Source organism: Hordeum vulgare, chromosome 2H, assembly GCF_904849725.1.
Source record: "Hordeum vulgare subsp. vulgare chromosome 2H, MorexV3_pseudomolecules_assembly, whole genome shotgun sequence".
NCBI classification, from domain to species: domain Eukaryota; kingdom Viridiplantae; phylum Streptophyta; class Magnoliopsida; order Poales; family Poaceae; genus Hordeum; species Hordeum vulgare.
The window spans coordinates 73,747,940-73,820,028 of record NC_058519.1 but is presented as its reverse complement, the minus strand read 5'-3'; the positions used below and the strand labels follow the sequence as shown (position 1 = coordinate 73,820,028).

General features: G+C 45.1%; 2 protein-coding genes across 2 annotated transcripts; both read left to right on the top strand.

Moving 5' to 3' along the window:
* Positions 1-37,967: 37,967 nt before the first annotated feature.
* LOC123429631 (putative glycine-rich cell wall structural protein 1) lies at positions 37,968-39,109 on the top strand. Its single transcript, XM_045113651.1, has one exon. The coding sequence runs from the start codon at positions 38,000-38,002 to the stop codon at positions 38,882-38,884; it is 885 nt and encodes a 294-aa protein (XP_044969586.1). The 5' UTR covers positions 37,968-37,999; the 3' UTR covers positions 38,885-39,109.
* A 5,373-nt stretch (positions 39,110-44,482) lies between these two features.
* Positions 44,483-45,632, top strand: LOC123429630 (putative glycine-rich cell wall structural protein 1). The gene has a single exon (XM_045113650.1). The coding sequence runs from the start codon at positions 44,523-44,525 to the stop codon at positions 45,408-45,410; it is 888 nt and encodes a 295-aa protein (XP_044969585.1). The 5' UTR covers positions 44,483-44,522; the 3' UTR covers positions 45,411-45,632.
* The last annotated feature ends 26,457 nt before the right edge of the window (positions 45,633-72,089 follow it).

Sequence of the window (72,089 nt, the reverse complement as noted above, 5' to 3'; positions counted from 1 at the left end):
GGTATCTCCGAAGGTGTTAGTTGAGTTAGTATGGATCAAGACTGGGATTTGTCACTCCGTGTGACGGAGAGGTATCTCGGGGCCCACTCGGTAATACAACATCACACACAAGCCTTGCAAGCAATGTAACTTAGTGTAAGTTGCGGGATCTTGTATTACGGAACGAGTAAAGAGACTTGCCGGTAAACGAGGTTGAAATAGGTATACGGATACTGACGATCGAATCTCGGGCAAGTAACATACCGAAGGACAAAGGGAATAACATACGGGATTATACGAATCCTTGGCACTGAGGTTCAAACGATAAGATCTTCGTAGAATATGTAGGATCCAATATGGGCATCCAGGTCCCGCTATTGGATATTGACCGAGGAGTCTCTCGGGTCATGTCTACATAGTTCTCGAACCCGCAGGGTCTGCACACTTAAGGCTCGACGTTGTTTTATGCGTATTTGAGTTATATGGTTGGTTACCGAATGTTGTTCGGAGTCCCGGATGAGATCACGGACGTCATGAGGGTTTCCAGAATGGTCCGGAAACGAAGATTGATATATAGGATGACCTCATTTGATTACCGGAAGGTTTTCGGAGTTACCGGGAATGTACCGGGAATGACGAATGGGTTCCAGGAGTTCACCGGAGGGGGGCAACCCACTCCGGGGAAGCCCATAGGCATTTGGGGGGGTCACACCAGCCCTTAGTGGGCTGGTGGGACAGCCCACCAATCCCCTATGCGCCAAGAGAGAAAAAATCAAAGGAAAGGAAAAAAAGGAAGAAGTGGGAAGTGGGAAGGACTCCCTCCCACCAAACCAAGTAGGACTCGGTTTGGGGGGGGAGAGTCCTCCCCCCTGGCTCGGCCGACCCCTTGGGGATCCCTTGGACCCCAAGGCAAGGTCCCCCTCCCTCCTCCTATATATATGGGGCTTTTAGGGCAGATTTGAGACGACTTTCTCACGGCTGCCCGACCACATACCTCCATAGTTTTTCCTCTAGATCGCGTTTCTGCGGAGCTCGGGCGGAGCCCTGCTGAGACGAGATCATCACCAACCTCCGGAGCGCCGTCATGCTGCCGGAGAACTCTTCTACCTCTCCGTCTCTCTTGCTGGATCAAGAAGGCCGAGATCATCGTCGAGCTGTACGTGTGCTGAACGCGGAGGTGCCGTCCGTTCGGTACTAGATCGTGGGACTGATCGCGGGATTGTTCGCGGGGCGTATCGAGGGACGTGAGGACGTTCCACTACATCAACCGCGTTCTCTAACGCTTCTGCTGTACGATCTACAAGGGTACGTAGATCACTCATCCCCTCTCGTAGATGGACATCACCATGATAGGTCTTCGTGCGCGTAGGAAAATTTTTGTTTCCCATGCGACGTTCCCCAACAGTGGCATCATGAGCTAGGTTCATGCGTAGATGTCTTCTCGAGTAAAAGACAAAAGGTTTTGTGGGCGGTGATGTGTGTTCTGCTGCCCTCCTTAGTCTTTTCTTGATTCCGCGGTATTGTTGGATCGAAGCGGCTTGGACCGACATTACTCGTACGCTTACGAGAGACTGGTTTCATCGTTACGAGTAACCCCCTTTGCTCAAAGATGACTGGCAAGTGACGGTTTCTCCAACTTTAGTTGAATCGGATTTGACCGAGGAGGTCCTTGGATGAGGTTAAATAGCAACTCATATATCTCCGTTGTGGTGTTTGCATAAGTAAGATGTGATCCTACTAGATACCCTTGGTCACCACGTAAAACATGCAACAACAAAATTAGAGGACGTCTAACTTGTTTTTGCAGGGTATGATTGTGATGTGATATGGCCAATGATGTGATGTGATATATTGGATGTATGAGATGATCATGTTGTAATAGAAATATCGACTTGCACGTCGATGGTACGGCAACCGGCAGGAGCCATAGGGTTGTCTTAATACTAACATATGTGCTTCCAGATGCGTTTACTATTTTGCTAGGATGTAGCTTTAGTAGTAATAGCATAAGTAGCTCGACAACCCCGATGGCAACACGTTGATGGATGATCATGGTGTGGCGCCGGTGACAAGAAGATCGTGCCGGTGCTTTGGTGATGGAGATCAAGAAGCACGTGATGATGGCCATATCATGTCACTTATGAATTGCATGTGATGTTAATCCTTTTATGCACCTTATTTTGCTTAGAACGACGGTAGCATTATAAGGTGATCTCTCACTAAAATTTCAAGACGAAATTGTGTTCTCCCCGACTGTGCACCGTTGCTACAGTTCGTCGTTTCGAGACACCACGTGATGATCGGGTGTGATAGACTCAACGTGTTGGGGAACGTCGCATGGGAAACAAAAATTTTCCTACGTGCACGAAGACCTATCATGGTGATGTCCATCTACGAGAGGGGATGAGTGATCTACGTACCCTTGTAGATCGTACAGCAGAAGCGTTAGAGAACGCGGTTGATGTAGTGGAACGTCCTCACGTCCCTCGATCCGCCCCGCGAACAATCCCGCGATCAGTCCCACGATCTAGTACCGAACGGACGGCACCTCCGCGTTCAGCACACGTACAGCTCGACGATGATCTCGGCCTTCTTGATCCAGCAAGAGAGACGGAGAGGTAGAAGAGTTCTCCGGCAGCGTGACGGCGCTCCGGAGGTTGGTGATGATCTCGTCTCAGCAGGGCTCCGCCCGAGCTCCGCAGAAACGCGATCTAGAGGAAAAACTATGGAGGTATGTGGTCGGGCTGCCGTGGCAAAAGTTGTCTCAAATCAGCCCTAATACCTTAGTATATATAGGAGGGAGGGGGAGGGAAGAGGCAGCCTCAAACCCTCAAGGTTTGGCCGAAATTGGAGGTGGAGGAGTCCTACTCCAATCCTACTTGGAGTAGGATTCCACCTTCCCACTTGGAAACTCTTTCCACCTTGTGTTTTTTCCTTCTCAAACCTTATGGGCCTTAGTGGGAACTTATTCCAGCCCACTAGGGGCTGGTTTATCTCTTCCCATAGCCCATGAGACCCCTTGGGGCGTGACACCCCTCCCGATGGTCCCCGGCACCCCTCCCGGCACTCCCGGTACACTACCGATGAGCCCGAAACTTTTCCGGTAATGCACGAAAACCTTCCGGTAACCAAATGGGGTCATCCTATATATCAATATTCGTTTCCGGACCATTCCGGAAACCCTCGTGACGTCCGTGATCTCATCCGGGACTCCGAACAACATTCAGTAACCAACCATATAACTCAAATACGCATAAAACAACGTCGAACCTTAAGTGTGCAGACCCTGCGGGTTCGAGAACTATGTAGACATGACCCGAGAGACTCCTCGGTCAATATCCAATAGCGGGACCTGGATGCCCATATTGGATCCTACATATTCTACGAAGATCTTATCGTTTGAACCTCAGTGCCAAGGATTCGTATAATCCCGTATGTCATTCCCTTTGTCCTTCGGTATGTTACTTGCCCGAGATTCGATCGTCAGTATCCGCATACCTATTTCAATCTCGTTTACCGGCAAGTCTCTTTACTCGTTCCGTAATACAAGATCCCGCAACTTACACTAAGTTACATTGCTTGCAAGGCTTGTGTGTGATGTTGTATTACCGAGTGGGCCCCGAGATACCTCTCCGTCACACGGAGTGACAAATCCCAGTCTTGATCCATACTAACTCAACTAACACCTTCGGAGATACCTGTAGAGCATCTTTATAGTCACCCAGTTACGTTGCGACGTTTGATACACACAAAGCATTCCTCCGGTGTCAGTGAGTTATATGATCTCATGGTCATAGGAATAAATACTTGACACGCAGAAAACAGTAGCAACAAAATGACACGATCAACATGCTACGTCTATTAGTTTGGGTCTAGTCCATCACGTGATTCTCCCAATGACGTGATCCAGTTATCAAGCAACAACACCTTGTTCATAATCAGAAGACACTGACTATCATCGATCAACTGGCTAGCCAACTAGAGGCATGCTAGGGATGGTGTTTTGTCTATGTATCCACACATGTAAATGAGTCTTCATTCAATACAATTATAGCATGGATAATAAACTATTATCTTGATACAGGAATTATAATAATAACTATACATTTATTATTGCCTCTAGGGCATAATTCCAACAGTCTCCCACTTGCACTAGAGTCAATAATCTAGCCCTCACATCACCATGTGAATTACATTGTAATAAATCTAACACCCATACAGTTCTGGTGTCGATCATGTTTTGGCCGTGGAAGAGGTTTAGTCAGCGGGTCTGCTACATTCAGATCCGTGTGCACCTTGCATATATTTACGTCCTCCTCCTCGACGTAGTCGCGGATGAGGTTGAAGCGTCGTTTGATGTGTCTGGTCTTCTTGTGAAACCTTGGTTCCTTTGCTAAGGCAATGGCACCAGTGTTGTCACAGAACAAGGTTATTGGATCCAGTGCACTTGGCACCACTCCAAGATCCATCATGAACTGCTTCATCCAGACACCTTCCTTAGCCGCCTCCGAGGCAGCCATGTACTCTGCTTCACATGTAGAATCTGCTACGACGCTTTGCTTGGAACTGCACCAGCTTACTGCACCCCCATTAAGAATAAATACGTATCCGGTTTGTGACATAGAGTCGTCCGGATCTGTGTCAAAGCTTGCATCGACGTAACCTTTTACGGCGAGCTCTTCGTCACATCCATACACGAGAAACATCTCCTTAGTCCTTTTCAGGTACTTCAGGATATTCTTGACCGCCGTCCAGTGATCCACTCCTGGATTACTCTGGAACCTGCCTGCCATACTTATGGCCAGGCTAACATCCGGTCTAGTGCACAGCATCGCATACATGATAGAACCTATGGCTGAAGCATAGGGGACGGAGCGCATATGCTCTCTATCTTCATCAGTTGCTGGGCACTGAGTCTTACTCAATCTCGTACCTTGTAACACCGGCAAGAACCCTTTCTTGGACTGTTCCATTTTGAACCTCTTCAAAACTTTATCAAGGTATGTGCTTTGTGAAAGTCCTATCAGGCGTTTTGATCTATCCCTATAGATCTTAATGCCTAGAATGTAAGCAGCTTCTCCTAGGTCCTTCATAGAGAAACTTTTATTCAAGTAACCTTTTATGCTCTCCAAAAGCTCTACGTTGTTTCCAATTTAGTAATATGTCATCCACATATAATATTAGAAACGCCACAGAGCTCCCACTCACTTTCTTGTAAATACAAGATTCTCCAACCACTTGTATAAACCCAAATGCTTTGATCACCTCATCAAAGCGTTTGTTCCAACTCCGAGATGCTTGCACCAGTCCATAAATGGATCGCTGGAGTTTGCACACTTTGTCAGCATTTTTAGGATCGACAAAACCTTCGGGTTGCATCATATACAACTCTTCCTTAAGGAAACCGTTAAGGAACGCCGTTTTGACATCCATCTGCCAGATTTCATAATCGAAAAATGCAGCTATTGCTAACATGATTCTGACGGACTTAAGCATCGCTACAGGAGAGAAAGTCTCATCGTAGTCAATTCCTAGAACTTGTGAAAAACCCTTTGCCACAAGTCGAGCTTTATAAACGGTCACATTACCGTCAGCGTCCGTCTTCTTCTTAAAGATCCATTTGTTCTGAATAGCCTTGCGGCCCTCAGGCAGTATCTCCAAAGTCCATACTTTGTTCTCATACATGGATCCTATCTCGGATTTCATGGCTTCTAGCCATTTGTTGGAATCTGGGCCCACCATCGCTTCTTCATAATTTGCAGGTTCATTGTTGTCTAACAACATGATTGATAAGACGGGATTACCGTACCACTCTGGAGCAGCGCGTGATCTCGTCGACCTGCGTGGTTCAACAGAAACTTGAACTGGAGTTTCATGATCATCATCATTAACTTCCTCCTCAACCGGCGTCGCAACGACAGAGGTTTCCCCTTGCCCTGCGCCACCATCCAGAGGGATGAGAGGTTCGACAACCTCATCAAGTTCTATCTTCCTCCCACTCAATTCTCTCGAGAGAAACTCCTTCTCGAGAAAAGTTCCGTTCTTAGGAACAAACACTTTGCCCTCGGATTTGAGATAGAAGGTGTACCCAACTGTCTCTTTTGGGTAACCTATGAAGACGCACTTTTCCGCTTTGGGTTCCAGCTTTTCAGGCTGAAGCTTTTTGACATAAGCATCACATCCCCAAACTTTAAGAAACGACAACTTTGGCCTTTTGCCATACCACAGTTCGTATGGTGTCGTCTCAACGGATTTCGATGGTGCCCTATTTAAAGTGAATGCAGCTGTTTCTAATGCATAACCCCAAAATGATAACGGCAAATCAGTAAGAGACATCATAGATCGCACCATTTCTAATAAAGTACGATTACGACGTTCGGACACACCATTACGCTGTGGTGTTCCGGGCGGTGTTAACTGCGAAACAATTCCACATTGTCTTAAGTGAGTACCAAACTCGAAACTCAGATATTCACCCCCACGATCAGACCGTAGGAACTTGATCTTCTTGTTACGATGATTTTCCACTTCACTCTGAAATTGCTTGAACTTTTCAAATGTTTCAGACTTGTGCTTCATCAAGTAGACATAACCATATCTACTTAGATCGTCAGTGAAGGTGAGAAAATAACGATATCCGCCGCGTGCCTCCACGCTCATTGGACCACACACATCGGTATGTATGATTTCCAACAAGTCACTTGCACGCTCCATTGTTCCGGAGAACGGAGTCTTAGTCATCTTTCCCATGAGGCATGGTTCGCACGTGTCAAGTGAATCAAAGTCAAGTGACTCCAAAAGTCCATCAGCATGGAGTTTCTTCATGCGCTTTACACCAATATGACCCAAGCGGCAGTGCCACAAAAATATGGCGCTATCATTGTTTACTCTAACTCTTTTGGTCTCAATGTTATGTATATGCGTATCTCTATCAAGATTCAATATGAACAATCCTCTCACATTCGGTGCATGACCATAAAAGATGTTACTCATAGTAATAGAACAACCATTATTCTCAGACTTAAAAGAGTAACCGTCTCGCAATAAACAAGATCCAGATATAATGTTCATGCTCAACGCAGGCACTAAATAACAATGATTTAAGTTCATCACTAATCCCGATGGTAGTTGAAGTGACACTGTGCCGACGGCGATTGCATCAACCTTGGAACCGTTTCCTACGCGCATCGTCACTTCGTCTTTCGCTAGCCTTCGTCTATTCCGCAGTTCCTGCTTCGAGTTGCAAATGTGAGCAACAGAACCGGTATCGAATACCCAGGCACTACTACGAGAGCTGGTTAAGTACACATCAATAACATGTATATCAAATATACCTGATTTTTCTTTGCCCGCCTTCTTATCTGCCAGATACTTGGGGCAATTGCGCTTCCAGTGACCCATACCCTTGCAATAGAAGCACTCTGTTTCAGGCTTAGGTCCAGCCTTGGGTTTCTTCGGCGGATTGGCAACAGGCTTGCCGCTCTTCTTCGAATTGCCCTTCTTGCCTTTGCCGTTTCTCTTGAAACTAGTGGTCTTGCTCACCATCAACACTTGATGTTCTTTACGGAGTTCAGACTCTGCGACTTTCAGCATCGCAAACAACTCGCCGGGAGACTTGTTCATCCCTTGCATGTTGTAGTTCAACACAAAGCCTTTATAGCTTGGCGGCAGTGATTGAAGGATTCTGTCAGTGATAGCTTCTTGCGGGAGTTCAATCCCCAGTTCAGCTAGACGGTTTGAGTACCCAGACATTTTGAGCACATGTTCACTGACAGACGAGTTTTCCTCCATCTTGCAAGCATAGAATTTATCGGAGGTCTCATACCTCTCGATCCGGGTGTTCTTCTGAAAGATGAACTTCAACTCCTGGAACATCTCAAATGCTCCATGACGCTCAAAGCGACGTTGAAGTCCCGGTTCTAAGCCATACAAGACTGCACATTGAACTATTGAGTAGTCCTCCTTACGCGCTAACCAAGCGTTCTTAACATCCTGATCAGCCGTAGTGGGTGGTTCATCTCCTAGTGCAGCATTAAGGACATAATCCTTCTTTCCAGCTTGTAAGATTAGCTTAAGATTACGAGCCCAGTCTACAAAGTTGCTTCCATCATCTTTCAACTTAGCTTTCTCTAGGAACGTATTAAAATTGAGGATGACACTTGCGTGAGCCATGATCTACAACACAAATATATTCAAAGTGGACTTAGACTATGTTCAAGATAATTAGAGTTCAACTTAATCAAATTAGATGCTAAACTCCCACTCAAAAAGTACATCTCTCTAGTCATTTGAGTGGTTCATGATCCACCTACACTATCCCAAGTCCGATCATCACGTGAGTCGGGAGTAGTTTCAGTGGTAAGCATCCCTATGCTAATCATATCATCTATATGATTCATGATCGACCTTTCGGTCTCATGTGTTCGGAGGCCATGTCTGCACATGCTAGGCTCGTCAAGCTTAACCCGAGTGTTCCGCGTGCGCAACTGTTTTGCACCCGTTGTATGTGAACGTTGAGTCTATCACACCCGATCATCACGTGGTGTCTCGAAACGACGAACTGTAGCAACGGTGCACAGTCGGGGAGAACACAATTTCGTCTTGAAATTTTAGTGAGAGATCACCTCATAATGCTACCGTCGTTCTAAGCAAAATAAGGTGCATAAAAGGATTAACATCACATGCAATTCATAAGTGACATGATATGGCCATCATCACGTGCTTCTTGATCTCCATCACCAAAGCACCGGCACGATCTTCTTGTCACCGGCGCCACACCATGATCATCCATCAACGTGTCGCCATCGGGGTTGTCGTGCTACTTATGCTATCACTACTAAAGCTACATCCTAGCAAAATAGTAAACGCATCTGCAAGCACATATGTTAGTATAAAGACAACCCTATGGCTCCTGCCGGTTGCCGTACCATCGACGTGCAAGTCGATATTTCTATTACAACATGATCATCTCATACATCCAATATATCACATCACATCATTGGCCATATCACATCACAATCATACCCTCCAAAAACAAGTTAGACATCCTCTAATTTTGTTGTTGCAAGTTTTACGTGGTGACCAAGGGTATCTAGTAGGATCGCATCTTACTTACGCAAACACCACAACGGAGATGTATGAGTTGCTATTTAACCTCATCCAAGGACCTCCTCGGTCAAATCCGATTCAACTAAAGTTGGAGAAACCGTCACTTGCCAGTCATCTTTGAGCAAAGGGGGTTACTCGTAACGATGAAACCAGTCTCTCGTAAGCGTACGAGTAATGTCGGTCCAAGCCGCTTCAATCCAACAATGCCGCGGAATCAAGAAAAGACTAAGGAGGGCAGCAAAACGCACATCACCGCCCACAAAACCTTTTGTGTTCTACTCGAGAAGACATCTACGCATGAACCTCGCTCTGATACCACTGTTGGGGAACGTCGCATGGGAAACAAAAATTTTCCTACGCGCACGAAGACCTATCATGGTGATGTCCATCTACGAGAGGGGATGAGTGATCTACGTACCCTTGTAGATCGTACAGCAGAAGCGTTAGAGAACGCGGTTGATGTAGTGGAACGTCCTCACGTCCCTTGATCCGCCCCGCGAACAATCCCGCGATCAGTCCCACGATCTAGTACCGAACGGACGGCACCTCCGCGTTCAACACACGTACAGCTCGACGATGATCTCGGCCTTCTTGATCCAGCAAGAGAGACGGAGAGGTAGAAGAGTTCTCCGGCAGCGTGACGGCACTCCGGAGGTTGGTGATGATCTCGTCTCAGCAGGGCTCCGCCCGAGCTCCGCAGAAACGCGATCTAGAGGAAAAACTATGGAGGTATGTGGTCGGGCTGCCGTGGCAAAAGTTGTCTCAAATCAGCCCTAATACCTTAGTATATATAGGAGGGAGGGGGAGGGAAGAGGCAGCCTCAAACCCTCAAGGTTTGGCCGAAATTGGAGGTGGAGGAGTCCTACTCCAATCCTACTTGGAGTAGGATTCCACCTTCCCACTTGGAAACTCTTTCCACCTTGTGTTTTTTCCTTCTCAAACCTTATGGGCCTTAGTGGGAACTTATTCCAGCCCACTAGGGGCTGGTTTATCTCTTCCCATAGCCCATGAGACCCCTTGGGGCGTGACACCCCTCCCGATGGTCCCCGGCACCCCTCCCGGCACTCCCGGTACACTACCGATGAGCCCGAAACTTTTCCGGTAATGCACGAAAACCTTCCGGTAACCAAATGGGGTCATCCTATATATCAATCTTCGTTTCCGGACCATTCCGGAAACCCTCATGACGTCCGTGATCTCATCCGGGACTCCGAACAACATTCGGTAACCAACCATATAACTCAAATACGCATAAAACAACGTCGAACCTTAAGTGTGCAGACCCTGCGGGTTCGAGAACTATGTAGACATGACCCGAGAGACTCCTCGGTCAATATCCAATAGCGGGACCTGGATGCCCATATTGGATCCTACATATTCTACGAAGATCTTATCGTTTGAACCTCAGTGCCAAGGATTCGTATAATCCCGTATGTCATTCCCTTTGTCCTTCGGTATGTTACTTGCCCGAGATTCGATCGTCAGTATCCGCATACCTATTTCAATCTCGTTTACCGGCAAGTCTCTTTACTCGTTCCGTAATACAAGATCCCGCAACTTACACTAAGTTACATTGCTTGCAAGGCTTGTGTGTGATGTTGTATTACCGAGTGGGCCCCGAGATACCTCTCCGTCACACGGAGTGACAAATCCCAGTCTTGATCCATACTAACTCAACTAACACCTTCGGAGATACCTGTAGAGCATCTTTATAGTCACCCAGTTACGTTGCGACGTTTGATACACACAAAGCATTCCTCCGGTGTCAGTGAGTTATATGATCTCATGGTCATAGGAATAAATACTTGACACGCAGAAAACAGTAGCAACAAAATGACACGATCAACATGCTACGTCTATTAGTTTGGGTCTAGTCCATCACGTGATTCTCCCAATGACGTGATCCAGTTATCAAGCAACAACACCTTGTTCATAATCAGAAGACACTGACTATCATCGATCAACTGGCTAGCCAACTAGAGGCATGCTAGGGATGGTGTTTTGTCTATGTATCCACACATGTAAATGAGTCTTCATTCAATACAATTATAGCATGGATAAGAAACTATTATCTTGATACAGGAATTATAATAATAACTATACATTTATTATTGCCTCTAGGGCATAATTCCAACACAACGTTCACATACAACGGGTGCAAAACAGTTGCGCACGCGGAACACTCGGGTTAAGCTTGATGAGCCTAGCATGTGCAGACATGGCCTCGGAACACATGAGACCGAAAGGTCGATCATGAATCATATAGCTGATATGATTAGCATAGGGATGCTTACCACTGAAACTACTCTCGACTCACGTGATGATCGGACTTGGGATAGTGTAAGTGGATCATGAACCACTCAAATGACTAGAGAGATGTACTTTTTGAGTGGGAGTTTAGCATATAATTTGATTAAGTTGAACTCTAATTATCTTGAACATAGTCTAAGTCCACTTTGAATGTATTTGTGTTGTAGATCATGGCTCACGCAAGTGTCATCCTGAATTTTAATACGTTCCTAGAGAAAGCTAAGTTGAAACATGATGGAAGCAACTTTGTAGACTGGGCTCGTAATCTTAAGCTAATCTTACAAGCTGGAAAGAAGGATTATGTCCTTAATGCTGCGCTAGGAGATGAACCACCCGCTACGGCTGATCAGGATGTTAAGAACGCTTGGTTAGCACGTAAGGAGGACTACTCAATAGTTCAATGTGCAGTCTTGTATGGCCTAGAACCGGGACTTCAACGTCGCTTTGAGCGTCATGGAGCATTTGAGATGTTCCAGGAGTTGAAGTTTATCTTTCAGAAGAACGCCCGGATCGAGAGGTATGAGACCTCTGATAAATTCTATGCTTGCAAGATGGAGGAGAACTCGTCTGTCAGTGAACATGTGCTCAAAATGTCTGGGTACTCAAACCGTCTAGCTGAACTGGGGATTGAACTCCCGCAAGAAGCTATCACTGACAGAATCCTTCAATCACTGCCGCCAAGCTATAAAGGCTTTGTGTTGAACTACAACATGCAAGGGATGAACAAGTCTCACGGCGAGTTGTTTGCGATGCTGAAAGTTGCAGAGTCTGAACTCCGTAAAGAGCATCAAGTGTTGATGGTGAGCAAGACCACTAGTTTCAAGAGAAACGGCAAAGGCAAGAAGGGCAATTCGAAGAAGAGCGGCAAGCCTGTTGCCAATCCGCCGAAGAAACCCAAGGCTGGACCTAAGCCTGAAACAGAGTGCTTCTATTGCAAGGGTATGGGTCACTGGAAGCGCAATTGCCCCAAGTATCTGGCAGATAAGAAGGCGGGCAAAGAAAAATCAGGTATATTTGATATACATGTTATTGATGTGTACTTAACCGGCTCTCGTAGTAGTGCCTGGGTATTCGATACCGGTTCTGTTGCTCACATTTGCAACTCGAAGCAGGAACTGCGGAATAGACGAAGGCTGGCGAAAGACGAAGTGACGATGCGTGTAGGAAACGGTTCCAAGGTTGATGCAATCGCCGTCGGCACAGTGTCACTTCAACTACCATCGGGATTAGTGATGAACTTAAATCAGTGTTATTTAGTGCCTGCGTTGAGCATGAACATTATATCTGGATCTTGTTTATTGCGAGACGGTTACTCTTTTAAGTCTGAGAATAATGGTTGTTCTATTTCTATGAGTAACATCTTTTATGGTCATGCACCGAATGTGAGAGGATTGTTCATATTGAATCTTGATAGAGATGCGCATATACATAACATTGAGACCAAAAGAGTTAGAGTAAACAATGATAGCGCCATATTTTTGTGGCACTGCCGCTTGGGTCATATTGGTGTAAAGCGCATGAAGAAACTCCATGCTGATGGACTTTTGGAGTCACTTGACTTTGATTCACTTGACACGTGCGAACCATGCCTCATGGGCAAGATGACTAAGACTCCGTTCTTCGGAACAATGGAGCGTGCAAGTGACTTGTTGGAAATCATACATACCGATGTGTGTGGTCCAATGAGCGTGGAGGCACGCGGCGGATATCGTTATTTTCTCACCTTCACTGACGATCTAAGTAGATATGGTTATGTCTACTTGATGAAGCACAAGTCTGAAACATTTGAAAAGTTCAAGCAATTTCAGAGTGAAGTGGAAAATCATCGTAACAAGAAGATCAAGTTCCTACGGTCTGATCGTGGGGGTGAGTATCTGAGTTTCGAGTTTGGTACTCACTTAAGACAATGTGGAATTGTTTCGCAGTTAACACCGCCTGGAACACCACAGCGTAATAGTGTGTCCGAACGTCGTAATTGTACTTTATTAGAAATGGTGCGATCTATGATGTCTCTTACTGATTTGCCGTTATCATTTTGGGGTTATGCATTAGAAACAGTTGCATTCACTTTAAATAGGGCACCATCGAAATCCGTTGAGACGACACCATACGAACTGTGGTATGGCAAAAGGCCAAAGTTGTCGTTTCTTAAAGTTTGGGGATGTGATGCTTATGTCAAAAAGCTTCAGCCTGAAAAGCTGGAACCCAAAGCGGAAAAGTGCGTCTTCATAGGTTACCCAAAAGAGACAGTTGGGTACACCTTCTATCTCAAATCCGAGGGCAAAGTGTTTGTTGCTAAGAACGGAACTTTTCTCGAGAAGGAGTTTCTCTCGAGAGAATTGAGTGGGAGGAAGATAGAACTTGACGAGGTTGTCGAACCTCTCATCCCTCTGGATGGTGGCGCAGGGCAAGGGGAAACCTCTGTCATTGCGACGCCGGTTGAGGAGGAAGTTAATGATGATGATCATGAAACTCCAGTTCAAGTTTCTGTTGAACCACGCAGGTCGACGAGATCACGCGCTGCTCCAGAGTGGTACGGTAATCCCGTCTTATCAATCATGTTGTTAGACAACAATGAACCTACAAATTATGAAGAAGCAATGGTGGGCCCAGATTCCAACAAATGCCTAGAAGCCATGAAATCCGAGATAGGATCCATGTATGAGAACAAAGTGTGGACTTTGGAGATGCTGCCTGAGGGCCGCAAGGCTATTCAGAACAAATGGATCTTTAAGAAGAAGACGGACGCTGACGGTAATGTGACCGTTTATAAAGCTCGACTTGTGGCAAAGGGTTTTTCACAAGTTCCAGGAATTGACTACGATGAGACTTTCTCTCCCGTAGCGATGCTTAAGTCCGTCAGAATCATGTTAGCAATAGCTGCATTTTTCGATTATGAAATCTGGCAGATGGATGTCAAAACGGCGGTCCTTAACGGTTTCCTTAAGGAAGAGTTGTATATGATGCAACCCGAAGGTTTTGTCGATCCTAAAAATGCTGACAAAGTGTGCAAGCTCCAGCGATCCATTTATGGACTGGTGCAAGCATCTCGGAGTTGGAACAAACGCTTTGATGAGGTGATCAAAGCATTTGGGTTTATACAAGTGGTTGGAGAATCTTGTATTTACAAGAAAGTGAGTGGGAGCTCTGTGGCGTTTCTAATATTGTATGTGGATGACATATTACTAATTGGAAACAACGTAGAGCTTTTGGAGAGCATAAAAGGTTACTTGAATAAAAGTTTCTCTATGAAGGACCTAGGAGAAGCTGCTTACATACTAGGCATTAAGATCTATAGGGATAGATCAAAACGCCTCATAGGGCTTTCACAAAGCACGTACCTTGATAAAGTTTTGAAGAGGTTCAAAATGGAACAGTCCAAGAAAGGGTTCTTGCCAGTGTTACAAGGTACGAGATTGAGTAAGACTCAGTGCCCAGCAACTGATGAAGATAGAGAGCATATGCGCTCTGTCCCCTATGCTTCAGCCATAGGCTCTATCATGTATGCAATGCTGTGCACTAGACCGGATGTTAGCCTGGCCATAAGTATGGCAGGTAGGTTCCAGAGTAATCCAGGAGTGGATCACTGGACGGCGGTCAAGAATATCCTGAAGTACCTGAAAAGGACTAAGGAGATGTTTCTCGTGTATGAGGTGACGAAGAGCTCGCCGTAAAAGGTTACGTCGATGCAACCTTTGACACAGATCCGGACGACTCTAAGTCGCAAACCGGATACGTATTTATTCTTAATGGGGATGCAGTAAGCTGGTGCAGTTCCAAGCAAAGCGTCGTAGCAGATTCTACATGTGAAGCGGAGTACATGGCTTCCTCGGAGGCGGCTAAGGAGGGTGTCTGGATGAAGCAGTTCATGACGGATCTTGAAGTGGTGCCAAGTGCACTGGATCCAATAACCTTGTTCTGTGACAACACTGGTGCCATTGCCTTAGCAAAGGAACCAAGGTTTCACAAGAAAACCAGACACATCAAACGACGCTTCAACCTCATCCGCGACTACGTCGAGGAGGAGGACGTAAATATATGCAAAGTGCACACGGATCTGAATGTAGCAGACCCGCTGACTAAGCCTCTTCCACGGCCAAAACATGATCGACACCAGAACTGTATGGGTGTTAGATTTATTACAATGTAATTCACATGGTGATGTGAGGGCTAGATTATTGACTCTAGTGCAAGTGGGAGACTGTTGGAATTATGCCCTAGAGGCAATAATAAATGTATAGTTATTATTATAATTCATGTATCAAGATAATAGTTTATTATCCATGCTATAATTGTATTGAATGAAGACTCATTTACATGTGTGGATACATAGACAAAACACCGTCCCTAGCATGCCTCTAGTTGGCTAGCCAGTTGATCGATGATAGTCAGTGTCTTCTGATTATGAACAAGGTGTTGTTGCTTGATAACTGGATCACGTCATTGGGAGAATCACGTGATGGACTAGACCCAAACTAATAGACGTAGCATGTTGATCGTGTCATTTTGTTGCTACTGTTTTCTGCGTGTCAAGTATTTATTCCTATGACCATGAGATCATATAACTCACTGACACCGGAGGAATGCTTTGTGTGTATCAAACGTCGCAACGTAACTGGGTGACTATAAAGATGCTCTACAGGTATCTCCGAAGGTGTTAGTTGAGTTAGTATGGATCAAGACTGGGATTTGTCACTCCGTGTGACGGAGAGGTATCTCGGGGCCCACTCGGTAATACAACATCACACACAAGCCTTGCAAGCAATGTAACTTAGTGTAAGTTGCGGGATCTTGTATTACGGAACGAGTAAAGAGACTTGCCGGTAAACGAGGTTGAAATAGGTATACGGATACTGACGATCGAATCTCGGGCAAGTAACATACCGAAGGACAAAGGGAATAACATACGGGATTATACGAATCCTTGGCACTGAGGTTCAAACGATAAGATCTTCGTAGAATATGTAGGATCCAATATGGGCATCCAGGTCCCGCTATTGGATATTGACCGAGGAGTCTCTCGGGTCATGTCTACATAGTTCTCGAACCCGCAGGGTCTGCACACTTAAGGCTCGACGTTGTTTTATGCGTATTTGAGTTATATGGTTGGTTACCGAATGTTTTTCGGAGTCCCGGATGAGATCATGGACGTCACGAGGGTTTCCATAATGGTCCGGAAACTTAGATTGATATATAGGATGACCTCATTTGATTACCGGAAGGTTTTCGGAGTTACCGGGAATGTACCGGGAATGACGAATGGGTTCCGGGAGTTCACCGGAGGGGGGCAACCCACTCCGGGGAAGCCCATAGGCATTTGGGGGGGTCACACCAGCCCTTAGTGGGCTGGTGGGATAGCCCACCAATCCCCTATGCGCCAAGAGAGAAAAAATCAAAGGAAAGGAAAAAAAAGGAAGAAGTGGGAAGGGGAAAGGACTCCCTCCCACCAAACCAAGTAGGACTCGGTTTGGGGGGGGGAGAGTCCTCCCCCCTGGCTTGGCCGACCCCTTGGGGATCCCTTGGACCCCAAGGCAAGGTCCCCCTCCCTCCTCCTATATATATGGGGCTTTTAGGGCAGATTTGAGACGACTTTCTCACGGCTGCCCGACCACATACCTCCATAGTTTTTCCTCTAGATCGCGTTTCTGCGGAGCTCGGGCGGAGCCCTGCTGAGACGAGATCATCACCAACCTCCGGAGCACCGTCACGCTGCCGGAGAACTCTTCTACCTCTCCGTCTCTCTTGCTGGATCAAGAAGGCCGAGATCATCGTCGAGCTGTACGTGTGCTGAACGCGGAGGTGCCGTCCGTTCGGTACTAGATCGTGGGACTAATCGCGGGATTGTTCGCGGGGCGGATCGAGGGACGTGAGGACGTTCCACTACATCAACCGCGTTCTCTAACGCTTCTGCTGTACGATCTACAAGGGTACGTAGATCACTCATCCCCTCTCGTAGATGGACATCACCATGATAGGTCTTCGTGCGCGTAGGAAAATTTTTGTTTCCCATGCGACGTTCCCCAACATAGGATTGGGTATTGTCCATCACATCATTCTCCCAATGATGTGATCCCGTTATCAATGACATCTAATGCCCATGACCAGGAAACCATGATCATCTATTGACTAACGAGCTAGCCAACTAGAGGCTTGCTAGGGACACATTGTGATCTATTTATTCACACATGTATTACTGTTTCCTGTTAATACAGTTATAGCATGAACAATAGATGATTATCATGAACAAGGAAATATGATAATAACCATTTTATTATTGCCTCTAGGGAATATTTCCTACAAAATTTCTCTGCAAATGGCCGACAAATCAACTGCTTTCCCTATCGGCGTTTGCGAGGATGTGCCTGTTGTGGTTGCTAATACCACTATCTTAACAGACTTTGTTATCTTGGATATTCTCGAGGACGATGCCATGGCTATCATCCTCGGAAAACCCTTTTTAAACACTGCAGGGGCTGTCATAGATTGCAACAAAGGCAATGTCACTTTCCATGTCAACGGTAATGAGCACACAGTGCACTTTCCGAAGAAACGATATCCAGTACATTGCATCAATGCTATCGAAAAGACTTCATCCATTCTTATTGGGAGCTTTGAATGCCCTATTCCTCGTGTCAAGATGAAGTATGATTTGCTTGTTGGGGAGATCCATATCCCCATTGAGGTGACTTAGTGGCTATTCGAAAATTCTCCATTCTCTCTTGCGATTCGAGAAGGTTTTGTCATACGGACTTGATCAATCCCGTTGACGGAATTCTTCCGATGACCATGAAACGGATGAATCAGAGAGTCACATACCTCGGTTTTGAGTCTTCATTTTCTGTTGCTTAGAAGAAAAATGATAGAATTAGTTTAGTTTTTCCTGTTTTTTGTTTTAGCGTCCCGGAGAAAAATACCTCGAAAATAAAATTTCTCCGATGGTCCTGAAAATTTAGTATGATTTTTTCTGGAATTTTTGAAACTTTCTGGGCCTGAGAGCTGACCAGGGGGCCTGACCAGTGGGCCACAAGCCCCCCCACCGCCACCTACCCCCTGGTGGCGGGGTGCAAGCTTGTGGGGCCCATAGGCATCCCCTCCACTTATTCCAGCTCTCAGCCTCTTCTTCCACCTCCAGAAAAAATTGTTTCGCAGCTCAAACCCGTGTTCTTGCTCATTTGGCTGTGATTTTCGATCTCCTTGCTCAAAGCACCATTCTCCGAACTGTTTTGGGGAAATTACTCCTTGGTAAGTGACTCCTCCATTGGTCCAATTAGTTTTTGCTCTAGTGCTTTATCCTTCGCGAATTCTTGCTACCTTGGTGACCCTGTTCTTGAGCTAGAAATGTTGATTTTAGCTGGTTCCAAGTAGTTTTAGCGCGTGATACGGTCTCTAGGCACTAGTAGGAGTAGTTGCTACAAGTTTGGTTAATCCTTATTCACTTTTCTTTCGAAGTCCCTAAAAGTTTCAGAATTTTTCAGAGCTAGAAAAGGGAAAAGATGCGGAGGTTCTTGAGAGGCTCTTCAAGCCGTAACCCCAAGCAGGACGAGAAGAACCACCCCAAGTACGTAGTCCCTCGAGTCACAGAAGTTCGAGCGTGCGAGTGGCCAAGTGATGAATTTTTGCGCGCCGCCGGACTTTATGAAGACTTTTATTACTTGGTGGAGAACGCAGGTCTTACTGCGTTCGTTGAAGATAAGTGCCCATAATATCTCCTCCTCGCCAATATTTTCGTTCAAAGCTTCAACTTTTATCCGAGGAAGAATCCTCCCATCGTTGAGTTCATGATATACGATGTCCCCCAGTGCATGACGCTGCAGGATTTTTGCAATGTATGCAAATTACCTTATGTTGGGGCTATCCGTGACCCTCGTCCACGGGACTTGGAGGATTTCATTGGTTCTATTGTTGTTGGAGAGGAGAGAGGAGTGTCTCGCGCTAGAATTGCTAGCATACATTTTCCTGTGCTTCGGTACTTCTCACTATTTGTGGGAAAATGTTTGATTGGCAGTGGGGAGGCTAGATCACTTAGTTCTCCAGACCTTGCGGTTCTGTGCGAAGGCCTTTTTAACGATAAGACTTATAGCTTGGGCGCTATAGTCGCTCAACGGTTGAACCTGAACCGTTCTAAAGGTGTTGTCTATGGAGGTATCTATGCTACCCATCTTGCCAGACACTTTGAGATACCCATTAGACTGGGAGAGGAATGAGAGATGCTCCTCCCTGAGAGATATCTGGATTATGACAACATGGTTCGCCATGATTTTCTGGATAGAGATGTTAGTAGACGGATGATTTATAACCTGGTATTTAGTCAGGGTACTCGAGAGACTATTACTTTGCCTTCTCCTTCTTTGTTTGATCTTCATGCAGGCAGGTACACTATTATGACCGCGGACATCTACGCATATTGGGGCTTGGCCCAACCCCAGGCGCCCGCGCCCGAGCCACCAGTTGAGTACGAGACGCCAGTTTATCAGTGGGAGCCACAGGAGCTCACACAGCAGTGGCATCCACAGTCTGCTCCGGAGTATCCTGGAGTTGGTTATTTCCCACCATGGGAGTAGGCCAAGATAGGCCAAAAGCCTAAGCTTGGGGGAGTACGTGTTCTCACCGACTTTACATTCATGCTTATGCTTTCACTTTGTTAGCCGGTGTTTACACTTTGCCACTGTATTATCCATGCTAGTTTCTTTTCGTTTTCTTGTTTTCTTGTTTTGTGTCCTTTTGGGAAAACCCAAAAATATTTTCCTTTCTTCTTTTGCTTGTTGGGAGCTTTCCCGTGTAAATAGTTTTCTTTTTCTTTGTGTCAAGGTAGAAGATATTGGTTACAATGCTTAGTGGTTCTTACATGCTTACTTGTTTAGCTTTCAAAGAGCCATATTATTTTGTCTTCTCCTTTGTGTTTGCCTGCAGATTCAGCTTAGTCCAATGCGCTTATTATCGTTTTCATCGTTCGATCGTGCAAATGAAAGGCAACAATGATGGTATATGATGAAGTGACTAAGACTGAAAAGCTGGTATGAACTCTATCTATTTTGTTTTTGTAAATATGACTAGCTTGTCGACCCAGATTTAGCTTTGTTGTGAGAGAACCATGTTTGCAATGACAACTTAGAGATCATAGTTTCTGATGCCATGCTTATTTAGCTGAGAGCTTATAATGGTTTGTCTTGAATGCCAACATAGATTTTGAGATGACTGTGATGTAGTATGATAGGATGGTATTCTCCTTTGAGTGTTTCAAGTGGCTTCACTCGACGCATGTTCATGCATGTAGTTGAAACAAAATCAACATAGCCTCTATGATGTTCGTGTTCATGGTGATTTATATCCTGTTCATGCTTGCATTCAATGTTAGTCAAACTCATTGCATCTTGATGACTGTTGTCTCTCTCTAGTTGATCCCTTCCTAGTCTTTTGCTAGCCTTCACTTGTACTAAGCGGGAATACTGCTTGTGCATCCACTTCCATAAACCCAAATTTTTTTCCATGAGAGTCCACCATACCTACCTATTTGCGGTATCTACCTGCTGTTCCAAGTAAATTTGCATGTGCCATTCTCTAAACCTTCAAGAAATAATCTGTTTTGCATGCCCGAACCGCTCATGTGGTGACAGAGGGCTATTGGTATCTTCCATGCTAGGAGTGTTATCCTCGACATGTGTTTATTCACAGTCATTCACGAGAAAGGGGCCGGTATTTGGGATGCCCAGTTCCATGCTTAAATTGAAAACATAACTGTAAAACAAGACTCCCCCTGGATTGATGTTAGTATGGACGGTACCCGAGGATTCGGCTAGCCGTGGAGTGTGATTGATTGGTGGTGGGGGAGTTAAAACTTTACTTTTCTATTTGGGAACCGCCTATAGCATGAGTAGCATGGAAGACATTGAGAACTCTTGGTCATTGCGTTGACAATGAAAGCATGCTACCCAAAATTATTATCTTTGTTTTCAAAGCTTGAGCTCTGGCACCTCTCCAAATCAATGCTTCCCTCTGTGAAGGGCCTGTCTATTTATTTTCCTGTCGAGTCATCCTCCTCTTATATAAGCATCAATCAGACACACCTCTGTCATTTTTATGCTTTGCTTTTGATTGATATTCAGTATCACTATGACTGGATCTTTGTTACTATGAATTACAATGTTTAGTCAGCCCTTGATCTTTGAAAGTGCTCTGCATTTGTGTTTTGCGGTCTCAGAAATAGCTAGCGAGATACCACCTATTCATATTGCTTCATGCTTGTTTTGATTGAAGTGTTGGTATTTGAAACTCATTATTATTTGCTCATTAGCTGATTATGCCATTTATATTAGTTTACCGTGAGACCTTTGTGTCAATTGCTTATGTGGTTAACTTGTGATCTTGTTGAAATTCTGGTTATGAGTTAGACATAGTTGCAACAACAACATCAAACAGAGTTTGTCAAAGTTTTTCTTTCTCTCTCAGTTTGTCAACTAAGTTGCTTGAGGACAAGCAAGGTTTTAAGCTTGGGGGAGTTGATACGTCTCCAACGTATCTACTTTTCCAAACTCTTTTGCCCTTGTTTTGGACTATAATATGCATGATTTGAATGGAACTAACCTGGACTGACGCTGTTTTCAGCAGAATTGCCTTGGTGTTATTTTTCTGCAGAAATCAAAGTTCTCCAAACGTCCTGAAAATTTACGGGGAGCGGTTTTGGAAAATATCAAAAATATATGCGCCAAGTTCAACCTCAGGGGGTGGCCCAGTGGGCCACATGCCCCTGCTCCGCCACCACCACCCCCCCCCCCCCCGGTGGCGGTGGGCAGGCTTGTGGGGCCCACAGGCACCTGCCGCCCCCAACTCCAGCTCTATAAGTTGCCTGTCGTACCAGAAAAAACAAAAAGAGAAGTTTTCGTTGCGTTTTCAATACGGAGGCGCCGCCACCACCTGTTCTTCATCTGGAGGGCAGATCTGGAGTCCGTATTGGGCTCCGGAGAGGGGAAATCGTCGCCATCGTCATCATCAACCTTCTTCCCTCTCCAATTCCATGAAGCTCTTCATCGTTCGTGAGTAATCTATTAGTAGGCTCGCTGGGCAGTGATGAGTAGGATGAGATCTATCATGTAACCGAGTTAGTTTTGATGGGGATTGATCCCTAGTATCCACTATGTTCTGAGATTGATCTTGCTACTACTTTGCCATGCTTAATGCTTGTCACTAGGGCCCGAGTGCCATGATTTCAGATCTGAAATTATTATGTTGTCACCAATATATGTGTGTTTTAGATCCGATCTTGCAAGTTGTAGTTACCTACTATGTGTTATGATCCGGCAACCCCGGAGTGACAATAACTCGAACCACTCCCGGTGATGACCACAGTTTGAGGAGCTTATGTGTTCACCAAGTGCTAATGCATTGGTCCGGTTCTTTATTAAAAGGAGAACCTTAATATCCGGTAGTTTCCTTTTGGACCTCGCTGCCATGGGAGGGATGGACAATAGATGTCATGCAAGTTCCTTTCCCTAAGCACGTATGACGACACACAGAATGCATGCCTACATCACATTGACGAACAGGAGCTAGCCACATATCTGTCCGTGTTACAGTTGTTGCATGATGAATATCATCCAAACAAATCACCGACCCATTGCCTACGAGTTTGTCCTACTTTTGCTACTGATGTTACTTGTCTTGCTCTGCTGCTACTACTGTTGCTACTGTGTTACTTGTCTTGCTGTGCTGCTACTGCTGTTACTTGTCTTGCTCTGCTGCTACTACTATTGCTTGCTACTGTTGCTACTTGCTACTGCTGTCACTACTGCTGTCCCTTGCCACTGCTATTGCTCGTTACACTGCTACTACCTGCTACACTGTTGGTTCACCTACCGTTGACGGGAATTGACAACTTCCGTCGACTCGGCAACGAAGGCTCCATTGATACAATCGTTAGGAATAGTCTGCCGTCAACAGATCGTTTCTGACACCGTTGTTATCATACTACTTTGTTGTTACTACTGTGCTTGCAGATACTATTCTTTCAGGTGTGGTTAAATCCGACAAATTCAGCTGCTAATACTCGAGAGTATACTCTCACCTCCTGACTGGCTTATCAACAAATTGGGTCGAATACTCTACCCTTGAAAACTGCTGTGAACCCACGCGCTGGTGGGCCATCAACAACATTCTTCCAGTTCCATTGCCGGGGAGGGCTAGCAACATTCTTCTGGTGCCGTTGCAGGAGAAGGTTCATTGTGATAAGCATTCGTCTAGCTAACACTAGAGATTGTAGGATCAACACTTTTCTGGCGCTATTGTCGGGGAAGCACAGCTGACGTCAGAATTCTAGCCTGAAAGTGGAGCAAAGTTGAGATACCTATTCTGCGCAACTCCAAACGCCGTAAAAATCAAAGAGGATTTTTTTCCGGATTTATAAAAAATACTGGGCCGAAGAAGTGCTAGAGGGGCGCCAGGGGTTGGCCACAAGCCTGCACGGCGCGGCCACCCCCCCCCCCCTAGGTCGCGCCATGAGGGCTTGTGGGCACCTTGCTGGCCCACTTGCCCCCCTCTTTTTCTATATGAAGGGTTTCGTCCAGGAAAAAATCAAGGAAGAGCTTTTTCGTGGTTTTGCCATCACCACGAGATGGAACTTGAGCAGAACCAATCTAGAGCTCTGGCAGGACGATCCTGTCGGGGAAACTTCACTCCCGAATGGGGAAATCGTCGCCATCGTCATCACCAACACTCCTCTCATCAGAGGGGACTCATCACCATCAACATCTTCATTAGCACCATCTCATCTCGAAACCCTATTTCATCACTTGTAACCAATCTTCGTCTCGCGACTCCGATTGGTACTTGTAAGGTTGCTAGTAGTGTTGATTACTCTTTGTAGTTGATGCTAGTTGGATTACTTGGTGGAAGAGTTTATGTTTAGATCCTTGATGCTACTCATTACCTTTCTGGTCATGAATATGATTATGCTTTGTGAGTAGTTACTTTTGTTCCTGAGGACATGGGATAAGTCATGCTAATAGTAGTCATGTGAATTTGGTATTCGTTCGGTATTTTTATATGTTGTATGTTGTTTTTCCTCTAGTGGTGTTATGTGAACGTCAACTACATAACACTTCACCATTATTTGGGCCTAGAGGAAGGCATTGGGAAGTGATAAGTAGATGATGGGTTGCTAGAGTGACAGAAGCTTAAACCCTAGTTTCTGCGTTGCTTCGTAAGGGGCTGATTTGGATCCACTAGTTTAATGCTATGGTTAGACTTTGTCTTAATTCTTCTCTCGTAGTTGCAGATCCTTGCGAGAGGGGTTAATCATATGTGGGATGCTTGTCCAAGTAAGGGCAGGACCCAAGCGCTGGTCCACCCACATATCAAACTATCAAAGTAACAAACGCGAATCATATGAACATGATGAAACTAGCATGATAGAAATTCCCGTGTGTCCTCGGGAGCGTTTTTCCTCTTATAAGACTTTGTCCAGGCTTGTACCTTGCTACAAGAGGGATTGGGACACTTTGCTGCACCGTTGCTACTTTTGTTACTTGTTGCTTTCTATGAATCATCTCACCACACAATCACTTGTTACCGACAATTTCAGTGCGTGCAGATTTTACCTTGCTGAAAACCACTTGTCAGATCCTTCTGCTCCTTGTTGGGTCGACACTCTTACTTATCGAAAGGACTACGATTGATCCCCTATACTTGTGGGTCATCATACCTCGACGCCGCCAGGCTGCCCGACCGCGCCATCACCCCTCCCCGACACCCTTGCTGACGCCCTGCCGTACTCAAGCCCACTGATTGTTGCCGGCGCCGGACCTCCTTGCCCGCCTTCCTCCCCATCTTTGCGTGTCCCCGAGACGGCTGCTCATCGTCGTCGGCCTAGACAGCTCCATCCCCGCGCCCCTAGTGAGCTCCCCCCCCCCTTTCCCAAGCCCCCCTGCTACCACTACTCCGGCCATGCTCGCCCCTGCTACGACTGCTCCGGCCATGGTCCCGTGCTGCCACTGCTCTGGCCATGCTGTGTTTTTTGTTGCATAATGAGATGAGATGATATGAGATGAGATGAATAGATAAATTAATTTGTGTTGCATAATGAGATGAGATGAGATGAGATGTATGAAATGTGTTGTGTCTTTTTAGATGTGTTGTGTTTTTTAGATAGAGAAACAAATATTAACTTTTGCATATGCATGATGAGTTTTGAAATGAATATGTGAAGCTCCCCTTTTGAGAGATAAGATGTTTTGTGGAAATGTGCTGTGTTTTTTAAATGAAAATATGAAGGTAGTATTTTTGTTAAATGAAAATGTGAAGCAAGTCTTTTTTTTGAAATGAAAATATGAAGTTACTTTTTTTAATGAAAATGTGAAGTTACTTTTTTTTAAATGAAAATGTGAAGCTCCCATTCCTATAGTTGATATATATGGGATGACGTCACCGCACGCACTAGAAAACAAATGCACCACAGTCACTCGTTGCATGTTATTGTTATATAATATAGGGTTTCGACTAACCAAGTTATAATCTCGTAGTGTACAGTTAAAATTTACCAAGTTACTAAGCTACTAAGTTAAAATGTTCATATATTCAAAATGGGTTAATTAAAAGACTCACTAAGTTAAAATTTACAGCCTCCCCAATAACTTCGACATGAGGGGGGATGTCACACATGCATGAGAGAGAGGCAGTCCGCTCGCCCGACCAACTATTGAGGCCACCCAAACCCTAGAAAAAAGAGCATCATTGTCGACCTACCCCCTCCCCGATAACTTCGACATGAGGGGGACGTCGGGCATGCATGAGAGAGAGGCGGTCCGCTCGCCCGACCAACTATCGAGGCCACGCTAATCCATCTCTCATGTTTGTATATATATTTCAATGTTGTAATATTTGCAGAAACCATGGACAGAGACTATGAAAAAGAAGATTTGTTGGGGGATATATTCACGACGGACGTGATCCCTTCTCGTTTATCAACGACACCGATGGTCAAGAAGGAAAGGATGACGGCTCCGGTGAACCAACAATGGAGGAGGAAGGAGGTCATGACGGCTCCGGTGATCCAAGAATAGAGGAGGAAGGAGGTCATGACGGCTCCGGTGACCGAATGGCAGAGGAAGGAGATCATGATGTCGGCTTTGGTCACCAAACGGAAAAAGAAGATTTGTTGGGAGATATATATACATAGGACGCCCATTTGGGGCACCTAGGTGCCCACGCACCTTGCCTAGAAATCATTGGATTACATTGAAATGTGTGCATGTGTACTTAGTATTAGCAATAATGGGTCAACCCATTAGCTCCTTATTAGGAAATAACTATCACTAATTTTTGATTGATATCGACACTTAATGCACAGATTAAACAAGGTGGAGAAAAAATTCAGCAATTAATGATCGGGCCATATGGTTAACTTTTGTGTGCATGCATGTTCCATGTACGTTTCCAACTTTATTTCTTATATGTATACTTCTTTTTTCTTATATAAAATAGAAATTCATATCCATAATTAAATACTTAGGTATATCATCATTTTAGGTATAAAAGGTATGCTTAACTTTTGTCCCAATAAAAAAATACTCTTGTACGGATATAGTTACATAGCCAGGTATATATTTAGGCAAATTTTAAGTAACCGGGTATATATGTATCCGTATATGTATATAATTTCGTTAAGAGGTAGGTACCGGATATGACTATTAGATAGTTAGGAAATAAATTATTGAGCATATACCTACCCACATATGTACGTAATCTTTTTGTCTGTGTGTCTTCAAGGCATATACTTTTATTAATAAATAAGTTTTGTGCGTACAACATCTTAGGTATTTGTACATATTGAGTCACGTAAATCATATGCCTAGCTAGTCACATACTAATTCATATATACCTATGCAAACAGTATACCTAGTGAGCATACTAACTTTTTCATATACCTAATCAATATCTTATGTATATGTAAATTATACTATATTTTGGATGTATCTCCAATATGATTTATGGGTATGTCTCAAAATAATTTACGTGTATTCAAAAATATTGTATCATTTCTTGGGTTATGTATTGTTCAAAGTAGAGGTAATAACACTAGTAGTGCCTAAACTTGCCATCGATGATCATTTTGGTGTCTAAACTTGAAAAATACATTAATCTGCTTCTATAACTTGGTTGTATGGTTCAAATACGGTTCAAATCACATTCAGATACATATGTACTGCTGACTAGGCATACCAACATGGCACGGGGCCCATTTTACAATTTTCGTTTATAATAGAATAATTTTACAATTTTCAAAAATGTATACATTTTCAATTGTTCATCTAATTTTCAAAATCTTCAGTTTTAGAAGATATATCCACGTGCCCCCTTTTTAGCATTTTTGTTTTTTTTCCTTTTTATGTGACCCTTCCACATGTGCCTTTTTTCGTTTTTAGAAATTTTAGAACATACGTAAAATATTGTAATAGTAATCAACATAAATCTAGAATCTTATTGTCTTAAAATGTTTTTAACTATAAAAATGTATGCATAGTTTAAAATGTGTTAATTTAAATATGAGAATGTATAAAATCCCTGGGGCACACTAGGCTGACATATAACTTTCTACGGATATTTAAAAAAATATTTCATTCAAAAATATATCTTTTGAAAAACACATTTACTTTATTGAAATACATGGGAACTTTTTACAACTAGAAATACATTTCCTAAAAGCATGAACACTTTATATACTACGTGAATATCTTGTAATTTCCAAAATGAAAAAACAGCTAATAGGTGGAAAATGGGTTGCACTAACTTTACTCCTTTAACTCAACGGTCTTGTGAGGTAGATAAATTGTGCTAGTGATGATGAATAGACAATAATTTTACCTCGTGGAAGTGGTTACACAGGTCTTTCGTGGAGCACAGTCCCCTAGTTCGAATCTCAGCCTAACCATATTTTTGTTTATTATGATTGTGTACTAACAGGTGGGACCCGATGGTCAGTGAGGCACACTCTTTGTGTTAGTCTATCCGGCACTGCAAGTGAGCCCCGCGCCATGCTTACATGTCTAGTCAGCAATACATACGTATCTAGATGTGATTTGAACCGTATTTTAACCATATTGCCAAGTTTTGGAACCAATTCGGTGTATTTTTCAAGTTCAGGCACCAAAGTGAACATCAACGGCAAGTTTGGGCACCATTGGTGTTATTACCTCTTCAAAGTATATCAGTTTTGTGTACATCTCCAAACCATGCATGTATTGGAAAAGGGTATGCGGGTATGATGTCTTGGGTCCATGTACAAACAAAAAAATCATGTGTGAGTATAGGCATGCAACGTACATACGTAAATTTGAAAATAATTATGTGTGGGTATATGTACGTAGGAAAAAAATCATGTGTGGATATCAACATGCATCATATATATACCTAAAAGTAAAGAACAATTATGATCACATTTTGTATTATTTTATCATCTTATTTTGTCTAGAAATATTAGTGTTAAAATGTGTGACCCTGCGTTAATTTTTTAATACTAGATACCTTGAATATTCAAACTTCATAAAATGCATAATATACATTGTAATTATACATACAAACATTTGCTATGATGTTTCGCATTATTTGGTCCTATTTAATACCTAAAAAAATTAGAACGTATATACATACACTTTTTATTTGGAAAGAAATCATTGCTAGAAAATCAATAGTACATTTTTTGGAAAGCAATCATCTCCTATTAAAGGTCATAGTGCATGCAACTAAAATTTGGAAAGTCATGTGACGTGGATTGTACGTCATGCATCATGAATATCACATGCTATAACAGGCATCTAGGTGCCGAGGCACCTAGGTGCCCCAAACATTTTACATACATATATATATATATATTATATATATATATGTATGTATGTATATGTATACGAGCGGAAGCGTGAAGAACTACCAACTAATCGCATACGAGCAATTCAAGAGGAATTGGCGGGATTCTTTGTTGAGGATGTCATACCATGAGACGGGGAATATCATCAGGATTTCCTTACCGATTTTGGTGGACGATAGATATTAGCTAGTTAGGGATCGCAAGAGATGTTATATATTGTATATATGCGTGATCGTGTACTATATGTAGTAGCGTCGAGTTGTTTGACCAAGCACGGAGAAAGAGAGGTCACTTCTCTCTATATATGTTCATGACGATGTTGTGTAATTAATGGTTCCTTCATTTACTTACTAGCTAGCGTCGAGTTCTCTCTATATGTAGTAGCTACCGTCGACCAAGCATGGAGAAAGAGAGGTCACTTTTCTCTATATGTAGTAGTTAGCTAACACAATATGAAACCCCTAATAAAACCCTCCAAAACCCCTAAATCCCCCCCCATTTCAAAAAAAAACTCCAACGCCTGCGAGCTATTGACGCGTGGCTGCCTTTTAGTCCCGATTGGTGTTACCAACCGGGACTAATGGTCCTCCTGCCTGGGCGCCCCGCAGCGACCACATGGAGATCCTTTGGGCCCGGTTCGTAACCAACCGGGACTAAAGGTTTGGGCCTTTAGTCCCGATTGTTTTGTCCCGGTTAAAGAACCGAGACTAAAGCCCCTCCGAAACAGGGACTAAATCCTTGTTTTCTAAAGAGTTAGTCACAGGATCTTATATTATGGAATGAGTAAAGAGACTTGCCGGTAAAGATATTGAACTAGGTATAGAGATACCAACGATCGAATCTCGGGGAAGTAACATATCGATGGACAAATGGAACAACATACGGGATTAACTGAATCCTTGACATAGATGTTCAACCGGTAAAGATCTTCGTAGAATATGTAGGAGCCAATATGGGCATCCAGGTCCCGCTATTGGTTATTGAACGGAGAGTGACCGTCTGCATAGTTCTCGAACCCGCACGGTCTGCACAAAGTTTCGGTGACATTTCGGTATAGTTGAGTTATGTATGTTGGTGACCGAAGGTTGTTCGGAGTCCCGGATGAGATCTCGGATAGCAAGAGGAGTTCCGGAATGGTCCAGAAACGAAGATTGATATATAGGAAAGAGGTAAACGGGGTCCGGAAAGGTTTCGGGCATTACCGGTAAAGTACCGGGAGTGAAGAATGGGTTCCCGGGGTTGACCGGGACTGGCAACCCACCCCAAGGGGGCACATAGGCTTAAGAGGTGGCGCACCAGCCCCTGGTGGACTGGGCTGTCAGCCCCTATGGGCCTATGCGCCCGAATTGAGGAGGTGGGGAGGAATCCGACTAGAAGGAGGACTCCTGCTAGCGCCTCCTCCAAACTCAATTGGAGGAGGACTCCCCCTCCTCTTGGGGCGTCGCCGGCCAACCCTGGGGATTTTCTCTATGGCGCCACACCTTCCCTCCCTCCTATATATATTGGAGAGGAGAGAGGGCACCCGCACATAAGCCACGGTCCAACTCTCTTTCCTCATCTAGTTTGTTCCACCTCTAGCTTGATTCGGTGGCGCACGGTGCAGCCCTATGGGATCAGCTCCACCAACACCGCCGCCACGCCATCATGTTGTCAGAGAACTCGTGTACTTCTCTGCCCCCTCTTGCTGGATCAAGAAGGCGGAGATTGTCATCGAGCTGTATGTGTGTTGAACGCGGAGGTGTCATCCGCTCGGCACTTGATCGTGATTGGATCGCGGGACGGCTTGTGATTTGGATTGCGAAGACGTTCGACTACATCAACCGCGTTTCTTAATGCTTCCCGCTTAGCGATCTACACGGGTATGTGGATCCGATCTCCCCTCTTGTAGATGGTCATCACCATGGATAGATCATGTTTGTGCGTAGGAAATTTTTTGTTTCCAATGCAACGTTCGCCAGCGGTTATGGCCGAGCCCAACGAAGAATCTGGTAAATCAAGACCAATCACTCCAAGAGTTGAATTCAAACGTTTTGTTCGAATTTCCCGGATCAACCTGGCCGTCAGCTACGTCGTTATCTTCCCCGATGTCGGTCGACATTTCTTTCTAGTGGAAACGAGCGTCCAGTCCTCTGGCTTCATGCAATCAGAAAGGGTTAACAGAGGTAAACATGCCTTAGGGGTCAGACCGATCCAAGGTCGAACAGCCGTCTTCGTCGTCGTCTTTTTCTTCACCAGAATCCGATCGCCCGAATGCATATTCTCTGTTATGATCTGTCTGAAAGAGCAAACCTCCGTCGGCACACACTCGGGCGAAGTTTCAACCGGTAGCATCTCCTCCAGTTGGTCCTCATCAACGTCACCTGCGAGCACCCAAAAGTGGTTGCCAAACTGACGGCAATCATAGCGTACCAGAATGTCAATAAGGTCGATGCATACCTACATATCGCATGTAGTTGCCTCCGCTCGCGGCGGCATGATCGGTCTCCCCGCCGCAACTAGGAACAAGTCTGTCACACCCCAATTTTTGGCTTTCCTGATTAAGTAACTTATTTCAAAATTTAGGACCAATTAAAAATTTTGTGAATGCTTGTGATGCTTGGAGTGACTATTGTTGCCTTGCTTGTTTGCATGATTGTGTTTGATACCTAATAGATCTTGTCACTCTCCTAATCACCTCCTCATTCCATGATCTCCTGCCTATTGATCATACCATGCGTTTAAGACAAATATCTATATTTATCAAATATTATTTTCACCAAAAAGCTTTTCCTTGAATTAAACTTTCAAACCCCTCAGATGACGTTGTACTACAAGTCCTCAAATTAGGGAGTTTCTTTTTCACCAATTGTTTTATTTAAAACCATTATCAAAATGACTTTCAAAAACCACCATATTATTATTTTAAAAGTTATTTTATTATTTTATTTAAAAGCCTTTGTGTGAGGCCAGAAATGGTCTCCTATGAAGGAAATTTATTTTTATTGCCTTAAAAATATTTAAGAAAATTTAAGGAAACTCAGTGGATATATTTATTCCATATTTATGAGTTTCGACACATGTTCATGTTCAAAATATTGGGAAAACCCCTTCAAAACCATTCCTGCCTATTTCAAGCTTTTGGAATATTTCTATAAGAAATATTCTCAATAAATTCCAGTAAAATTCTAGCATGTCATCTATGATATTCTTGATGATCTTGCCAAGTTTCATTTCAATCCAAGTGATTTGACTCCCCTAATCACTCTAAAACCCTATCTGTCCAAAATCAAATTTGAGCAACTCTACATTGTGAAGTGTCTCCAATTGTGCTCAAATTTGGTGGACATGTTCCAGTACTCCAATGAGGCATCCACACCAAGTGGTACACCAAGGAGAATAGAGGAACTTGTCCTAAAACCCTCAAAACCCTCTCTGTTGATCTATGACTTTGGTAAACTTTACATTATAAAGTTTCTCCAATTATCCTCAAACTTTTTGTGCATGCCTTAATGCTCAAATAATGCCCCTACACCAAATATTAGATTTGTGAGAATTCATTTGAATAGGGTTCTAAGCAGAAACCCATTTCTGCCCATTCCTAGGGTTTCCCAAGTCTACATTGGAAAACTTATCCAGCAAATCCTAAATTTGGTGTGCAAGCCTATTTTCATCTATTATTTGATCCTGTTAAGTTTCATAGCCATTGGAATCCATCTGATAGCCTAACCACAGATCAAACACCTTGTGTGCACTCACTGATTTGGCTTCTATTGCCCCTTCTACTTTTACCCTTGAGCTCAACTTTCTACCACAGCCTCACATAGTTACATTTTACCTCCAGTAACATTCCCATGGCCACTGGTCAATTACTGGAGAAGGTCCCTTTGTAACTTTCTCTCATTTTCACCTTGGCAGCACTGTTTTACCTCTCTTTCCATTCTTCTGCTTAAGCTATCACCCCCAATTCTTTCCAGAGCCTCTCTAGTGTCTCAATGCATCATTTCAAATAAATTGATGGCATGCTCATGTGGAAAATATGAGCAGCACTTCTACAAATGGATTTGTGGCTCAATCATGACTTTGTACAGCAAGTACTAGCTAAACTTGCTTTCTTGAGCTGAAACTTTGCAGTCTGGTAGTCCTTCCATGCCTAACACTACCAGACATAATTTCTCCCCAAGTATCCCCACCTAAGACCCACTTTTATCAGCTATAAGTTTGTTGTTAGAAACTTAACAGCAGTCAAAGCAAGTTCAAACCAGCCCCAGATGCTTCCAAACTCCTCCAGTGCATCGTGGCAAGCATGCCTTGCACGGTTGACACCTTGGACTGGCCAAGGGGTAACCCAGGAAACCAGGTGCGGTGGTGAGCACCACTCTAGCCTGATGTATGGGTGCTCTGCGCCATGTCCTCTTGCTGCAGCCTGTTTTCAACCGTTTCCTCACGTCTCAGAGCACCGGGGTATCTCATTTGACCAGTCCAACGACTCCCTGACGCCAGCTTGCCTCCAAAACCCTCCTGGCATGCTTGTCTACCCCGTGCTCTCAGAGCTCCAGAGAGCTCCTGAGCTCTTTCCTCTTCCCCCTCTCCATATGGCTTCCCCCTGAGCGCCCTGAGCCTCCAGAACCCTCTCCTCTCTCTCCCAGCAGCCTCAGAAGCCCCTCCTCTTCTCCCCAAGCTCTCCATTTCTCCTCAAGTGCTTTGTCTTCTCCCTCCATGGCCATGGCGCCGCCTCGGCCTCCCTTGTGCCCGAGCAAGCCGGCTCCCCTCCGGCCCTAGCTCTTCCCTCCAATGAGTCCCCGCGGGCTCCCCATCCTCCTGGACGCACCATGTCCCCTTCCCGTGGTTGGCACCATGCCCCTCCACGGTGGACGCAGCTAGCAGCCGCTCCACACGGCGATCTCCTCGCCCCAGGCACCCCCGCGGCTGCCAAGGCCACCTCCCTGGCTCGGTAAGGAGCGGGGCACCCGTCCCCACCCTCGGCTCGTCGGCTGGGCCAGCAGGCGGCTAGTGCACCGGTGGCCGGCACCCCCATCTCCCTCGGCTCAAGGTTGAAAAAGACCAGGGAGAGAGAAGGAGGCGGGTGGACCCCAGGTGTCGGCGACTCAGGGGCCGGGCTAGCAGGTAAGAGAAGGTGCCCCAGCGCCTTGCGCTTTTCCCTAGTGGAAGGCGTATTCCGTAGAATACGCCACCCGCGTGGCCAGTTGCCCCCGGGCCGAGCTATGAGGCCAGCCCACCTGCCTTCTAACGCCCTGAGCGCAGCATAACTCCTAGGTGGAACTCCTTTCTGCATTTTCCTTTTGTAGAACTTGTAAAATCCATTACTAATTCATACTAACTCCAAATTTATTGATTCAAATTTCTGCAGGTTTCTAAAATCCTGTTCTATCCAGATCTGGGCATTGTAACTTTTTCAAAAATACTTTCCTGTGATAATAATATCTAAATGCCCATTTAGACATACTAATCACCACCTTTGCAAATTCCTAGAGGATCCATTTCAACTCCAAATGGAGTGATTCAACCTTACAGAGACTTCTAAAATCATTCTCCATTTTTAGAACCATGTTCAACATTTTTGTGTGACTTATTTCTGTTGCTTATAATAAATAGCTCCCTATTGCTATTTATCCCACATTAGAAATTCCTAGTAAATTCATTTCAACTCCAAATCCAGTGAAACCACTTCCTAAATATTTCTAAAATCATTCTCTGTTAAATGGGTGCCTCCACTCATTTTTAACAGAATATTTTCTGTTGACCTCTTCAAAGGTCACCTATCCCTCCTTTCCTTCCATCTAGACACCCCTGATGATTCAAACCCCTTGGCAAGGATTCAGGTATTTTTCTTATGACCAGAGAGGTCCAAGAAAAATATAACTTCTATTTATAGAACACTTTTATTCTGCTGGATGTGTGGGTTACTATGGTTGTTTCCGACGTTAGTTGACGGTACACGGAGTATTCGGGGACGGAGCGGCAGACCTCGAAGACCCTGAGAACTTACGTGAGAAAGGCAAGCAGCCCTTTTGCCATGACTTAAGTATATAAAATGATGCATGCTAGTATAGCAAGTATTTTCCCGTTGCATGTGATCATGATGTCGGTTCATCATTGTGGTGATGGTACCGAAGGCTTCTTCGAAGCACTTGCATTGATAGTAATGATATTCACATGGCTCCTCGGAGCACAAACATGATGAGATGACCCTACCATCTACGAGGATCATGCTACTGTCATGTTGACTAGTAAAGTAAGATCATTGCATTGAGCCTGACCCTACCCGTGAGGGTCATGTTATACCATGTTGACAAGTAACGATAAAGCATATTACCACAAGCATAATGATGAGTTAAATAAAGAATTTATGAAAACCCCATCGGGTGCCACTAATGCCCAAGGGTGATGAGGAGTTGGTGATCACTTTTGGTGAAGTGATGCACCGGTGATTTTGGTGTGAGTATGGTTTCGAAAATGGGATTAGATTTATGATGTGTCGACCGTCCCAACCTTACCAGTACGACCATGATACCCCTTTATGGAACGGGGCTTTGTTGACTACTCTGGTCGGTACTAGCAAAGAGCCACATTACTAGTGGCGGGAGTGATCGGTGTCACTCTCGTGATGGGGTCATGCCAGGTAGGACGACTATGCCATTATTATGAGTTCCAGGCACACCGTTGGTCCCTGCATGGTTGATACGGTCCAGAGTCGGTGCTCGTAAGACGTACAACATGTGGGCTGGGTACCAATCGAGTGGACCTCTTTGTCTAGTATCGTCAGGGGAAAGATGATGATCGGGTACTTACCTCGGGTATATGTGATATACCGCGAGTCGTGGATGACACGGAAGTTTCCCGTTTCTCGTGGGTCCAGCGTACTACCTCTGCAGAGTGTAAACTATTCGAATAGCCGTGTCCACGGTCAAGGACAGTTGGGTGGTGCTGCTTAAACTACGTCCAGTGTTTCCGCATAAACGAAGTGTGTGTGTGGTGTTATAAAGGTGTTGTTATAGAGATGATGATATGACCAAGTTCGGTGACTTGGCATATAGGGTAAACCCGGATGGTTTAACCCTCAGCTGATATATTGAGGTTATGACAAGTCCGATGACTTGGCATATAGGGTGAACCCGAATGATTCAACCCTTAGCAGATATGTTGATATCTGTAACCTGTTCTTCAAAAGTAATTCTTTAACTTGATGCATATACCTGATCATTCCACTCAGATGAGTTCCACTAAAGATGCATGATACTGTTACCCTTCACTTTCATTGTTCGTATCATGGGCTGTTTGCGAGTACATTCAAAGTACTCATTGGCTTGCCACTGGTTATTTCATTGACCAGGTGTGAAAGACAGGATACGGTGAAGATTAACTCGGTGACGTTCTTGCGAGCTAGGATGCTTCCCAGTCAGAATGCTTGTAGGTTAAGGCTGATGGCATGGGTTCAAGCTTTCAACCAATAATTCCGTTGTTGGTCCAGTTTCAAGTGTATGCCTTTAATGCCCTATGTATGTAAGACTCGACCGAAGTGGTCATTTATTGTATCAAATGGTATGTATGGATGTAAGACTCTATTATTCAGTATCTGTGTTAGTGAGCATTGATCCTTGGGATCACTGGGCACGGCGATTTCAACTTACCAATCGGGGTCCCCACAAAATCAATCTCCAACCGAAGTCCCTGAGAAATCACGTCATCCTTCTCCAGATATCTGGCGGCGAGAATGTCCCCGATATCATCACTCACCGTCATCCATCGAGATTTTGGATGTAGGTACAGTCGCCCTTGGCCTTCGCCTCCCCAATCTGAACTGGTTGAACAAAACCACGTGTGCCATCTCTCGTACGGGAATGGATCCGGCGATCTCGGCCCCTCGTGCGGCGAGGTTAGATCCGAATACACTCCTAACTCAGGCGATGGCCGCGTAATCTCGGCCGGGGGAGGCTCCAGCGGTGGTGGCAGGGGCGCCCTAGTCGCCACACCCGTCGCCTCTCGAGTCGCCAGTCCAGTCGCCTCCACGCCTGCCATCGCCACACCCGTCCTAGGGGAGTCACTAGAGCTAGTTAAATAAAAACATACACTACATCATTTTCTGTTGGTAAATAACAGTAAAAACATGTCTTGCGTACGGCAAATGTACTTATTACTGTACATAGTCACTAGTTAAGCAAAAACATAAATCATTTTCTGTTGGTAATTAACAGTAAAACATGTCTTATGTACGGTAGGTGTACTTGCTGTACATATATTTTTTTTCTCTTTGTATATCCGCGGTGTTCATGATTGCTAATGGTCAAGTGGCAGTCATTAAGTGCAATGTCAAAGGATTCCCTATGATCCACGGCTTCCAGTTTATGCGTGCGTATCGAGTAAAGGCAATTCACGTTCTCACATGTGGTGGAGAGAAAAGAATTACAGTAATCTGACTGTCAGGAGATGGAATCTCAACCAAGCGTCAGTACGTATCTTCTGACCCTTCTACAGCTGACCAGTTCTCACCAATTATAATTACCGATTAAAAAAAGATATGAACAGATTTGCATGATCGATGAATGCAGCGGCAGTGCAGTCAGTGATGCATGCTACAGTTAATTTGTCGTGGGGTCACTCAGTCAGTTCACAACCCAAAGCTCGCGCGCCTTCCGCGTGCATCCAACACTCATCATCCATCACCCATCCACCGGTCCACTGCTATATAAACCCACGCAGCCCTCTCTTATTTCGACACCCAACTCATCTCACACTACACCGAGCTCACACACAATGGCTGCTAGCACTAAGCTTGTAGCTCTTGGCTTCGTTGTCCTCGTGAGCATTGGATTCACCGATGCTTCGAGGATGCTGGCCAGCTCCTCGAGTGCCGGAGGTGGAGGCGGTGGAGGCGGGGGCGGTGGCAGCTCGTCGGGTGGGGGTGGGAGAGGATGGGGCCATGGGGCCGGAGGAGGTGGTGGCTTGGGATTTGGCGAGAGTACTGGAGATTCCAGTAACACGTATAACTTTGCCAAGGGAGCTGGTGGAGGAGGGGGAAACGGTGCTGGCGGTGGTTCTCAAGGTGGATCCGGATCCGGATCCGGTTCTGGTGGTGGAAATGGTGTTGGTTCGAGTGGCTCGGCATCAGCCCCTACTAATGGTTACGCCAACGCTGATGGTCAGGGTGGGGGCGGTGGTGGAGGTGGTGGTGCAGATGGGTCAAGCGGATCTGGAGCCGGAGATGGTGCTGGCAAAGGAGAAGGTGAGAGTGGCATAGCAACCGCCCCTGCTGTAGCTCCTTCTGCTGGTGGTGTCAGCTACTCTGATGCTGGCGGTGCTGGCACTGGCGGTGGTGGCGGCGACGGCGGAAATGGAGGTGGTAATGGTGCTGGAGGTGGACAGGCCGCCAGCGATGACACTTCAGGAGGCAATGCCAGTGGAAGTGGCAGCGGCAACGGTGGTGGCCAAGGCGGAGGCGTAGCTCAAGGTCCAAGCATGGGAGTTGGTTCTGGCTCAGGCATTGGGGGCGGACAGACTGGTAGCACTGGTTCCTACGGTCAAGGCTATGCCACTGGAACTGGTGCTGGAACGGGTGGCGGTGGCGGTGGCAGCAGCAATGGTGGATCTGGCGGTGGTGGAGGTAGCGGATCCGGATCCGGCAGCGGCGGATACCCCTAAATTTCCTTTTCGAACAAGATAGAATCGAAGCCCATCACACATTTCTAGTATCTCCATTTCATTACTATTCCACGTCACTTGTGTTTCTTTTTATTTATAGGGTTTTTACTAGGTGCCTCCTAATAAAGGACTTCATAATTCTAGTGGAAGTACTCAATAGTTAGTGGAGCAATCTACTAACATGTAATCACTACCTACAAATATGTTATGTTATGATTTGTGATATGTTTCGTTGTTAGTGTGAGTGCTTGGTTACTCCTTCCAAACCAATATATATCCCTACCTAATGGTTGTTCTGATTGCCTTTATTTTTCTTCTCTATTGGGGATGGTAGCTGGTTTTTATGAGAAACGTAAGAAGAACAAAAGGATAAATTGCACAAATACGAGACCCGAAGCACAAAGCATTAGTAAGCCCTTAAAAATAATTTAGGCATGCATGTACGCTCGACGACCTTGTAAAGAATTATATCTGGTTATTTTTATATACGACCTTGATCCAGCTTGTTTATGGATGACTCACGAAGTCGTACTCTCATGTTTCTCTCTCAGTTTTATTTAATGCTATGTTTGTCAAGTCAACAAAACATCTAGTTGACATCTATGAAGCATCGATACTTTACAAATTTGTGTATCTCCGTTCAGTACTTTGCCAATATTCTGATACTCCAGATAGGGCCTCGATACTGGTATCCCCAAAGTATCATATTTTTCTATTTAAAAATAAAATAAAAAGTGGCAATACGTGTACCTCCAAAGTATCGTCGTTCAATATTGCTTATGTTTTGATGTATCTTTAATCCGTTCATATGGGTAGTGAACGTGTACTGTACTGATGTAATAGTTGGATAAAAGTGCTTGCTAAGGATGTTACTTGTTGGATAAATTGCTTGTTCATGTTGTTGGCTTGCTGCTCGTTGATTTTTATGGCGTAAAATTATGTGTCGATGTTGCTGCTGCCTCATATTGCTAGGGAAGAAGATACAAATATGCACCATGGCATCTTTTAGCTTTCTTCATCATCATTTGAGCATTATTGATATGTATTGCTTGTTGATTTTAATTATCATCATGTTCATGGATGATAGTTCCTATATATTTATCGTTACGAGAATAAAGAATTCAATGAAGGTTGTGCTCTCTATATCAGTATCAAGAAAAGAAATGTAAACGCGTTAGAAGAAGAGTAGTACCCCCCCACCCACACACACCCACACACACCCACACACACACATTATTTGGCTCACCCGTGCAATCCAAGGTTCTTTTTATATATGTTTGTCATTTAACAATCTCAAGTTCTTAACTTTAAAAGGTTTGTTGATTTTATGTTGTCATGTTAATAGGTATTACAGACCAAATTAGGTTGGGACAGTCTATTGCCGTGTTACCCCTTGATAATAGTGAGATATTTAAATTGAGAAACAAGGAGGCATGGAAGCAATTAGGCAACTAGTGAAACGGTTATTTTGATCTCATCTCACATATTTTATTATGTTAGTCATTCTGTATTATTTATATATACTTGTCGTATCGTTGTATTGTTGTTTTTAGACGTTATCGTATTTCGTATCAACATACCCGTATCACCATATCGGTGTCGCCATATTAGTGCTTCGTAGGTTGACATGTGGCTACACTATGATGCAATATTGCATGTGGCTACACTATGATGCACCATCGTGGAAGATGTACGTCCTGATTGCCTGACCCATCATGAAAGAACGATAACGTCACATGTATTCCCCATGTTCCTTAATTTTTTGTCGTCGTTTTAGTTTGAATTATGGAACGGGGGTAGTATTGAATGATCGGGTTTACAAAAACAGCCGACTCGACGTTGGCCAAATGAATTCATTATTTGTCATAGCATGTTGTGTAACAAAATTTGTCATAGCAAGAGCTTGTGCGACAAATATTTATCATTTTTTTTTAAAGGCCATGGTGCTACCATTTTTTCCCTTTTTATTATATCACAGACCGTCCAAATAAGTGTATGCTTATCCTGCATCGTACTCCCTCCTCCCCAGTTTCTTAGACCCATATAAAAATGGACATTTTCGCTTGAAAGTCTGGTTGTTTTCGAAATACGCAAATCTAGCTTCCTTACAGTAAATTTTTCTAATTTTGGTTCTCAGAGTGGAATCAAGAAAATACATGAGGGACATGCATGCAGCTAGCATGCATATGTTCTAGCGATCAAAGTCTTCTTTACCGCGCACATCTTTGAGCTTCCATATACTTGTTGGCATATATGTGTGTATATGGGTGCAGAGATGTGTCTCCACTCTAGGAAGGTGGGTCATGGAAAAAAATAGAATGCTAACACCATATATTATACTTCCTTCGTTCGTAAATATATGACGTTTTGATTAAACTAACAAAACGTCGTATATTTAGGAATGGAGGGAGTAGTTACCAACCCTTACAAGACCAGCATTAGAAACTACTACCTCCGTCACAGTTTAGAAAGCACGCGCGTGTATCTAGGTCGTCAATTTAACTTATATAAAATCTATTGTTTAATATAAAAATTATATCATTAGAAAATAGAACATCTAAAGTTTTTAATGATATATTTTTTGTAATATATGCTTATCATTAAGTTGGTCAAACTGACGACCTAGGTACACGTGTCGGACTTATAAACTGAGGGGGTGGTTGGTTACATGGACTTATTAGGGACTTAGAACTTATAAGTCCCTTTAAGTCCCATCTAAACCAAACAGGAGGGACTTATAGGGACTTAAAGTGGGTAGTTGGGACTTATGAAATAAGACTCTCAAGGAGGAACTTATAGGGACTTATAGTTGTAATATGGTCTTTTAGTCCATGTTAAGTCCTAGAAACCAAACAGGTAGGAGCTTTTTAGGGACTTGGAACTTATAAGTTGGGACTAAAAAAAGTCCTAAAACTTATGAACCAAACAGGGCCTGAGATGGAGGGAGTACTAGAAAATAGCACACGCAGCCGACGGTGTAAGCAAGCCGACATCATCTCTGGATCTTTGGAAACTCTTGGAGTGAGGGTAACATTGTCATTGTTGACGTAGTGCTAGAAGGTCGCCGGTTGGAGACAAAAGATGTTGGCGAGGATGCACTGATGAGTAGATCTAGCTAGATATAGAACTATTAAGGCCTCCTTTCACTAGCTCTCTGACAAACCAAAACTTGCTATGCTTTGGCTGACTGAGAAGAAGACAATAAGCCAAAAACACGAACCGTCGTCGTCCACACCACCAAACAACACCATCAAAGACGACCTAGATGAAACTAGGACAAATATGGAAAAGGAGGGCCAAATGGCACTGCTCGGTGTAGAGGGTTTGCTAAGGGTCTTTGGCAGGGTATTCGACAAAGAGGATATGCCTAGCGGCTCGTGGGCGACACTCGGCAAATTATGTGACAGATGGAAAACCCTGGGAATCTCTAACGGAACTGTTTGTCGAGCACAGGTATTCGGCAGAGAGGATATGCGGAGCGGCTCATGCTTTCCACTCGGCAAACTAGGGACATGTGGTACCCCCTATGAATCCCTGGCAGAATTGTTTGTTAAGCACCGGTGCTCGGCAAACAAGTATGGCGAGTATTAGTACATGGACACTCGGAAAATCCAGGTGTCACATGACAACTTGTGGTGCACTAGTTTGCCAAGCATCTCCGATAGACACTCGACAAAGGCAGGTGCAATGTGGCACCATCTTTTTCGTTAGTTGAATGTCAGTAATCTTTATGTTCCTCAGCGTCCCATGCTGCACTCGACAAAGCCTTTGTCGAATAACTGACAAACATCACTCGGTATACCTTGCTTTGTCGGCCAGGTATGCTGAAAGGCCTTTGCCGAGTACTTATCGGATTCATGTCTATCAACCATTACGCTAGATGACTTACCTAATTGGAATTGGTTTTGTAAATTACACGTGTCACTTCAATAATTAAAATATTCATACAATCTCTCACTTGGCCTGTGTAGTGACACGAAGATTGAAACCTTTAAAGATCGATCGTGTCAATTAAGATGCTGGAGGGGCAATGGATTAACATGCTAATCTAAATCATTAAAGAAATTCTCATGAAAATCCAGGTAATTTTGATCTCACGGGATTCGGTCAATGCTGGTTTGAGTGGATCTATTTGGGTCCGGTCTACATTTGCTTGTTCATGTGGTGTTAGGTTATATCCTTCCAATCTAAACTTCTCTCCACCAACGATGCTTGCTATTCTAGTGTGTTGGTATTTTGAGGACTTAGCAGGACGACTTTCCAACTGCATACTATAAAAAGGTGTATCCGGCTCTGGTTGGGGAGGGGCGATGATGACAGCGTCATTCATCTCACTATAGTGTTTGTAGTCGTCGTTAGGTGATCTATGGACCTGGTTGTAAAAAATTAACTTCTGATGTTGTTTGTACTCACATGATAGATGATGAATAGATGAAAGTTTTTATTAAAAAAAAAGAAAGGATTTGCTAGTTAGGATCTCGCATGCAGGTATATAAAGCCTAGGGTAGGTCAACTCTCGGAGTAGCGAACTCGAAGTGTGTAGTACTACTATTACAGTACTACGTCGTCAAATTTCTGAACTTCGAGACGCGTTAAAGTGATAAACCCTAGGTCGCCGCTGTTAGCTTTAAATCCTACGAGTAGCATGCAATTAATCTAAGTCAACACTCTCCTTCGTCGTCTACCAGAAGATTAACTCCACTCGTCTAGTGGCTATATAGCGTGGGGCTAGCTGGAGCCTTTTCTCAAACTGCATGCACCGACGGCGAAGACCGCATGTCAAGTTCATGTACTTGTAGTTGTAGGAACTAAGATATAGGAGTACTAGTGCTAAGGTAATGCATGCAACTTACGGTTTAGGTGAGTCAATGTTTCCTTTTACGGAAATTATTAAGTTATTACTCACAAGTTAAGCAAAACCATACATCATTATTTTCTGTTGGTAATTAATTAACAGTAAGAATTGCCTTACAAACGGTGTATATACTTACTGTACGTATATGTTGTTCCTTTTGTTATATAGGAGTAGATCCGATGTTTTCAGTTTTTCATGATTGATGATGGTCAAGTACGGCATGTGCAATGTGATGTTTTCAGGCTACTCTCAATGCTCCACTTTGTAAAGGTTTATGCAAAACTTAGGGTTTTTAGGCAACCCAAAACTAAACTAGATTACATGTGTTTGCCCTAGAAAGCCCATCATCAGTATCGATCAGAACAATAGCCGTCATGGTTGTCAAATTACATGCGGTCGTATATCAAGAGAAAATTAATTAATCTGTCTATCAGGAGATGGAATCTCAATTCTCAACCAAGCGTCGGTACTACGTATCTTCACTCTTCAGATCCTTCTACAGCTGACCAGTACTCAGATCGAGTCGGTTCATGAAGAGATTTGCATGATCGATGCATGCAGACATGCAGTGCAGTCAACGGTGCATGCTACCGTGATTAGAGAGAGCTTGTCATCAAATCACTCAGAGTGGGTTCACAACTCAGAGCGTGTGCGCCTTCCACGCGTGAGGTCTAGCACTCATCATCCATCACCCATACATTGCTTCCGCTACTATATATATCCACGCAACCCTCCGTGCTTTCCACACCCAACTCATCTCATCCTACACCGAGCTCACTCACAATGGCTGCTAGCACTAAGCTTGTAGCTCTTGGCTTTGTTGTCCTCGTGAGTATTGGGTTCACCAATGCTTCGAGGATTCTGGCTAGTTCCTCCAGTGCTGAAGGTAGAGGCGGGGGAGGCGGAGGCGGTGGCAGCTCGACGGGTGGGGCTGGGAGTGGATGGGGCCATGGGACCGGAGAAGGTGGTGGCTTGGGATTTGGCGAGAGTACTGGAGATTCGAGTAACAAGTATAACTTTGCCAAGGGAGCTGGTGGAGGAGGGGGAAACGGTGCTGGTGGCGGTTCTCAAGGCGGATCCGGATCCGGTTCCGGCTCCGGTGGTGGCAACGGTGTTGGTTCGAGTGGCTCGGCATCAGCCCCTAGTGGTAGTGGGTACGCCAACGCTGATGGTCAAGGTGGAGGCGCTGGTGGAGGTGGTGGTGCAGATGGGTCAAGCGGATCTGGAGCCGGATATGGTGCTGGTAAAGGAGAAGGTGAGAGTGGCCTAGCAACGTCCCCGGCAATAGCTCCTTCTGCTGGTGGTGTCAGCTATTCTGATGCTGGTGGTGCTGGAAGTGGCGGTGGTGGCGGTGACGGTGGAATTGGAGGTGGTAATGGTGCTGGAGTTGGACAGGCCGCCAGCGATGACACTTCTGGAGGCAATGCCAGTGGAGGGGGTAGCGGCAACGGTGGTGGCGAAGGTGGAGGTGTAGCTCAAGGTCCAAGCATGGGAGTTGGTTCTGACGCTGGCATTGGAGGCGGACAGACTGGTAGCACAGGTTCATATGGTCAAGGCTATGCCACCGGAACCGGTGCTGGTATGGGTGGCGGCGGAGGCGGTAGCAACAATGGTGGGTCTGGCGGTGGTAGAGGTAGGGGATACGGATCCGGCAGCGGTGGATACCCCTAAATTTCCTTTTCGAACAAGCTAGAATCTGAGCCCAACACATATTTCTAGTCTCTTTATTTTACTATTTCACATTATTTGTGTTTCTCTTCATTTATATAGTTTTTACTAGGCGCCTCCTAATAAAGGGGCTCCATGATTCTAATGGAGTACTAAGTAGTTAGTGGAGCAATCTACTGAGTTGTAATCGCTACCTACATGTATTTTATGTTATGATTTCTTATATGTTTCATGTTAGTCTGAGTGCTTGCTTATAGTCCTCCAAATCAATATGCTAGCTAATGGCTGTTATAAAACAAGTTAATGTTAGTGGCGTCGTGGTGGCGTCGACGACAGCTAGAGTAGGCAAGGTGGATGCGTCAGTACAGTTCTAAAGATGGATTGATGGCAGTTGGCGGCGGCGACCTGTGAGTGTGCGCCGGACCGGTGGGTGCCCCATACCCGGCAGGTGGCTTGGTTTGGGCATCTCCTGCGCAGGTCCATCCTTGCACATCAGACGCTTATTCACCAGGGCACCACGCCATCGAGATCCGTCGCCTTCAATGTGCAGAATGAAGCACCGCTCCACCAAAGAAAACATCCACTGGTCCCCCCAACCCGCGTACACCTCCAAGAATGATGCCCCCAAGGGAGAGACGACACAAGCGTGCCGCCGTCTTCTGATCTATCGATCTAGGGTTTCCTCCAGAGGTAGCAGATAGTGATCTAGAACTTCTCCTTGGCGATGCCTTCAAGAAGGGAACGACGGCGTAGAGCGTGGCCATCGCCGGCCTTGGCATCTAGCCAAGAGCAGGTTTTCACCCAGATCTGTTCGGAGAACTCCATCCAGCTTCTTGTGCATGGGTCGCCGCCTTCTCTGCTGCAGACTAGATCAAAGGATCCAGTCGTCGCCGCCTGAACGGCTGAAGCACCACCACGGTGCCAAAGCAGCCCGACACTGACTGGACTGCGAGTGGGAAGACAGAGACTACAAAGATGACGCCTTCAAGAAGGTAACGCCGCGTAGGCGTCGTCGTCACCCGCCACGACCGAAGTCGGATCACGGATTTCTCCGGCAGCCGCCCGTCCCCACTCCATGCACAGCCAGCTGGCCGACCACCTCCGACGAAGAAGAAGGCCACCACTACCAAGCCTAGAGCCGGCGCCCCAGACATCCTCGTGTTGCAGATCAAGTCCATGAGTAGTGCATGTTGGAATTATGCCCTAGAGGCAATGATAAGTAAGTTATTATTATAATTCCTGTATGAAGATAATCGTTTATTATCCATGCTATAATTGTATTGAATGAAGACTTAGATACATGTGTGCATACATAGACAAAACAATCTCCCTAGCAAGCCTCTAGTTGGCTAGCCAGTTGATCAAGGATAGTCAAGGTCTTCTGACTATGTACAAGATGTTGTTGCTTGATAACTAGATCACATCATTAAGTGAATCATGTGATGGACTAGACCCAAACTAATAAACATAGCATGTTGATCGTGTCATTTTGTTGCTACTGTTTTCTTCTTGTCAAGTATTTATTCCTATGACCATGAGATCATATAACTCACTGGCACCGGAGGAATTCCTTGTGTGTATCAAACATCACAACGTAACTGGGTGACTATAAAGATGCTCTACAGGTATCTCCGAAGGTGTCCGTTGAGTTAGTATGGATCAAGACTGGGATTTGTCACTCCGTGTGACGGAGAGGTATCTCGGGGCCCACTCGGTAATACAACATCACACACAAGCCTTGCAAGCAATGTGATATAATGTAAGTCACGGGATCTTGTATTACGGAACGAGTAAAGAGACTTGCCGGTAAACGAGATTGAAATAGGTATGCGGATACTGACGATCGAATCTCGGGCAAGTAACATACCGAAGGACAAAGGGAATGACATACGGGATTATATGAGTCCTTGGCACTGAGGTTCAATCGATAAGATCTTCGTAGAATATGTAGGATCCAATATGGGCATCCAGGTCCCGCTATTGGATATTGACTGAGGAGTCCCTCGGGTCATGTCTACATAGTTCTCGAACCCGCAGGGTCTGCACACTTAAGGTTCGACGATGTTTTATGCAAATTTGAGTTATATGGTTGGTTACCGAATGTTGTTCAGAGTCCCAGATAGGATCACGGACGTTGCGAGGGTTTCCGAAATGTTCTGGAAACGAAGATTGATATATAGGATGACCTCATTTGATTACCGAAAAGTTTTCGGGCATTACCGGGAATGTACCGGGAGTGACGAATGGGTTCCGGATGTTCACCGGGGGGTCCAGCCCACCCGGGGGGAAGCCCATAGGCCTTAGGGGTGCCGCACCAGCCCTTAGTGGGCTGGTGGGACAGCCCAAGAGGCCCTATGCGCAGGAGATAAAGAAATCAAAGGAAAAGGAAAAAAGGAGGTGGGAAGGAAGGGAAGGACTCCACCTTCCAATCCTAGTTGGACTAGGATTGGAGGTGGACTCCTCCACCCTTGGTTCGGCCGACCCCTTGGGGCTCTCTTGAGCCTCAAGGCAGGTCCCTCCCCCTCCCTCCTATATATACTGGGGTATTAGGGCTGATTTGAGACAACTTTGCCATGGCAGCCCGACCACATACCTCCACGGTTTTTCCTCTAGATCGTATTTCTGCGGAGCTCGGGCGGAGCCCTGCTGGGATAGATCACCACCAACCTCCGGAGCACCGTCACGCTGCCGGAGAACTCATCTACCTCTCCATCTCTCTTGCTGGATCAAGAAGGTCGAGATCATCGTCGCGTTGTACGTGTGCTGAACGCGGAGGTGTCGTCCGTTCTGCGCTAGATCGGATCGTGGGACGAAGAGTACGACTACGGTGATTTGAATCACGCAAGCTGTTCCACTACATCGACCGCATTTCTTAACGCTTACCGTTGTGCGATCTACAAGGGTACGTAGATCGGAAATCCCCTCTCATAGATGGACATCACCATGATAGGTATTGCGTGTGCGTAGGAAAATTTTTGTTTCCCGTACCACGTTCCCCAATAGTGGCATCATGAGCTAGGTTCATGCGTAGATGTCATCTCGAGTAGAACACAAAAGTTTTTGTGGGCGGTGATGTGCGATTTGCTGCCCTCCTTAGTCTTTTTTTTGATTCTGCGGTATTGTTGGATCGAAGCGGCTCGGACCGACATTACTCGTACGCTTACGAGAGACTGGTTTCATCGCTACGAGCAACCCCGTTGCTCAAAGATGACTGGCGAGTGTCGGTTTCTCCAACTTTAGTTGAATCAGATTTGACCAAGGAGGTCCTTGGAGAGAGGTTAAATAGCAATTCATACATCCCCGTTGTGGTGTTCGCGTAAGTACGATGCGGTCCTACTAGATACCCATGGCAACCACGTAAAACATGCAACAACAATTAGAGGACGTCTAACTTGTTTTTGCAGGGTATGCATGTGATGTGATATGGCCACTCACGTGATGTGATATATTGTATGTATGAGATGATCATGTTGTAATAGTTAATATTGACTTGCACGTTGATGGTACGGCAACCGGCAGGAGCCATAGGGTTGTCTTTAAACTAATGTTTGTGCTTGCACATGCGTTTACTATATTTCTAGGACGTAGCTTTAGTAGTAATAGCATGAGTAGCACGACAACCCCGATGGCGACACGTTGATGGAGATCATGGTGTGGTGCCGGTGACAAGAAGATCATGCCGGTGCTTTGGTGATGGAGGTCAAGAAGCACATGATGATGGCCATATCATGTCACTTATGAATTGCATGTGATGTTAATCCTTTCATGCACCTTATTTTGCTTAGAATGACGGTAGCATTATGAGGTGATCTCTCACTAAAATTTCAAGACGAAATTGTGTTCTCCCCGACTGTGCACCGTTGCTACAGTTCGTTGTTTCGAGACACCATGTGATGATCGGGTGTGATAGACTCAACGTTCACATACAACGGGTGCAAAACAGTTGCACACGCGGAACACTCGGGTTAAACTTGACGATCCTAGCATGTGCAGACATGGCCTGGGAACACATGAGACCGAAAGGTCGATCATGAATCATATAGTTGATATGATTAGCATAGGGATGCTTACCACTGAAACTATCCTCAACTCACGTGATGATCGGACTTGAGCTATTGGAATTGGATCATGAACCACTCAAATGACTAGAGAGATGTACTTTTTGAGTGGGAGTTTAGCAAGTAATTTGATTAGTTAAACTCTAATTATCTAGAACATAGTCTAAGTCCACTTTGAAAATATTTGTGTTGTAGATCAATGGCTCACGCGACAGTCACCCTGAATTTTAATACGTTCCTAGAGAAAGCTAAGTTGAAAGATGATGGAAGCAACTTTGTAGACTGGGCTCGTAATCTTAAGTTGCTCCTGCAAGCTGGGAAGAAGGATTATGTCCTTAATGCTGCGCTAGGAGTTGAACCACCCGCCGTGGCTGACCAAGATGCTAAGAACGCTTGGTTAGCATGCAAGAAGGACTACTCAGTAGTTCAATGTGCAGTCTTGTATGGCTTAGAGCCGGGACTTCAACGTTGCTTTGAGCATCATGGAGCATATGAGATGTTCTAGGAGTTGAAGTTTATCTTTCAAAAGAACGCCCGGATCGAGAGGTATGAGACCTCCGATAAATTTTATGCTTGCAAGATGGAGGAGAACTCGTCTGTCAGTGAACATGTGCTCAAAATGTCTGGGTACTCAAACCGTCTAGCTGAGCTGGGGATTGAACTCCCGCAAGAGGCTATCACTGACAGAATTCTTCAATCACTGCCACCAAGCTATAAGATCTTTGTGTTGAACTATTACATGCAAGGGATGAACAAGTCACCCGGCGAGTTACTCGCGATGCTGAAAGTCGGAGAGTCAGAACTCCGTAAAGAGCATCAAGTGTTGATGGTGAATAAGACCACTAGTTTCAAGAGAAACGGCAAAGGAAAGAAGGGTAATTCAAAGAAGAGCCGCAAGCTTGTTGCCAATCCGACGAAGAAGCCCAAAGCTGGACCTAAGCCTGAAATGGAGTGCTATTATTGCAAGGGTACGGGTCATTGGAAGCGCAACTGCCCCAAGTATCTGGCTGATAAGAAGGCGGCCAAGGAAAAATCAGGTATATTCGATATACATGTTATTGATGTGTACTTAACCAGCTCTCATAGTAGTGCATGGGTATTCGATACCGGTTCTGTTTCTCACATTTACAACTCGAAGCAGGAACTACGGAATAAGCAAAGGCTGACGAAGGATGAAGTGACGATGCGCGTGGGAAACGGTTCCAAGGTTGATGCGATCGCCGTCGGCACAATCTCACTTCAGTTACCATCAGGATTAGTTATGAACTTAAATAATTGTTATTTAGTGCCTGCGTTAAGCATGAACATTATATCTGGATCTTGTTTATTGCGAGACGGTTAATCGTTTAAGTCAGAGAATAATGGTTGTTCTATTTTCAATGAGTAATATCTTTTATGGTCATGCACCCAATGTGAGAGGATTGTTCATACTAAATCTTGATAGCAATGATACACACGTACATAACATTGAGACCAAAAGATGTAGGGTTAATAATGATAGCGCCAGGTTTTTATGGCACTGCCGCTTAGGTCATATTGGTGTAAAGCGCATGAAGAAACTCCATTCCGATGGGCTTTTGGAGTCACTTGATTTGGAATCACGTGACACTTGCGAACCATGCCTCATGGGCAAGATGACTAAGACTCCGTTCTTCGGAACAATGGAGCGTGCAAGTGACTTGTTGGAGATTATACATACCGATGTATGTGGTCCGATGAGTGTGGAGGCACGCGGCGGATATCGTTATTTTCTCATCTTCACCGGCGATTTGAGTAGATATGGTTATGTCCACTTGATGAAGCACAAGTCTGAAACGTTTGAAAAGTTCAAGCAATTTCAGAGTGAAGTAGAAAATCATCATAACAAGAAGATCAAGTTCCTACATTACGATCGTGAGGGTGAGTATCTGAGTTTCGAGTTTGGTACTCACTTAAGACAATGTGGGATTGTTTCACAGTTGACACCGCGTGGAACACCACAGCGTAATGGTGTGTCCGAACGTCGTAATCATACTTTACTAGAGATGGTGTGATCTATGATGTCTCTTACTGATTTGCCACTGTCGTTTTGGGGCTATGCATTGGAGAAAGCTGCATTCACTTTAAATAGGGCACCATCAAAATCCGTTCAAACGACACCATATCAGCTGTGTTATGGCAAAATACCAAAGTTGTCGTTTCTTAAAGTTTGGGGATGTGATGCTTATGTCAAAAAGCTTCAGCCTGAAAAGCTGGAACCCAAAGCGGAAAGGTGTGTCTTCATAGGTTACCCAAAAGAGATAGTTGGCTATACCTTCTATCTCAAATCCGAGGGCATAGTGTTTGTTGCTAAGAACGGAGCTTTTCTCGAGAAGGAGTTTCTCTCGAGAGAATTGAGTGGGAGGAAGATAGAACTTGATGAGGTTGTCGAACCTCTCATCCCTCTGGATGGTGGCACAGGTCAAGGGGAAACGCCTATTGTTGCAACGCCGGTTGAGGAGGAAGTTAATGATGATGATCATGAAACTCCGGATCAAGTTCCTATCGGACCTCGCAGGTCAACGAGACCACGTATTGCTCCATTGTGGTACGGTAATTCCGTCTTATCAATTATGTGGTTGGACAACAATGAGCCTGCGAATTATGAAGAAGCAATGGTGGGCCCGGATTCCAACAAATGGCTGGAGGCCATGAAGTCCGAGATAGGATCTATGTATGAAAACAAAGTGTGTACTTTGGAAGTACTGCCTCAAGGCCGCAAGACAATTCAGAAAAAATGGATCTTTAAGAAGAAGACACACGCTGACGGTAATGTGACCGTTTATAAAGCTCGACTTGTGGCAAAGGGTTTTTCACAAGTTCAAGGAATTGACTATGAGGAGACATTCTCACCCGTAGCGATGCTTAAGTCCGTCCGAATCATGTTAGCAATAGCTGCATTTTTCGATTATGAAATCTGGCAGTTGGATGTCAAAACGGTGTTCCTTAACGGTTTCCTTAAGGAAGAGTTTTATATGATGCAACCCGAAGGTTTTGTCGATCCTAAAAATGCTAACAAAGTGTGCAAGCTCCAGCGATCCATTTATGGACTGGTGCAAGCATCTCGGAGTTGGAATAAAAGCTTTGATGATGTGATCAAAGCATTTGGGTTTATACAGGTGGTTGGAGAATCCTGTATTTACAAGAAAGTGAGTGGGAGCTCTGTGGCATTCCTAATACTATATGTGGATGAAATATTACTGTTTGGAAACGGCATGGAGCTTTTGGAGAGCATAAAGGATTACTTGAATAAAAGTTTCTCTATGAAGGACCTAGGAGAAGCTGCTTACATTCTAGGCATAAAGATCTTTAGGGATAGATCAAAACGCGTGATAGGACTTTCGCAGAGCACGTACCTTGATAAAGTTTTGAAGAGGTTCAAAATGGAACAGTCCAAGAAGGGGTTCTTGCCAGTTTTACAAGGTACGAGATTGAGTAAGACTCAGTGCCCAGCAACTGATAAAGATAGAGAGTATATGAGTACCGTCCTCTATGCTTCAGCCATAGGTTCTATCATGTATGCAATGTTGCGCACTAGACCATACGTTAGCCTGGCTATAAGTATGGCAGGCAGGTTCCAGAGTAATCCAAGAGTGGATCACTAGACGGCGGTCAAGAATATCCCGAAGTACCTGAAAAGGACTAAGGAGATGTTTCTCGTATATGGAGGTGACAAAGAGCTCGCCGTAAAAGGTTACGTCGATGCAAGCTTTGACACAGATCCAGACGACTCTAAGTTGCAGACCGGATACGTATTTATTCTTAATGGGGATGCGGTAAGCTGGTGCAGTTCCAAGCAAAGCGTCATAGCTGATTCTACATGTGAAGCGGAGTACATGGCCGCCTCAGAGGCAGCTAAGGAGGCTGTCTGGATGAAGCAGTTCATGACGGATCTTGGAGTGGTGCCGAGCGCACTGAATCCAATAACTCTATTTTGTGACAACACAGGTGCCATTGCCTTAGCAAAGGAACCACGGTTTCACAAGAAGTTCAGACACATCAAACGAGGCTTCAACCTCATCCGCGACTACGTCGAGGAGGAGGACGTGAATATCTGCAAAGTGCACACGGATCTGAATGTGGCAGACCCGCTGACTAAACCTCTTCCATGGGCAAAGCATGATCAACACCAGAACTGTATGGGTGTTAGATTTATTACAATGTAATTTGCATGACGATGTGAGGACTAGATTATTGACTCTAGTGCAAGTGGGAGACTATTGGAATTATGCCCTAGAGGCAATGACAAATAAGTTATTATTATAATTCCTGTATCAAGATAATCGTTTATTATCCATGCTATAATTGTATTGAATGAAGACTTAGATACATGTGTGGATACATAGACAAAACACTGTCCCTAGCAAGCCTCTAGTTGGCTAGCCAGTTGATCAAGGATAGTCAAGGTCTTCTGACTATGTACAAGATGTTGTTGCTTGATAACTGGATCACATCATTAAGTGAATCATGTGATGGACTAGACCCAAACTAATAAACGTAGCATGTTGATCGTGTCATTTTGTTGCTATTGTTTTCTGTGTGTCAAGTATTTATTCCTATGACCATGAGATCATATAACTCACTGGCATTGGAGCAATGCCTTGTGTGTATCAAACATCACAACGTAACTGGGTGACTATAAAGATGCTCTACAGGTATCTCCGAAGGTGTCCGTTGAGTTAGTATGGATCAAGACTGGGATTTGTCACTCCGTGTGATGGAGAGGTATCTCGGGGCCCACTCGGTAATACGACATCACACACAAGCCTTGCAAGCAATGTGACTTAATGTAAGTCAAGGGATCTTGTATTACGGAACGAGTAAAGAGACTTGTCGGTAAACGAGATGGAAATAGGTATGCGGATACTAACGATCGAATCTCGGGCAAGTAACATACCGAAGGACAAAGGGAATGAAATACGGGATTATATGAATCCTTGGCACTGAGGTTCAATCCATAAGATCTTCGTAGAATATGTAGGATCCAATATGGGCATCCAGGTCCCGCTATTGGATATTGATTGAGGAGTCCCTCGGGTAATGTCTACATAGTTCTCGAACCCGTAGGGTCTGCACACCTAAGGTTCGGCGATGTTTTATGCGAATTTTACTTATATGGTTGGTTACCGAAGATCACGGACATCACGAGGGTTTCCGGAATGGTCCGGAAACAAAGATTAATTTATAGGATGGCCTCATTTGATTACCAGAAAGTTTTCGGACATTACCGGGAATGTACTGGGAGTGATGAATGGTTCCGGATGTTCACCGGGGGGCAGCCCACCCGGGGGAAGCCCATAGGCCTTAGGGGTGTCGCACCAGTCCTTAGTGGGCTGGTGGGACAGCCCAAGAGGCCCTATGCGTAGGAGATAAAGAAATCAAAGGAAAAGGAAAAAAGGAGGTGGGAAGGAAGGGAAGGACTCCAAGGTGGACTCCTCCACCCTTGGTTCGGCCGACCCCTTGGGGCTCTCTTGAGCCTCAAGGTAGGTCACTCCCCCTCCCTCTTATATATACTGGGGTATTAGGGCTGATTTGAGACAACTTTGCCACGGCAGCCCGACCACATACCTCCACGGTTTTTCCTCTAGATCGTATTTCTGCGGAGCTTGGGCGGAGCCCTTCTGGGATAGATCACCACCAACCTCCGGAGCACCGTCACGCTGCCGGATAACTCATCTACCTCTCCGTCTCTCTTGCTGGATCAAGAAGGCCGAGATCATCGTCTCGCTGTACGTGTGCTGAACGCGGAGGTGTCGTCCGTTCGGCGCTAGATCGAATCGTGGGACGAAGAGTACGACTACGGTGATTTGAATCACGCAAGCTGTTCCACTAGATCGTCCGCGTTTCTTAACGCTTACCGTTGTGCGATCTACAAGGGTACGTAGATCGGAAATCCCCTCTCGTAGATGGACATCACCATGATACGTATTGCGTGTGCGTAGGAAAAAATTTGTTTCCCGTACCACGTTCCCCAACAGTGCACCGCTGACGTCGATTGAGATTGGTAGCACAACGAATCAGCCCGACTGAGTCAAGGCCAGACTCGTCACTGCTAGTGCCGTCCTCCTACGCCGCCGCCGCACCACAGCCATGCCTCCGCCGATCTGTGTCACCGTCGCTGATATGGCAGGAAAGGAGCGTCGCCTCACAACCAGATCGACATCCGAGGAGAAAACCATCGCCGCCACGCCACAAGGGCTTTGCCCTGTGACGCCCCGGGCAACGTCGGCGGAGGGGAGAGGAGGTGGGGGCGGCTGTAGGAGGAGGGCGGGGGCTCCCCAGTGCGGGGCGGTGCCGCCGCACGGAGGAGGCGGGGGGCAGCTGTAGGGATAGGTGGCTTGTATTATCCCCACGTGATGAGCTTTCTTCTGCTACCTTAATTTACTCTCGATTCACGTCGTTTTGTTATGTTTTTCTCTCAATGTCTACTATTAAAAGAAGCAACTTATTTGGGGTTGTATGATAATGGAATTGCATGATGTATTGATCAGATGCAATCACACGTATATATAATGTACAAGGTGTGTCACGATCTCAACTATACAATACTAGAAGATGGAACAAATTCACAATATGCACATAACACATATACTCAGCACCCCACCCCCTCCCCCGGCAGCTGAAGCGTTGCAATTGCTAACGCAAAGACTCGGCGGGAACTCCTCTAAGGAGTACATCAAGCTTTCACACTGGACGCCACAACAGACTACTCCTCCTCCTCCTCCTTCGTCTCCTCCTCCTCCGCCTCCTCCGGTGCATCAGCGCACTCCGCCTCCTCCGGCGCGTGAGGCCACTACGCCACCTCCTCCTTCGACTCCTATGGTGTGTGAGCATACTCCACCTCCTCCACCTCTGCCTCCTCCGTCTCCTGAGCGCACCCCGCCTCCTACTCCTCGCCTCCTCTGGTGCATGAGAGCACTCCGCCTCCTCCTCGTCTGCCTCCTCTGGTGCGTCAGCAACGGCGGAGAGATAGACGTCGCCACTCCAGTAGCTAGCAGTACTGGAGGTCGGAAGAAATTGAAATACGGTCCAAGCCTCAAGCCTCTTCCAAACTTACCATATGAGATGACTCCCAAGGAAAACGCGGAAATCGTGGCTGCCTATAATAAGGCCCTTTTTGCACCTAAATGTCCACCTCCAAAGGAGAAAGTTGATTCGGTAAAAGAGAAGCACTGTCTGGATGCCCTTGAGCAACCACCATCGGTACCGCGTCCGCTGCCATAACAGAATGAGCGAATTATTCAAAAGACACATGCTAAAGTGAAGCAGTCGGGAAGCTTAAGTACAAGTGGTTCGAGAAGTGGGAAAAAATTCCCCAGCTCGACGAACAGGAGAAGCAATCGTTCCCCTCGCTTGACGTGTTTACCGATGTCGCTAATGTTGATCCGGGGGTAGTGGCCGCTAATTACCCTGGTTTCAGTCCTGCTGATTTCGTAAGCAATGATGTACAGTTCAAAACTGCCCTGATATTATCCCTTAGATACCAGTACGGGAAGCCTCTCGTGAAACCTGAGCAGTTGACGGAACAATCAACGATGATGTGAAGACTACATGATTGGTACTAGAATGCCTGCACTGATTCAATCAACGATATCTACATGGGATTTAAAGATGAGAACTATTACAATGAAAACGGGTCGTTGTTTGTTTGATTTAACGAATTATTTCAGTTATACAATGAAGACGCCCTCGACAAAACGATCGGCAGTTCCTATTGTGTGGAAGTATTATTTTTGTAATTAAATCTCTAGCTCAGCTCCTTGATTATTACATGTGTAATTATCCTTGCTATATTATGCAAATTCAAGATCCTCGAATGCAAAAGAGGACAAATATATGACATTGGGTTCATTAACCCAGATACCGTAAATGCATATAACATATGGAATACACCCAATGATACAGAGAACAACTTGTTGACTGCGGTACTTCGACAACATGACAAAAGGGAAATACTATTTCCTTACAACTTCGGGTGAGTGTTATTAGTTGTCTTTTGTAAATTATGTTTATCTTACTCGAGGTTAAGTGTAATTGATGAGTTATGCGTGTGCGGGTTTCACTTTGTTCTGCTAATCATTAGGCTTGATGAGGGAGTTGTAATTGTCTTGGACTCGCTACGTAAAGACACTACAGAGTTGGCGTCGGTTACTGAAATGCTTTGTAGTTAAGTTCAATCATTATTGCACCATATCGACAACTTGCTTTCATTTCATGATATCAAGTAATCATTTTATTTGCCGTGATGGGTTTGGAAAAAGTTCACCAAGAAAGTTAAGGGTGAATGGAATAAGAAGCTGTGATTTACCTTCTGTAAAGTAAGTAGTACTAGCTAGTTCCACGCATCTGGATTTTCATTCATTCTAGTTTCAATACCATTATCTTGATTGATTATTATTTTGCTTAAACTCTATTCCCGTAAAGTACTCTTTAAGACAGGAAACCGGGACTAATTTATGTGGATTCTTCGTTTGTGAGTGGATTCACCAGATGACCTGTGAGAAGGGCACATGTTTAAAGAACTTGATGTTTTAAAGGATCGATATCGTTGACTAGAGGGGGGTGAATAGGCAACGACCACTTTTTAATTAATCTTAACAAGTTAGGGTTAGCAACATAAAGGTTCTCTAAAATGACAACTCGGTGAAGAACCTATATGATGCTGCCAACTATAATCACTAAGGCAAGTAAGAAATAGTCTACAATAAAAACAAACCCAATGTAAAGGTTAGAGATAACCGCAAGTGGAACCAATGAAGACGAGGATGTGTTACCGAAGTTCCTTCCCTTTGACAGGAAGTACGTCTCCGTTGGAGCGGTGTGGAGGCACAATGCTCCCCAATAAGCCACTAGGGCCACCGTATTTTCCTCACGCCCTCACACAATGCAAGGTGCCGTGATTCCACTATAGGTGCTCTTGAAGGAGGCGACCGAACATTTACAAACAAGGTTGGGGCAAACTCCACACAAAGCTTGGAGGCTCCCAACAAGACCATGGAGCTTCACCACAATGGAATGTGGCTCCGAGGTGACCTCAACCATCTAGGGTGCTCAAACACCCAAGAGTAAGAAGATCTGCAAGGGATTAGTGGGGGGAATCAATTTTCTCTTGGTGGAAGTGTAGATCTAGGCCTTCTCAACCAATCCCTAGGAAATCAACAAGTTCCATTGGCTAGGGAGAGAGATCGGGCACTTTTGAGCTTAGGGAGCAACAATGGAGCTTAGGAGGGTCAAAGGTAGGGTTCTTGAGCAAGAAGAACCCTTTATATAGCGGGGGGGGAATCCAACCGTTTTCCCACTCACAGCACGAGCCCAGCGGTCACTACAAGAAATATGCTCATACATGACGTTTTTAAGACGTCGTTGATGAATTCATAATAAATCTATGACGATTTCATCCGAGATTGTCGTAAACCGTTTGAGGGGATGAGATCTACATATAAATTACGACGATGTGAGTCAAAAACGTCGTAACCGCATAAGATGAGATCGTCATAACTTTTACGACAATTATAAAAATGTCGTAACATGTTCTAACTATGTTGACATGTCACTCATGGGTCCATTATATGCCACACGCCAAACAAAATTAAAACATCAAAAAAGCTGCGATTCCCTCATTCGTCGATCCAAGAGGGTAGAAAAAATTAAAAGTTATAAAAAAATGGAAAAGACAATTACATGAGCTGGATTCCTATTGGTGGAAACGTGTGTACCACATCGATGACATGGCACGTATCCATCCATCGAGCTATCCAACCCACATATCCATCCATCCATCCACGAACTCCTCTCCCTCGCCGCACATATCCATCTATCTACAGAAAAAAAGGAAAAAGAGCCCGCGAGAGAGAGAGAGCTCACCCAAATCCACCAAACGACACCTCCCTCTCGTGACCTATCCTCTCCCCCACACAAACTCCTCTCCCTCGCCGCCGCCACCTGCCATGTACGCCTATTCTGGCGAGCTCCGGCGGCGGGAAGCACTCCCCCGAGCTCCCGACGCTCCACGCCTCCTTCCCTTCCGGCCAGAATCGACGCTACCCCCCCCCCCCCCCGCACGGTAGCTAGCTAGGGTTTTGACCTGCATCCCTAACTTTGCCGGGATCCGCCACATACGGCGGCGTGGAGGCTAGTGGACGGTGGATCTAACATTGGCATGTCCCAGATCCGCCACATCAGCCCGTGTCCAGCGGAGCCGAAGGTTGCATCTGAAGCAGCTCAGGCGAAGGAGGCGGAAGACCCACCGCAAACCCGGTACATACATGGCCCAGGTGTGCTTCGGCAGGCATCGCCGGCGTCCGGCTCCCGCATCATGGGCACCCGGTGCCAGGTTCGTCCTCCCTCCCCCCCTCTCCTCAGTGATCCGATCTAGTTTTCCTTCTCTTGTAATCGCGTCCAATTATACTCTCTAGACAGTAGATCTGCCACCGGCGCGGCGGAACCGCTCACTGCGCACGCAGGATGGAACCAGAATAGCTTGCTTGGATAGTAGGCACGCTGGATCGTCTTCTTTTCTTGTCAAGAAAGATAGATTTTCTGGAGGATTCCTCTTCCTCGTCCCATGGTCGCGATTGTTGATTCATACTACATGTCCATTCCCTCCTTTGCAGGCGAAAGGAACGCAAGAAATGTTGGCCAGCCTATAGAGCGCGATTAAAGAGACGCCCGTTGTCGCCTCCGAACGCCACCTCCTGCTACGCAAACAGTTCACTGAATTGCAGGAGAATACAAGGTGCTTCCCTGAAAGAACCACTCTGTATTTTATTCGTGTGTCAAGACCTGGACATTTTGACCGCTCACTTGCTTGCTTTTTTGGTTCATAGCCGTGATCTAGAGAGGCTGGTGAAGTCTTCCAACAACCTGAGGAAGGCTGGAGATGCAGTTCTTGGTGCTACGATCCTCGGGGTCCCATTACTTCTCCTCATGGGAAGCAAGGATCAGGCTTGATAACCTCTTTCCTTTGCTTCCTCATGCTTGGGAGCAAGAACCAACTCAGTACTAGTAAAGATGTACCTGCTGCGTGTTGTGACATATCACCGGTCTAGTTTTGAATTGAAGTCGCTATGTTAATTTATGAAAATTTGAGCAGTGTGTCCGACTTATGTCTTCATATCTTTGCTCCTGGTCTTTGTTTATTTATTGCCGTGCCTCGGCTTTTCATATAAGAGAACAACTGAACCTCCTTGTCTTTGTTTATTGGCGTGCCTGTGTCGACTCATGTACTACTTAGGGAGGAGGATGGGGAATTGGGTACATACATCAGCGTATTGATGAAACCTTCTCTGATTTTGTGAGAAGCACTCTCGGAATCATAGACATGAAAATGGATATGATTAATAAAAGGATATGCAAAGCTTTTGTGTGTGTTATAAAAAACTATTTTGCTATTAAAAAAGCCATTATATCAGAAAGTATGATTGATGAAAATGGCTGAAAATTTTGCCAGCATGTAATCGAAATCAATAAAGAATGTCGATATTTTTTCTTAACTCTATTTGAAGTTGCCAGTGATTACGACAGAAATGCCATGGGATGTATGAAAAAATAGCTGCTTCTGCAAAATAGAATCATATTATTTAATCTTGTATGTCATTTATTCTTTAGACTACAGTCCATAGCATGTATTGTCAAGTTAGTTTTTCTTAGTTTCATCATAGGCAAAATATGCAACTAATTTTGGACTCTAGTTTACATTTTCCATTCCTAAGAACTGAGTGAACATGCCACATATATGTGAAATAGTTTTATGCCGTGTCTTTGTCTGTTTTGACATATTGAGTGTTTCTCTTCATCTATGGCAGAACCAAAAATAAGGAGCCGCCGTAGTGAAAACTGAAAACAGTCAATAAACACTCAATAAGGAGACTACTTTTGTTTTCTATTATATTGTTTCTATATTATGCACTTATGCCTAGTGAAAACTAAAAACAGTCAATAACCAGTGAGAGTATCTTACTATATCATCTCCAATAATAATTACTATAGTACTCGATGATGCCTTTCTTTTTTGACACGCTGAATGTTCCCCTTCATCTATTGCAGAACCAAAAAATAAGGAGTTGCCGTCCGTGGATCTTGTACCCAGTATATCACAGCATCAAGAGACTTCGCAGGGCATAGATTTTGATGATAAGACCACAAAATCTCTTCTTAGGTGAGCTCAATCAGCTTCATATACATCAAGAACTGATTACTGAACATTCATGATGCCAATTGTTAAAACTCGTTAATTTATATGCTATGTTTTTCTTCCCTCAACACATTCGGTGGTGCTGGATGAAGTGGCGCTCCTCACTTAGCATAGTAAAACAGTAATTATAATAGTGATAAGAGTCATGAACTAATGATAGTATCTGCTTAACTTTTCCCTTGAAACACATGACCTAAGTTTCTCATGGGAGTGTTTTGATGTGACAGTTCTGTATTTCTATCTTGATTTAAAGAACGACATTTGCTATCCAGAAAGTATGCCATGCTGCTTAATCTGTTAATAATATTATCTATTTATTTCAGGACTTGCTCTTTATTTCTAATTCAGTTCAATGGCATGCTCTTTATTTATTGACTCCCGGGCCAGCATGGGAGGCTACATCTGTGAGTCCCCTCTTCCTTCCCTTGGGCTCGCGTCCCGGTGCTAGGGTTTGGTGGCGCGGAGGGTCGATTTGCAGCGTCGATGCATGATTTAGGGTCGGGGAGTTTAGACCCCGCGCGGAATCTGGTTCCTTTGTCCGTCGATTATGTCTGGGAGGATACGTTGTTGGTCTGCTTGCAGGTTGCCGTGTGTTTGTTTACTCTTGTATTTAGGTTTTCGTATCTACGAGTAATTTAGGTCAATGGTTCATATTTGTATAAAATCTCGAAGCAACCTGAGTAAGGTGTGAAGAACTTCCGCGTTGGTTTAGTGTACAACAAAGAAAGGCGGGCACAATCTACAACAGTTGAGCCGCAAAGTGAAGTGCCATAACCACACAACAGTTGTGTTCACTGCTTGGCCATTCATTTGGATTATTATGCGATGAATACAAAGATACTTATTGAGGTTAGATGCTAGTTATCTGCTGGAACTAAGAAGAGATGTACTCTGTAGTAGAATTGGTAATGATAGAGTTGGTGAATCTATGTGATGTAGAGATACAATAAGATCATGCAAAAAAATAGTTTCGCTAATACTTGCCAGTGAATTCAAGCCTGCTTATTTGAAGCTCCAACATTTGTGCATATACTGATTTGTGTCCTTTGTGGTTTGGAGAAAGAAAATAGAAAGATGTGGTTGTTGTATAATGTCTGGTTTTCTGCAAGCTTTGATCCTTCTATAAAATTGCCCTTGCATGTTTGTTGTCATTAAGAAGACTTTATGGAAGAACTATTTGTCTTTGTAGAAGGCTTTTGTTTGATGCAAGGATTATCGCTTAAACATTCATCAGATATTTATCTCTGTTATTTACATGACCACATATTTCTTTTCTTGCAACTTCACAAACTATGAGGAAAATCATTGAGATTAATCCCTACATGGTGGGAACCATGGCTGGAGGTGCTGCTGATTGCCAATTTTGGCATAGAAACTTGGGGGTCAAGGTAAAATACCACCTGCTTGTCTACTTGCATCTTATCATTGCATTAATAACAGCAAACAACCTTTCTGTTTTAGAATTTTGGTATTTCTCCGGATATTTGTTTTAGAATTTTGTACATTACCCTATTCTGCATAACTGTCTACTTATGCCGTTGTGAAGCAAACATTAGTAACAGCAAACAACCTTTAACAATGTAAATCTGGACATACTTTCTGGACATATTTTCTAGTTCAGTTCAGTGGCATGCTCTTTATTTCAGGACTTGCTTTGGGATGTGTGCACATGTGTAGTACATCATAAACATATCCTATTTTTGCATCTCACATATTTGTGTTGTTGGATTTTTGCTTCCTGTTGTCAAGTTGGTAGTAATGCACCTGCTTTAACTTTTGAGATCTGTTTAATTAATGTAAGCATGGATGAATTCTCAATTAATTTCTCGGCGTGTTTGTTCGTCGTGTAAAAGTAAATTTGTTCGTGGTTGTGTTTGTTGTATCTGAGTTCATATAATCCTGTCAGTCTTTTTTTCTAGTCATTTTTCCTGTTTGACCTGTATGAGTATCGTAGTAATGCTTGTGATGCTGTCGTCAAAGCTCTTGCCGGAGATGGAAGTCGAGGAAACTACAAAGAGGGAACAGTTGTTATCTGGAATAACGAATCTACATATGCCTTCTCAAATGGAATTCTGTTTGTTTTTGCTAGTGGAATGAAGTCCATTGTAGTGACAGTAGCAGATGTTTTTGCTATAGTGACAGTAGACCATTGTAGTGACAGTAGCATATGTGCCATTGTTCTATTTCTCAAATGGAATTCTGTTTGTTTTTTGTTATATTCCTGTGTACAAAAATGTATTTAGGAGATGGCTTATTGTGTCATGTAAACCTGGAAGATGTATTATGTGATGTTATATGATGGATGATTTTAATTCGACTGGGAGTTTTCTTGATTTGTATATGAAATAGTGTTGGATTTAATATTGGACAAATACTTGGGTTAAAAGGCCCAACAAATAGAAATGAAATCAAGTTTTGGAACAAAAAGTTGCTGAATTAAAAAAATGGAAAAAGGCCAAAACTGAATCTGGATCAAATGTATTTAGGCACTAAAAGCCCAGGGCCAAATTATAATGATAAACAAATTCAAAAAAAATACTAAAGTGGTTGTAAATAGGCTAAGGCCCAAAAAGAAGCCCAATAAGAAAAAGCCAAAAAAAAACCGGCCCATGTGATCAATTGAAATGGGTTGGTCTGGTTTCAACCATGACGTATTGATTTCGTCGTAATTTTGCCACGTAGGACTAGGTTTGATTGCTAATGATGATTTAGGATCGTCGTAAAGGTTACGACGATCCAGGAATCGTCGTAAAAGTTACGACGATTTTGATCAAAACGTCGTTGTTGTTCATTTGTGACGCTCCATTTTCGGCGCTTGGTTTTTCGTCGTGAGATCGTCGTAAATTAAAAATCATGACGATGTAGCGACGAAAAAATAGAGTCGTGTATTAGCATATTCCTTGTAGTGGGTACTACCGCTGGCTGCAGCAGTACTACCGCTGAGCCCATGGTAGCGCAAAGATACTACCGGGCTAACCACCGCCAAGAAAGTCTTCACAAAAAGTCCGAGGAAGTACAGCCGCAAGGATGATGGTACTTAAGTCCTGGAGCGGTACTACCGCTGACCAGGGGCGGTACTACCGTTGGGTCAGCGGTACTACCGCCAGCTCTAGAGGTACTACTGCTAGGGCTAGCGATACTACCGCTAGGGCCAGCGGTACTACCGCTAGGTGACTTTTTTGCAAGAGGAGAAAAACCAGAGATGGGAAAAGCTCCAAAGTTGCAGGGAAAGGGGATGGATATGAAGTGTGAGTGTGCAAGATTGATTCCACCCAAACCTTTCCAATACGAATCCCCTCTTATTAGTGTGGCGTTCCTACGACTCAAAAACCACCAAAGAGAATCGTAGAAGACACCGTGCTTCTATTCCACGGAGGGTGCCGAATCGTCTTGTGCCTTTGTCATGTATTATCTGAAATGCTCAATGCACACGATTAGTCCATTAAGGTACTGTCATCAATCACCAAAATTACTTAGGCATAAATATGCCCTAACAATCTCCCCCTTTTTGGTGGATTGATGACAATACCGGATTTGCACTGTAGAAAGCATGTGATCATAAAGATAATTTAATAGAGATAATTGAAGAGCATATGACTCACAACATATGATAAAAGTAGGTCTCACAATAAGAACAAGTCTCACATCACACGTAGTAAAGATAGCAAATACGATCAAACCAAGTTTAAAGCAAACACGACAAAGATAAAGCAAGCAAATCTAACTCCTAGTCTCTCTCCCCCTTTGGCACCAAGACACCAAAAAGGGGCACACCTAACACACACGTGGTCACTCCTCATCCCCAAACTCATCCGTGGCATCCGGATCCTGCTCGTCCTGCTCCTCCTCGATGTCCTCCTCAAAAGCCTCCTCCTCAGCATCACACCCATTCCACTCGTAACCTTGAGCCCTCATCAAGTCAGTCTCTGGAGTGATGTCGTCCTCTGAGCCACTTGAGATTGCCACATCAAGGGTCCTTAAGACACGCTTGTGCCTCTCACAGTTCTCCTTCTAGGCCACATGAGACTGATACTGTCCCTTGGCCTGCATACAGAAGAGAGTCTTCATCTGATCCTTCAACTTCACAGCCCAAGAAGGCATAGTAGAAGAGAGGGTATGCGAAGCAGGTCCTCCTCCAGCAGCAGTCTTTGTGTTCGTATCCATGGGCTGAGAAGAAGTTGATGGGTTGGCCCATGTGTCCTTTACACGCAGCTTGATAGGATCATGCACAAAATAGTCATCTTGAATAGGGAAGGGATCTATCAGATAGATATCGTGCCACCTCTTCTCAATATAGGCAAACATGTAAGGCCCGTAGATGGGAACCTTACGGTTCATGATGCAATTCTAGAGCTCATGGAACATCACATCAGCTATGTCGAGAGGCGCAGTATCCTTAGTCCTTGCCTCCTCACACAGCAGAAGCATCTCAGCTAGGTAACCATGCACCTCGTCCTTGTTGCCAATACGAGGGAACAGGGAGTTGCGGAAGATCCGATGCATGATATCCAGATGCGTGGGGAGCCCACCTTTTTTAATGTAATGTTGTTGCAGCCTGTCCTTGGGGGTGTGTTGCCTCTTGAGCTTGCGTTGGTTTTTCTCTTGAAGAGGAAAGGGTGATGCAGCACAGGAGCACTAACTATTTCCCTCAGTTTGAGAACCAAGGTATCAATCCAGTAGAAGAATCGCATCGAGTCCAGAGTACCTACGCAAACACAAAAGAGCTTGCACGCAACGCTATAAACGGGTTGTCAATCCCTTCAAGATTGATTGCAAAGTGAGATCTGAATGCGGAAAGTGCAACGAAGTAAAAGAGTAAGGCTGAAAATATGGTGTGAAGTAGACCCGGGGGCCATAGTGTTCACTAGAGGCTTCTCTCAAAATAGCAAATATTACGGTGGGTGAACAAATTATTGTCGAACAATTGATAGAACCGCGCAAAGTCATGACGATATTTAAGGCAATGATCATACATATAGGCATCACGTCCGAGACAAGTAGACCGATACTTTCTCCATCTACTACTATTACTCCACACATCGACCGCTATCCAGCATGCATCTAGTGTATTGAGTTCATTACGAACAGAGTAACGCCTTAAGCAAGATGACATGATGTAGAGGGATAAACTCAAACCAATGATAAAAACCCCATCTTTTTACCCTTGATGGCAACAACAAGATGCGTGCCTCGCTACCCCTTCTGTCATTGGGTGAGGTCACCGCATGGTATGAACCCAAAACCAAGCACTTCTCCCATTGCAAGAATCATAGATCAAGTTGGCCAAACAAAACCCACAACTCGAATAGAATTACAAGGATACGAAATCATGCATAAGAGAGATCAGAAGAAACTCAAATAAGATTCATAGATAATCTGATCATAAATCCACAATTCATCGGATCTCGACAAACACACCGGAAAAGAAGATTACATCAGATAGATCTCCATGAAGATCAAGGAGAACTTTGTATTCAAGATCCAAGAGAGAGAAGAAGCCATCTAGCTACTAGCTATGGACCCAAAGGTCTACGATGAACTAATCACACATCATCGGAGAGGTCATGGTGTTGATGAAGAAGCCCTCTCTATCCGAATCCCCCCACCGGCAGGGCACCAGAACGTGCCCCAGAAGGGATCTTGCGGAGACAGAAGCTTGCGCCGGCGGAAAAGTATTTTCGTGGATCTCTCTTTCAGTTTTGGAATTTTTCTGGATTTATAGGCGAAAGAAGTCGGGCAGACATGCCACATGGGGCCCACAAGCCTGCTAGGCGCGCCCCCTGGTCGCGCCTAGGGGGCTTGTGGGGTCCCCTGTTGGCCCCTGCCTTGGTTCTCAAGTCTGACGCGTATCTTCTGTTCCAGAAAAAATATTTTCAGAAGTTTTATTCCGTTTGGACACCGTTTAAAATCCTCCTCTGAAAAGGGTCAAAACACGGAAAAAACAGGAACTGGCACTTGGCACTGAGTTAATAGTTAGTCCCAAAAAAGATATAAAAGGCATAAAAAACATCCAAAGTTTGACAAGATAATAGCATGGAACCATCAAAATTATAGATACGTTGCAGACGTATCAAGCATCCCCAAGCTTAACTCCTGCTCGTCCTCGAGTAGGGAAGTGATAAAGACTGAAATTTTGATGTGGAATGCTACCTAGCATAGTTGTCCTTTGTAACTTCTTTCATGTGACATGAATGTTCAGATCCGTAAGATTCAAAACAATAGTTTTCTATTGACATGAAAACAATAATACTTCAAGCAAACTAGCAAGGTAATTATGAACTTTCGAAATAACGAGGCCAAGGAAAGTTATCCCTACAAAATCATATAGTCTGGCTATGCTCCAACATCCCCACACAACTAATTTAAATCATGCGCAACCCCGGTGATGGGGTTATAGTCCCAGGGTAGGGTCATAGGTGTGCCCTATAGGTCCTACCCAAGGACTACCCTTCATAGGGGACAAGGCCCTTAGACAGTTCCGACTGAACAGTGGATGCCCCCATCATCCAGTCGGCGACGATCCACTCGGAGCATATCTAACGTACCGATTGGAATCCACTCTGTACATCGTAACCTCCCAGGAGGGCAACGGTCATACGTTTTCATACACCATAACTAGCATTTAAACCTTACGTTACCAGTAACGCCATCGTTTACTCACCACTACTCCACCCCTGTCCACCGGACCATTATGAAGGGCAGCGCACTCTATATAAGCCGCCCTTCACCACTGGTACATGGGTTGGCACTTGCTGTAATCCCTTAATACACTCGACACAAAGCTCCCAAGGGCACTGATACGTAGGGCTTTTACCTCCACCGTAGAGGGGCCTGAACTCATACATCCTCGCCATAGCTAAGGCTCTGCCCATATACTTTCGTACCCCGTGCTTCTACTGTCAGACTTATACCCATGACAGTTGGCGCCCACCGTGGGGCTGGCGTCTAAGCGACTTCCGGCGAGTTTGCGTTTTCATCTTTTCGTCATGTCATCCGGCGGAGATCTGTGCATGGGTCGTGAGATCCTCTTCGGTGCACTCTCCTTCATCGCTGATGATTCGGCATGGCTTCACGATGCGCCCCTCGGCATCGAGACGCTTCCGAGTCGCGGGGCTACGCACTTCCGTGCCAGTTCCTGCGGCGTTCTTCTTCTCCAGCCATCGACCCCGGTGCCGATCTTCGCCCCCGTCACGCGCCGCAACAAGCGATCCGGTCGTTCGCGGCTCCAGCGTTGGGTGCGACATGCCCTAGCGCGACAAAACATGTCCTCTCAAGTGGCGGTGCTCGAATCGGTTGTGGTCCCGTGGTCATCCTAGTGCTTGGAGTCAGTTCCAACTGAACTACCTTCCGAGTATCAGGGTCACGGGCCTGCAGCCGAAGTACTCCTGGCCGATACCCGCGAAAGTCCCCCCGGGACTGGTCAGAACGAGCGTGAGATCGGAGAATCATCCGGCACTCATCGTCAGCGCCCTCGTTCTTCCAGTCGACGCGCTCGCCAGAGCAACGTCGAGGTGTTCCGCACACCCATCATCAACTTGGCTGCAGCCGCCAGGATCACTGATTCTCTCCAGCCGACAGATTCGGAGGCTAGTAGAGGAATCGAGCAGATCCGTGGCTTGTTACATACGGCGCAGCATCAAAACTCGGCGGTCTCCCAGTCGCACAACAAGATCCACAACAGTTCCGTTCAAGCGAACACACATCGGTCGGTTTTCAGTCCCGGCTCTCACTGGCGTCGCAAAGGCGGCAGTCGTTACAAACACTAAGTTCAAAGGCAAGGGGAAACCACAGTACACCCCCAAGAAGAAACAGTCAGGAAATTCCATCCTAGATCAACCGTGTCCAATCCACACGAAAACGGATGAAGAAGGCAATGTCATATTGCCGAAACATACCACTCGGCAGTGTCACCTCCTGATCCAAGGATTCGGTGAAGGACAGCCGAGTGAGAAAGACACCGAGCAAGATGATGAGGACAAGGAGGATCCGTTCCCTCAAGTCCATGCAACGTTAATGATTTTTGCTGATGTAGAAAGAAAAAGTCGACTGAAGCTGGTCAACAGGGAGGTAAACATGGCAACCCCATCCACTCCCACGTTCCTCAAGTGGTCACAGACTGCAATCACTTTCGATCAGTCAGACCACCCAGCACACGTACCCACCCCAGGGAGGCAAGCTCTTGTCGTCGACCCAGTGGTGGAAGGAGTTGGGCTGCGCAAAGTCCTCATGGACGGCGGCAGCGGCTTGAATATCATATACGCCGATACTCTCAAGGGAATGGGCATTCCGATGTCCAGACTTAGCGAGAGCAGTATGCAATTCCATGGAGTCGTCCCAGGAAGAAAGGCCAAATCACTCGGCCAGATTGCGTTGGATGTCGTTTTCGGCTCTGACAAAAACTTCCGCAAAGAGAAGTTAACATTCGAGGTGGTAGACTTCCAGAGTGCATACCATGCCATTCTGGGTCGTCCGGCATACGTACGTTTCATGGCCCGTCCATGTTACGTATATTTGAAGCTGAAGATGCCTGGTCCCAAAGGCGTGATTACTGTCACAGGCAATCGACAGCGGGCCGAGGAGTGTCTGCAGCAGGGGTCGAGAATTGCAGACCATCAGATGGCTGTACTCGAGTTGGATGAGTACAAGAAGATTGCCGACCCCACCGACCTGATGCGTTCAAAGAAGCCAGCTTCCGAGTCCGCATTCCAGTCGGCGGGAGACACGAAGAAAGTAAGCATCCACCCGACGGATGCCACCACCGCCCCAACAAACATCTCCACCACCCTTGATCCAAAATAGGAAGCCGAGCTCATCCAATTCCTCCGTGATAACTGGGACATTTTTGCATGGAAGCCTGCTGACATGCCAGGTGTACCCAGGGAGTTGGCTGAGCACCGACTGCATGTGGATCCTGCCGCTCGGCCCGTCCGAGAACGCCTGCGTCGGTCCGCCGCGCACAAGAGAAAAGCAATCGGAGAGGAGGTGGCTAAACTTCTGGCAGCCAACTTCATTCGCGAGGTACACCACTCTGAGTGGCTCGCTAATGTTGTCATGGTGCCCAAGAAGGACAAGTCTCTCCGTATGTGCATCGATTTCAAGCACCTTAATAAGGTCTCTCTGAAAGACCACTTCCCGCTCCCCCGCATTGATCAAATCGTTGATTCGACTGCGGGTTGCGAGCGCTTATCCTTCCTTGATGCCTATTCGGGCTATCATCAGATCCGTCTGTATGGTCCAGATGAATTAAAAACATCTTTCATCACCCCATTCAGGTTCTTCTGTTACATCACTATGCCATTCGGTTTGAAAAATGTAGGAGCAACTTTTATGCGAATGATCCAAAAATGCCTCCTAGACCAGATTGGTCGAAATGTGGAGGCATATATGGACGATATCGTAGTCAAGTCACGCAAAGGTACCGACCTGCTGACTGACTTGGCAGAAACATTCGCCAACCTACGTAGGTATGATATCAAGCTCAACCCATCCAAGTGTTCATTCGGCATTCCAAGCGGGAAGTTACTCGGTTTCTTCGTTTCCGAACGAGGGATCGATGTCAACCCCGAAAAGATCGGGACCATTGTTCGAATGGAGCGGCCAGTAAGAGTACATGACGTACAAAATCTCACAGGTTGCCTCGCGGCTTTGAGCAGGTTTATCGCTCGACTCGGCGAGAAGGCGTTACTTCTGTACAGACTCATGAAGAAGTCGGATACCTTCGAGTGGACAGACGAAGCCCAAACCGCATTCGACGACCTCAAAGCCCTGCTTTCCACCCAGCCGGTTCTTACTGCCCCGCTCAGTAAAGAACCCCTTCTTCTGTACATCGCGGCTACAAATCAAGTCGTCAGCACCGTTCTGACAGTCGAACGCGAAGAAGAAGGCAAAGCGTACAAGGTTCAGCGGCCAGTATATTATGTTTTCGAAGTCCTGACTCCTTCCAAGCAGAGGTATCCCCATTATCAGAAGCTTATTTATGGGATCTACATGACTGCAAAGAAGGTGGCTCATTATTTCCAAGACCACTCGGTATCTGTCATATCTGATGCTCCGTTGTCGGAAATTCTCCACAAGCGGGACGCATCAGGCCGAGTGGCAAAGTGGGCAATGGAGATGCTCTACTTCGACATCAAGTTCGAAGCCAAGAAAGCTATAAAGTCTCAAGCTCTTGCTGACTTCATAGCAGAATGGGTAGAACAACAGCAACCGACTCACATCTACTCGGCTCATTGGACCATGTTCTCCGATGGGTCCAAGATGTTGAATGGCTCCGGCGCCGGCGTGGTGCTCATATCCCCGAAAGGTGATAAACTCAAGTATGTGTTGCAGATCCATTTTGATTCTTCCAACAACGAAGCAGAGTACGAAGCTCTCCTTTACGGGTTGCGCATGGCCATCACACTCGGCATCCGT

Bases quoted from the DNA above. Each gene is read 5' to 3' on its own strand.
- LOC123429630 (XM_045113650.1), top strand. From the start codon at position 44,523: ATGGCTGCTAGCACTAAGCTTGTAGCTCTTGGCTTTGTTGTCCTCGTG.
- LOC123429631 (XM_045113651.1), top strand. From the start codon at position 38,000: ATGGCTGCTAGCACTAAGCTTGTAGCTCTTGGCTTCGTTGTCCTCGTG.